The sequence below is a fragment of the Alosa alosa genome, chromosome 9 (genome assembly GCF_017589495.1).
Source record: "Alosa alosa isolate M-15738 ecotype Scorff River chromosome 9, AALO_Geno_1.1, whole genome shotgun sequence".
Taxonomy (NCBI): Eukaryota; Metazoa; Chordata; class Actinopteri; order Clupeiformes; family Clupeidae; genus Alosa; species Alosa alosa.
The window spans coordinates 14,773,834-14,836,353 of NC_063197.1; the positions used below are offsets into that span (position 1 = coordinate 14,773,834).

Here is a 62,520-nt window from a genome sequence, read left to right on the forward strand (position 1 = left end):
AGGGAGAAGAGAGAGAGGTGAGGGAAGGAGGAGAGCGAGAAAAAGGAAAATGGAGGGATAGAGAGGAAGATGGAGGAAGAAAGCGAGAGAGAGACAGGAGAAGAGACAGATGGAGGATTGAAAAACAGGCTATATAGAAGGAATATATACAGAGAGAGAGAGATGAAAGAGATGAAAAAAGAGACAGAAAGAGAAAAAAACGAGAGTGCTCCTCACACTGTTGCTAATGTCCTGTTCCAGTTTGGCTGACGCTGGAGCGAGAGCACCTCCTGACATCCATCTTGTGCGAGGCATAAGCACTACAGGCTTTCTCACGGCCCTCTATTTGGGCCTGTGAGCACGTCGTGTTTTATGTGATTCAGATGGTTGGTCACGGCGTTTGGAAACACCGCCGCTGCAGAGCACCATGACAGTACAGGCTTCACCTGTTTCAAAATAAATCCTCGGTTGGACACTGGACATTTTTTTACAAAAGAGGGGGAAAGAGCGGAATAGAAAATGTTGCTATTTATAGACTTATAACGTTTTTTTTTTAGGTGTGGAGCAACATATGTTGTGAAGTGTGAGCATGTGTATTTCAACAGCTCTCTTCTGTAGTTACAGCTGCACTGAAGGTTTCGGCTGATGTCAACAGGCAAATCTCTACCTAGCATTTCAGCTTCCACAAATAGAACGACCGTAGCACCTGAGCTTGGACCAGATGTGGACCTAAACTCTGCCAGCTCCACACCACATCAGAACCACACTTGGCCCAGCTTCAGCTACCAACTGGGAAGGTGAACACAACACACACACAGCTAGACAACCTGAAACACTACAGTGATCAAGGACCAGGTTGTGAAATGGTCAACATTCACTATTCTCCCTGCTTAAGTCTCAAGGCTCGTTGCCAAAAGGTGGGGGTTGTGGAGGGGAGAGGAGTCCAGACTGAAAATAAATGACCCGTGTGCAGCCCAGCGCGAGGAGCTGAGACCTCGCTGTGGCTCCCCTAAACAGTCCAGAGGTCTCCATTCCTCCCAGGGTTTAACCCTTCTCACCCCATCTCATTCGCCACCCTTTCATTCAGCTCTCTGATTTATTAGCACTCCGCGGGGAGCAAAAACAACCATGTCCCAGCCCCATCTCTTTGATAAATTACCTCAACCTGGATCTTCCTCGCCATGCTCACCGGAAGTTCCCGTGAGAGTGTGTGCGTGTGTGTGTGTGTGTGTGTGTGAATGAACATCCATCCATGTGTGTTTGGTTCTGTGTCTGCATACAAATATGTATGTATGTATTTGTATTTGTGTGTAAGTGTTTTAGTGTGTTTGTGCTGGTACAATTGTGCATATATAATATGGACAATATGGAAGATGTCCATTTGTATAAATCTAAAAAGAGAATGCTTCTAAAAGCTCTAACCTTATAAAGCAAGGTCTTCCCAAACATACAGCACATGAGCACAAAGGAGAAACGGGCCTGTGTGTTTCTGTAGAATTCACAATATGATAAATATAATAAATATACTGCTTTGTTTGTGTGTCATACAATTCGACTTAGTGGATCTACTAGGCCCCACTAACAATGTCATAATCATATAGGCATGAAAACATGTCAAGTAGCTTATTTGACAAAAACCGCCAAGAGACTTCAAATACAATCACACACACTTCAAACACACACCTTACAGAAAACGCGATCTGTTCAATGAAGTGGATCGGAGTGTGTGCTCAACTGCCTCCTAAATGACCATAACAAGATTTGCAGACGTAAACGGAGGAAAGCGTCTGTTGTCTGTCTGAGCTTTTTCACTCTGGTGATGTTTCTATTCCCTTCTGTCGCCCCACCCTGCCCCGGCTCCTGCTCCTGCTCCTGCTCCTGCTCCTGCTCCTGCTCCTGCTCCTGCTCCTGCTCCTGCTCCTGCTCCTGCTCCTGCTCCTGCTCCTGCTCCTGCTCCTGCTCCTGCTCCTGCTCCTGCTCCTGCTCCTGCTCCTGCTCCTGCTCCTGCTCCTGCTCCTGCTCCTGCTCCTGCTCCTGCTCCTGCTCCTGCTCCTGCTCCTGCTCCTGCTCCTGCTCCTGCTCCTGCTCCTGCTCCTGCTCCTGCTCCTGCTCCTGCTCCTGCTCCTGCTCCTGCTCCTGCTCCTGCTCCTGCTCCTGCTCCTGCTCCTGCTCCTGCTCCTGCTCCTGCTCCTGCTCCTGCTCCTGCTCCTGCTCCTGCTCCTGCTCCTGCTCCTGCTCCTGCTCCTGCTCCTGCTCCTGCTCCTGCTCCTGCTCCTGCTCCTGCTCCTGCTCCTGCTCCTGCTCCTGCTCCTGCTCCTGCTCCTGCTCCTGCTCCTGCTCCTGCTCCTGCTCCTGCTCCTGCTCCTGCTCCTGCTCCTGCTCCTACCCCTACCAACACTGCAGAGCAAAGCAGCCGCTCGCCTCCTCTCCAAATGAAATTCTTTTGGAAAGTCATTTTATATCACCCTTTGAACGTGCATTGAACTGTAAAACTACCCCATTGGAAACCAAATAAAGGGATAGGAGTGCAAGAGGGAAGGGTACAGGGGGGTGTTGGGGGATGGGGCAAGGAGGAGAATTATAATTCTTTGCAGGCCACTGGTATTAACCCAAACACCATAGCTGTCAGCAGCTTAGAAAGGGAGGTGCGAGGGGCAAACATTCAGTGTTAATTGGCACTTTGTACGCTCAGAGCCCTCCTTTTGTGGGAGTTTTGGTGGAGGGGGGGGGGTGAGAGGGGAGAGGGCCAGAGAGATAGAGATAGAGAGAGAGAGAGGGAAGCAGAGAGAGTGAGAGAGAGAGAGAGAAAGCCGGCTCTTGTTCTTGTTGGGCCTTGTTGAGGGTGTTTACGGTTCACTTCTTATCCTTTGTTAATTGGTCTCTCTCCTCTCCATGAAAAAAAAAGAAAAAAGAAGAATTCATCTCACCCCCCCCCCACCCATGCTCTCTGAATCTCCCTCAAAAGTCGGATCAGTTGGGGAGGCCTAAATCACCAGAGTACACCAACATAATTGTACATGGGACTTCATTAGGCTCAGATAGATCAGGACCTGATGAAGAAACATTGCAACTCACAACTCGAATGCATTACGTGCAAAAAATGAAGAAGAAAAAAAAACGTCAAGTGCTTTTGACATCCAATTAACGGGATAAAGTTATGCAGGGCTGTGCTTTGCATTAATTCTGGGGCACAGATGAACTCTTGTGTGTCGGAGCAAATAGGGTGTCAAGCATGTAATGGGATTCCGACTAATTTCAGGCTCTTCTTAAAATAATGGCCACTAAGCGAATGTTTGTGTGCTTGTGCACATCACCCCCTACCTCATCATCACTACCACCCACACACACACACACACACACACACACACACACACACACACACACACACACTCACTATCCGGAAGTCCCTATTCCGGAGGCAGTAGGAAAGTACTAGAACTGCACAACAACAGCACCCTTGGGGCAGAGAGTGAACTCTCTTTTTCTCCCTCTCTCCTTCCTCTCTGCATCCGCCTATGTTTTTGGGCACAGGGAACCTCGCCTAATTAGACTAGAGGACTGAATAGGGAATGGGGGTCAGAGATGGTGGTGGTGGTGGGGGGGAGGGGTTGGACAGGAGTGTGTTTTAGGGGGCCAGGGATGAGATGGTGTTGGGGCTGGGGGGAACGGGGGGGTCAGTGTTTCGGGGAAAAAAAGGGGGACAGGGGTTAGCCTGCTTCACAGCACCTCTGGCCTCTCTCTTCTCTCGGGAGCGATGTAAACAATAATAGTGGCAGGGCTGAAAGGACACAGGTGTCAACCATTGTGCGGACATGAATAGGGGTGCGGGGAGGGGAAGCGGGAGTCCAGGGGCCCACGCGGATCACTGGCCCTCAGAGCAGCCCCGGCACATATTCATCACCAGTGCCGCTTCCACCGCCTGATAGCCCGCATGCTCTATCTCTGCTCCGCTCTTTGCTCATTATCACAACTTACATTTGTTTTCGCCCAGGACTGCGTAATTGTTGTATTTTGTTTAAAAGGATTCAGTGATAATGGTGTCCAGGCTAATGATTGGAAACAAGTTCTTGTGATACTTCTTGTGGACATTTGGCTATGTTGATTATATTCCTAGCTGACAGAATGGCTAAAGGAACGTGCTAAGAAACTAGCGCTAATTAGGTTAATTGGATTTAAAAAGGCCTCTGTATTTGTCTTGAAATAAACTATTCACACATCTTTGTCTGATTTGATTACAAAACATGCTCTAATTATACATACAGTTATTTGCTTCTTTGAAAATGAGGATGAAAGTCAAACCCTGTTCAGCTTTTTTGCATGTTTACTTTGAAACATTTCTGATGTGAAATGTTTGCTCACACATTATACCACAATCTTAGCCTAAACCTCTGCCTTTCTCACCTAACTCCATTCAAATGGCTCAGCTGTACTCCTCCTGAGACCACTCCTCATGCATTTTAAAATGGGTGCCGGTTTCCCCTTGCTTGCATCAGCCTCCGGTATTCATTTTTATGAGATTGTTTGACGTTGACGGTTTTGCCCAATTTCATCCCCACCGGCGGCCTCTTCTTGGATGCTGCTGTGGCTCACTTTCATTCTCATATGAGGTGCGTTAACTGGACATTACCTGCATGTTGTGAAGCACACAAGTAACTTTTCCTACATTATATTTCTCACTTAGTTAGAGAAAAACAGTTATCACATAAGAGAGTAAACATCAGTGAGGCTTCACTGTTGAAAAGTACCCACATCGTTAGTACATCTTGTCATCTTTGTTCACATATGGCATGCCCTTCACACTCAACTATGCGTGTTTGAGCAACACAGAAACACACACACACACACACACACACACAGAGAAGGGCACAACTGGCGCAGCTGCCAAACAGCTCAGAGATGGACGAAGTGTGTGTGTGTGAGGTTGAGTGTGATCTTTGTCCCACTGGCGAATGGTGGGTTGGTGTGCTGGTGCTGTAGGGTGTGCCTCTTCCCCTCATGGGCTCCACTCTCTCTTTCTCTCTCTCTCTCTCTCTCTCTCACTCCGCTATCTGCTGATGCTAGTCGAGGGTGAGGGGATTTATTACCCGGCATTAGAAGCACTAATCTTTTGCAGGTGTTACTGGCTGACATCCCGGGCAGAGCCTGCTCCCTTCCCCAGGAGGCCCCACCATGTGTGTGTGGCGTACAACAGAGGGAGGGAAAGAAAGAGAGAGAGAGAGAGAGAGAGGGGAAAAAGGAGGGATAGAGAAAGAGAGAGAGGAAGATGGAGAAAGACAGAGAAAAAGAGACAGAAAGGAGAAGAGACATGGAGAGATGAAGGAGAAGAAAGAGGGATAGAGAAAAGAGTGGAGAAGATAAACTGCAAAAGAGAAAGAAAGAGAGAGAGAGAGAGAGGGGAAGGAACTCAAAGGGAGGCAGAGAAGAGAAAGACAGAGAGATATGAAATTATATGTGAATGCTTTTTACATCCTCCCAGGATTTCAGCACAGATGTGGCCGTAAAATATGTCCGAGAGACAAAATAACCCTCAAAATGTTTGTTTGTGTGCAATAGGCCTAATGTAATGTGTTTGCTGGTAAGTTTGTATAGTTTTTGATGTTGACCCAACTACACCAACAGAAATGTGAATCTGTGCATCTGTACACACGTAGTAGGAGTGCAATATGGTTTGCTATTCATCTAGGGAGCAATTTTCTGGTGAGATATTCCAAAACAGAAGGCTTTTCAAAGTGACCAGAAACTGGAGAAACACTGCCATGTTGAGGACACACTGAGTCATCACATGTAAACCAGCTGAGAAGCAGGGAGGGACTTTACGTACTGTAATTCATATTTAAACAAATAACCAATTACAGAAGCATGAAATACGAAGTAAGTAAATAAGCAAGTTTCTTATTTGTTTACCACATTTTCTAGCAAAATAACCACTCAAAGGCTTAATGTAAGAATGCAAGCACTCAAAGGCTTCACATAAAGACCAGTCCATGGGCATTGGTCAGTGATGATTTTCCTATAACAATTTGCATTCAAAGTAACACATTTATGGCTAAATGTAAAAACATTTAGGGACAATTTTGTATATTTGCAAACGTATTTAGGTGGATGTCTACTGTAAGTCTGATGTAATGCCAGAATTGATGTCTACTGTAAGTCTGATGTAATGCCAGAATTAACATTTTAAATTTCAACAGTTGTACATGTTCTTAAGGCTCTGGTTGACCTCTTTGGCCTCATGTACCTTAGTGATACCATCACAAAATCTACCACCAAACATGTAGTGTATGCTTCCATGAGCATAGCCTCTCTTGGCTAGCTCCCCTTTGACCCTCATCAGTGTATCAAAAACAGTGTTCAGTTTCCCCTATACTTTGACATTAGTTTTGCTTCTCTGCAGACCCACCAGTGCGCTGTAATTCACTGTAAACCTGAAGATCCATTCTCTCATTTATATGTCAGTGGGTGTGCAAGAGCTGAGGCAAGCCATGTACAGTCCAAATCATGAAGCTGTTCCCAGAGTGACAGATGAACATTGCTTTTTTTTACCAGCCGTAACTGATGTAATTATGCAGTCCATTGAGACCAAGAAATTAAACGACAGTATCCCAGTCTCACACTAGTCTTAACAGTAAATGTATCCAAAAGATGCTCTGCATTGATATCTCTGCAGGCCACCTCCTCTCCATCTTCCACAGGGGGTACGAATTCTTTCTAAAGACCGTAATGCTGTGTAATGCCCAAAATGCCTTGCCCTTGCCATCATAAACCTGCTTCGAATCAATTACGTTAATGTGTAGTGAGAGTTCAACTGTGACAAACTAATCTGCAACTACAGATGCATTATAACCTTTGGTGGCCCCAACTGTTGTCTGTTTTATACAGGATATTCATGCTAACCTAGGCATGGAGCGTGAAAGAACTTGTCTGAATAAATGTCTTTGTGGAGTCTCCTGAATAGATGTAACTATCAAATGGAGAAGCCATGTTTCCCCAATTCTTTATGCTTTGTATGACCCCATTGGCCTGAACTCAGAGGTTGTCTTATTTCATGAACAATTATTCAAACTCAGCTACGCCACCACTGACTATTCTGTATGCCAGGCAAGACACAGATATTTTATTGCTTCTTCAGTGTAATGCCTGATACAACTGTCTTGCACACTGTGGTAATGTGTGATGTGTAATGTGTGGTAACGTCACACTCTCGGTTCTCAATTCACTGCCCTGAAGATATATACAACAAACCTTTTTTATAAACCTTTTACTCATATTAAAAACAATCTGCAAAAATACATATTGAAATACCCACAGGCTATGATGACAGGGAAAACCCTTCACAAACAGATATTTACTGGAATAACAACACAAGTGATGTGATCATCATCAGAACACAAAACCAGTTTTTAGTCTTAATAGGGATCAGTGCAGAGTTGAAACATGCACTCTGCTGTTACATAAGGGGCCAAGCCGGTTCAGCTCTCCTTGATTGACATGAATGAACAGTGTTTTTCAAGTTTTATGTTCACTGCATGCATGGCAGAAAAGAATTTCAGTTCCTTCCTGATTGTATGATAACTCATGAGAGTTCAGAGTTTCAAGTATGCTGGATAAATAGACAAATACATATATGTAGCAATCGTAGAGGCAATGTAAATTAAATATAAAATATCAGCAGTGTTAATGTATAAGTAAGTAATACAAAAGTTATGCACCTAAAATTAATACAAAAGAAATAAGGATCTACTGTATTTGGAATGGGGTAATTTCATGCTGAAAGGCTTTTGAGAGTGCTATTGCCCCCCCTAGCATAAAAAACAGTGAACTGCACTATTCATAGGTATTTGTATTAAAGGTATACTATGCAGTTTCAGGTATTTTTGGCGACTGTAGAACTCCCCCTAGAGTCGCGATATATTTATATTTTACACTCTGCTGTTGTAAATAGCCTACATCTCGTGGCTTGTTCCCCCTGTACACAATGAAAATGCTGTTGTTGTGGAGGCGAATGATTAACAACAGGCTATCTCCAAAGAGCTACATCTACTGACAAGGTAATGTTTCATGATTCAAGCAAGATGTATTCAGGTTGACTATTCTTGAAGTTGCATGGCTGGTTCTCTATTAGCGACTCGCTATGGCTATGCTGTATGGCTATGCTAGGTGAACGATTCCCCTATTACAAGTTTGTTTACCATCAAATTAGCTTCGTAAAGGTTATATTAAGGTGAAAATCTTGCATAGTGTACCTTTAAAATTAGACATGGATGAGGGAATGAAATACACAACTATAACAAAATGGTTAGCTCTAAAAACACAAACATTCTAAAAACAAAATGACATTCTATTGCCTGCTGTGCACATGTGCAGGATATGGGTATCCTCTCCATCCTTCTCTATGGCTCATAATGGTAAAACCCTCGGATGACCATGTCCCTGAAGAAGGGAAACCAGTCCTTGAAGAGGCCAGAGTAGTAGGCGTACCAGGGATAGAAGATCTCTGGCTGCCGGGTCACTCCAGCTGTGATGATTTGCCAGGCTGCCTCACTCGCCGGGTACGCCGTCATGTTGGTATATCCCCTTTAAACGCACACCAAATAAATAAAAAAGCAGCAAATGGCTATGAATGTTTAAAGACTCATCTGTTCGTCTTACTGAATCAATTTACTCATTTTCTTAGAGAGTTATGGTTTGTATGTTTATGGTTTTTGCTCATGAAAACTCATTATATGTTGATATTTAATAATGTTTCTATTACTAATATTTTTCTTATCATTACTATTATCATTATGCCTATAGGCTTTTCAACTTTATTTTTTAACTAATGTGTATTTACTGTAAATCGCTGTGGACAAAAGTGTCTGTCAAATACCATAAACATAAACAAAATAATGACCTGAGGATGTTAGGTAACTTTGAAACAGCCAACCTGACTTTCTCCATAGCCGAATCTGTGTCAATCAGCCCCAGAATGCAGATGCTGACTGTCACATTGCTCTTTTTCATGGCCAGTTCATGCTGCATTGTTCCGAAGAAACCGTTCAAGGCAAACTTGGTGGCAGTGTAAGGACCAACAAATGGTGTGCACATCTTTCCTGTAAAACGACCACTGTTGTAATGATCCATGTTTAGGTATTTTCCAAGGTTGAAAGATGATACCCTTAAAATCTCTTCAATGTAACTAAACATTGATATAATGTGATACAGATTAGATAGCTGATGAGTTAGGGTCCAGATTCATGCCATTTGTATACCAGAATAAGTTAAATTAAAGTTAATAAGTCAAAATCATCCCGAAGCACCACTATTTTTCCATGGTTAGCTGACAAGATATATTTTGGGTGATATGGCAGACACCTACAATTAAGTCCAATTTCATGCAATGTATTGTGAAGAGTGATGCATTAATAACGTGTTTGACTCACCAAGCACAGAGGAGACTACTATTATCGAACCTTTACTTTGCTCAAGAGTTGGGATTGCTTTCCATGCCATCTGCAGGTAGCTTAAAAAATTTACCTTTCAGAGAGAAACCACATTAGTACAGTAGTTCAGCATTGCCCCTCATTAACACATATTCATCATCTACTCTGTAGTAGGCTAATTGCCACTAAGAAGGGTAACTGATTGAAAAATGCCTGACTAACTATCTACACTTATATTAGCATTAAAACTGGTCACAACTGACTTGGACCTGTATACACACATGTTAAACACCAATAATCTAAACAGAGAAGTAAAATAATATACCTGCATTAACCACCTAGTATGCTCAACATCTCCATCCCACATGGCAAAGGGACTGGGTCCGATGTGATTCAGCACTAGGTAGTCTAATCCTCCAAGCTGCTCTACGGCAAACCTCACAACTTTCTCTGGGTCAGACGCCTCTGACATATCAGCTGGGATGTACACGGCTTTCTGAGCCCCCATAGTCATGCATTTTTTCACCACCTGATACATGAAACAAAACAAATCAAAACAAACAAAAAAAAAACTTTTTTATCACAAAACAATCTAGTGTTACACATTAAGCCCACTTACCTGCTCCAGAACATTGCCTCTCCTTGCAGTGATAACAATCTGTGCACCAGCTTTGGCAAGGTGGTAGGCAACCTGCTCTCCAATGCCAGTGCTGGCACCAGTCACCAAGACCCGGGAACCCTTTAAGGACTCTGAAACAGGTCAAAGGTCATCACCATATGCCGTTGAGCAAACTCTCATTCTATCCTTTAAAACATGCCATATCCCCATTCATGCATTAACATGTTTTACTTGTTAGACTAAGTTGTCTTTGACTATGATATCAAGCTACTGGTGGTCAGGTGTCATTATGACAATAAAAGTGGATTTTCCCAGAAAAGGATTTAAACTAAATATGCCTTAACCTCAGGGCTTTTGTGTTAATGAATAAGCCTATTGTGTGCACAGATCAGACCAGCCATAACTGGGTCAAATTAATTTGACATGTCTTCCCTTGTGAGCATCAACTGAGATGTCCTCACATGTGATCAAGTGAACTGTCACACAATGAAGTGCTAATTGAGTGGACTACATTGCTCGTTATGACCGTTCTAACCCCTCCAATCAATCTTTACGCTTTCAGGGATCCACATTTTCACAACAACGCTTGAACAGGCCTCTCACGCATTTTTCAAGTAATTAATGCAAGCTTCGCACACGACATGAATAAAGCAACACACAAACCTCAAGCAATTGTCTCCGCCCTGCATGGTTAAAATCGCATGACACGAAACTCGATTAGACTTCAACAACAGCTCTGCGTAATAGCCTGTGCCAGACGCTTCAGGTCCCGTCAGCGTTTGCACCTGTCACCTCAACGGCATTATAGGAACGACGAGCTGCCCGAACTCCGAAGTAGATTCAAGTGATCAGAAAAATATTATAGGTACTTACCAGCATTGAAGGTTGGACCTCTCAAGTACAGTGCAAGAAGAGCTGCAGTTATACTTCCCAATACAAAAAGTTTTAAAGAACGCCTCATTTCCGAATTCTAGTAGTCGCAGTAGCCACTTGGATTTCGAGGAAGGAAAATGATATCTTTCAATTTGGCAAAGACTGATGACTAGTGTTACTCTTAACGTACTATCTTTTTTCAATTACACAACATCAGCACTGAGAGGGTTAACGTTCATGAAGCCAAGTAGGGATCTGGCAGCAGGCATGCCTGAAGAATCATGAACCTACTGTTGCAGATTAGATTTATCATGCATTAAAACAGGCGGAGTCAGTGGCAATTTTCTGAATTATAAAAACGGCTGCCTGATTGGACTGATTGGTCTGACCCTGTTGGACGTTTGACTTAATGACTTAAAGGCCCTTTTCCATTTGATTTTGTTACAAAGATTAGTTCCAATCCTTCAAAATACATATTACAAAATACGTTAAAGTAATTACGTAGGCTATTTAAAATATTAACTGCCCATGTCTATCGCCTTGATGTAATGAATGGGCTGTCAAAAATGCATCATCACACCATATACTATTGTAGCAGGCTAAACTTAGCAGGCATATTACAGATATATATATATATATATATATATATATATATATATATATAGCTTTACTTATAGATATTTATTAATTTAATATATTTATAATATGTAGCCTATTTAGGCCTATCTCTTTAGTTGTATTCATTATTATTCATTTAGGTATTAAGTTTCATACAGGACATAGGTGAAATCTTCAGACCTGAAAAAGACAGAAGGAATTATTAGGACAGCAAAATATTATTCCTCTACAACTTTGCCATACCCTGAGAATGATACACCAGCAGTTGTCTTCAATGCCAATCCCATTTCTGCAGTATATGATGCATAGGTTAATTAATTACCAGGAAGAAGTTGTCTCTTTTGATTGTTGGATGAAGACATGTATCTGATTAACGACCTAATGATAATCCCTGAGAATTGTCATAGTCTACACAAAGAGATAAACTAGTCCTATTCTAAAAATGTTAACCTACAATATAGGCCTGATTATGCTCAGTCAAAAAGCCTGACATTGATGCAACAGAGTAATAAATAGTGGGAGGCCTTTAAACTCAGATTATGTATAACTGTTGTGCATGGGATTCACATAACAGAATATACAAAGTTAGAAACTCATGAAACAGGCTTGCAACCACAGACAACACCCCTACCACCCATAGCCCTAGTCTGCAATATTGTTCTGCTTAATGCGAACAATTGATAGCCTATCACCAATTTATTAAAAAAACAAACAGAGCGAAATATGTAGGCTAGTGGCAGCAGGATTATCAGACAGACAGGCCTACAGAAGAGTGTCTGTACTTTACTACGTTTTGACGAATCTGCCGAAGTTGTTGTTCAGATAGCTGTCAAACCTCACCCTGACTTCACTACTCTGCTTTGCTCCTGTGCGTCCATGTCCTTGTCAGTGAATGGGGGCTGGTAGAGAGACTGGTCCGGTGATTTCGTAGCAGTTTTTGCTGTATTTATCAGAATCGGTAACTAGCTTAGTTTATTTTGTTGTACAATGGCTGCCAAGATTTTACCTGTTGTCAAGTAAGTGTACAAGAATTGTCTTTTTTGTGTGTAGGCAACGTTAACTTTAGCTAGCTAACGCTAACGTTAGTTAACAAGCTGTCAAGGTGTTTCTCGATAACCCAGCGATAACTCTTTATGTTAATCATAGAACATATTGCAACACCAAAGTGCATTCAGTACCTTTATTTATGTGTTGAAGATAAGTAAAGCGTTCGTAAATAAACTCGTAGGCTACGTAGCTTAGCTAACGTTACTCAAGTTAATGTTACTGGCCTAACATATACCATAACGTTAGAGCAAGCTCGAGATATGTTAGCAAGCCATCCAGCTAGATAATGTAGCTCACAGATCACGTTAACGTTAGGTTGGTCGCTGCTCAAGATTGCAGCTAGTCACAATACGTGCACACTGCATGAATACTGCCTAAAAATAGGCAGTGCAGCTAGGTACAGATGTTATCTTTTGTGAATGCAGTGTCTGGTTGAAATGTCTTAGGTTAGTTATCACAACATTACTGTTGCATAGAAGCACCGAAGCTAAGTAGCCTAATTGTGTGCTGGTGTTGTCAAGCCGTTATTCTTCTAGGCATAATGTAATCATAAACTGATGATGTTGTCTACCAAAGTTGCTGGCATGCGAAAAATAACTTTATCTATGTACATCCCAGGCTTGCTACAAAGGTGACCATTGCTGGTGGAGCTATCTATGTTGCGTATGATTCTGGCCTGCTGGGAGGTAGTGAGGAGGGTTCAGTCGTCCTCGCTAAGGCCAAAGCTGCCATCCCTCCTGCAGTAGACGAATGGGTGAAGTACTTTGGACTTGAGGTAAAAAGGCATAGGCCTAATGGTTTACAAGATGTTTTAGTGGGTATGGGAGAAAGGGGACCGAATTGGCCAGCCATGGCATTTTTCACCCACCCATCAATTGCCAACTGATAGGCAAATAGGACTCCAATAGGGGCAGGACATACAATCCAATGGCAATTCCATATTTTGATGAGAATGCATCCTTAACCCACAGAAATAGGCACAAGAAACCATTTACATGGTTATTACATACATGCAGCTCATTCATCTAATGACTGTTTATTAATCTAATTAAGTTCTCAGGTACTTACTACCAGATTATAAGGATGAGATGATGAAGCTGAAAATTATGTGAATGAATGAATTTCTGGACATTCCTTCATTTCTCAAAGTCAAGTCAATTTACTTGCCAAAATACATTAATATATATGTCCACACAGAATTGGTTATTAGCTTTACTGCTTGCTTGAGTTGTTGTGGTTAGTACAACTTTGTTTATTCAATGCCCATTTACTCATCTCCCACTCTAAAAAATTAAAAGATCCTTGAACACTACACGGCTGCTCTGGAATATTTGGTCGTATATTGTACCATTCATTATATAGTAAGTCATGGAAATTCTTTTTTTTTTTGTCAAGGACAAGTCATGGAATTTTACATTTGACTTGGAGTGGAAACACTGTGTGTAAAATGTAATAAAAAACAGAATCAGTGATCATCTGCAAATCACAAACCTATATTTAGTTGCAAAACGTACATAGACAACATATCAAATGCTGAAACTTGGAATTTGATGCTAGCAAAACAAACAAAAGATCTTGGAATGAAATTATCTATGAAAATCCAATTGCTGAAGACTTATCTTAAGTCTTATCCAATAATTACTCAGAAATAGGTATTTAAACATGAAACACTGTCATTGTGACCATCCAGACAGCACCACTTACACTAATTGGTGTCTGAAGTGGCTTTTGATTTTTGAACTTTGATTATCAGTACTGAGCAATGTTTCATAGTTAAAAACGTTTGTTAAATACAGGTTAACATGTCTCTTCAGGGGGTTAATAAAATCAGTAAACCAATTATTTACTATTTAACAAAAGTTTTTAATTTAGGGCTGTGCATGAATAATCAAATATCCCGACATTCCAGAATATTCCTCTCTGGCTATCAAGACTCTTGAAATGTGGATGGTTTGCTGAATGGACACAGAATTGTTCATTTAGAGCGAGATGGTATTCATTCACAGTAAATTCTCACCTTCCTAATAGTTTTCCCATCTACTGTAGTCTGGTATCCACCCGAAGAGATTTTATGTTGTGGATGTGTTGATTTCCCTACTTTTGTACCATACTAACAAGCCTCATTTCTCCCTTGGGTTCAGTTGCCTACGCCACCTAAAATAGAGTTCTCTCCACTTCAAGCTTGGAACTCAGGTGAGTGTTTCTCGCACTTGGTCATGCCTTCAGTTTATGTGCCATTCTGTGAGCTGTGTGGTTTTCACATTTTCAAATCTTGTCCTTCTTTGTCTGTAGGAGTACAGAAGTCTATCCATGCACTCTCCGTAGCTCCAACCAGAGCAACCGAATACACCAGCCAAGGCGTGCAATACCTGAAAGATCTCACCAAGTGAAGACTGTATTTTCCCTCTGACACTCGTTCAGGTTCTTTTTGCTCAAGCTTATTGAGTTATATTACCATTCAGAAAGCCCCGTCCCCTTTCACTCAATGCAGTGTACAAGTGACTTATTTATAATTGAATTCATTGGATACTTCTCTACTGGGATTAGATGAATACAAAATTCTCTACAGTATTTGCTCACAATTTGCCTTGGGGGAAATTGAAGATAAACACAAAAATGCTAAAGACCACTAAGTTTATGAGGCAGTCATTTATTTAAATCCACATGTTTGTCGTGAATTTTGTCTTCACAGTTTTGTTTATCAGGGAATGTTCAGTGGTACAGTATGTTTGCTGTATTCTAACTCGGACTTGGCTATATCTCCCAACCAAAACACATCTTTTTTTACAGCAAAAAACAACTCTATTTTGTAAATAACCAGCTAGCTCTTATTTTCATGATTAATAAACTTTATCATGTCACATGGTGTAACATGAGTTGTTCTTTAAACACCGAAAAAACAACGTCTGCGGAAGAAAATGAGAATAAAGAGATATTAATTAGTCAGAAAGGTCCAAGAACATTTATTATCATTTTAAGACCCTCTAAAGAGTTTTTTTACCTTTTAAAATAATTTCAAAAATCATTTCGATGCCACATACTCTTAATAGGGTGAACAGCACTTCCGCCACACTGTGAGCAGGTCTTATTGCTTGTAAAACAGCCATCAGAAGTTTGGTGCTCGGGTAGAAACACTGCCCCCCTCCAACGTTGAAATGGAAAAGAGCTGCTATGCTACAGGAATTCGGAGATCTTTCTACAGACATGCTGTCGGTGCATTCCCACTATATTGTATCGGAGTTGTGTTCATACGTTGTTGCAAAAGACACATATTTAATATTTTTAATACTTTAATATTTCCTTTACTAGCAACAAACAAACGTTTTGGCCCTTAGGCCTTCATCAGTAAACATTTTGAAATCATTTGAAATTAAATGTTTTATTTAGGCAGCTTCAGTGTAGTTGAGTTACTGTCCTAAGCACTCCTGGCAAGGTTATTTAGTAATCCTAAACAGGTAGCCCATGAGGTAAGATGTTTTCTCTCTCCTTTTAGCAGCTCAATGATTTGGTATCTGAAAAACAACAGACTCCTCCTTGATTAAAAGATTCAACAACTTTTTATTGGACAGCCCTCTGAATGTTCTGCTGAATTCTCTCTGCCCAGTATTTAAAATCGGATACAGAGAGATACAGAATGTCCTGTTCATAGCACTGTACAACATCATTAAGCTGTTGCAACACTAGAGGGCAATATTATTGTGGATCAAGTGTGCACAGCACACCAAGAGCACCAGACAAATAAATAATCCACTAGAACAGTTGGCAAATACATTTACACATGTTTGGGTCACCTGTAAATGTAGTACATAAAGCCACTTTATATTCCATTAGATTCAACTACAAAAGATTTCCACTGTTTTCTCACCACTTGAGTCACCAGACATACTCCTAATGCCTACCCCGTGGATTACTGGCCAGCCACTCTAGTCATCAGACTGCCCCGGACATTATTATAGGTATTGGCTGTCTGTGACTCTAAGATGTGATGAAGATGAGAGCTTTTAAGCTGTTTTCACATATGAACTCTGGACATTGTCTGTAGTTTCACAACTGTCGCACACAAAAGGAGGTTGGCCAAACTTGCATCCATCATGGGCAATACCTCTCATCCCCTGCACGAGACAGTGAGGACGCCAAGCCGATCCTTCAGCAACAGACTGCGCTACCACAGCTCCTTCATTCCGCCTGCTATTATTCTACAATACCACAGTGTTGAAACCCAGAGCAAATAGGTCCTGGATGTACATTATTGTATTCTAATCATGAATGTCAATTGGATGTGTGCAATATCCACTATGTACAATAACCATATTTATTTATTTATTTATTTATTTAGATCTACGGGTATGTGGAATATTCAGTATAGGCTACATGTATACATCATTTATGTACTGTATACATAGATTATTCTTGATTATTTCTACTTTTTAATTTTTTATTTCAATGCTATATTTTCTTTCCTTGGCTGATGTAACAAATACATTTCCCTGGTCTGGGATCAGAAAAAGTCTTCTCTGTGTCAGATGCGCTCTCACCAGTGGTTTACATGCGGTCACTTGGATGACGCAAGAGAGAGCCCACCTATGTCGCTGATCGCTTGTGGCCATTTCTGACTTGTGGTTACCTGTCTATGGAAATGTAAGGATCCTAATTACCAGGCTGATGATAATCTTTTCAGTCATATATTGACTCTTGATCAACTACTAAGTGTGGGCCTATTGTGGGCCTACTGCCACATGTCCACAGGAGCAGTTAACTATAGGGACAGGAAATGTAATCAAATGTATACCTTGTCATGTCTTGATTGATTCACTCTCACTACAACAATGGTCTCAAGTCTCATCAAAGTACTCTCAAATCAGATGAACTCCAACCATGTGATCCCAAATCAGCTGACCTCTAATCATGTGATCCATATCAATGTAACCAACCACAAACTAGGTAGCCTACCGTATTTAAGTGAGGTTCACAGAGCATTCTAGGAGCTAGATTCTAGTCAGAATCTCCCGCACCACTAAGGTGTGTAGTCATCATCCTCTGAGCTGGTATGTTCATTCTCTGATTGCTTCATATGGTTTCCTAAATGTTCCTTTGACCTGTTTTCGGAACTTTCACATTATTCATTTAGATGTACCTTCTATAATGTATTGGATGAATAGCTTGTGTCTGACAAATAAATTGTTATGCTTTGACCCGCATAGTTTTCTAGTTTCTTTAGATATCCCTCAAGTTTAAGATGGGCCAGGAGGAACGGCTAGGATTAGTCTCTAGGGCCGTGGGGGCTAAATCAGTGAAAGTGTAGGCATGCTACCAGGAGAACTGGCCGTCGTATTATACTGTGGTGGGTCACTGATTTTATTAGTAGTCTGGAATTAGACAGCTAACCTTAGCACACCCTGAACCCTCTGTAGCTTCGGTAAGATGTTCTGTCCAGATGAGCATAGTGGTCCAGGCCAGCACTATAGCCTCTGACCGACTTTCACACTAGGATCATTACTCAAGTGAAGAGCCTCCCGAATTAATTGGCGAGGAGGGCCTCGCACACTATTCTTGGGGAAGATGCGTCTAATTAAATAGCTAGAAGGCATTCTTGTAACAGCATTGTGGGTAGGCCCACATCGGCCTACTATGGATAGTAATATTACGTTGACCGAAACTTCTCCATATCTAGCGGGGTCAGAATCATTAGGTTAACAGGGGTTCTATAATCAATTGTTATTTCCAACAGCGCGGACAGCTTCACAATTTCCTTCAACCACTCCCAGTTCCCTCATTGGATCTGACGAGTGACGTCTTACAGAAATAAGCCTCAGAGTTTATAATTTGTCAGTGTCAAAATGACTGCTGACCGCTTGGATGATGGGATGAGGTTGCGGTGATGATGTGGTTGGCATTTAACAGACCTACTCTTGAGTTCTCTGTCTTGGGTCGTTTTGGAATGTGACGCAGGTCTTTGGTGTTACTCACAGGATGTAGTAGTAGTAGTAGTGTGAACATTTAGTTTGTTCATTTAGTATCATTGTTTGACAAGTAGGAAAAAACAGGTAGTCATTGTCCTTCTATAGGTGTCAAAATGTGTTGGAGTGTAATTACTTGAATGAAATTACAAGGTAAAGTACAAGGACTCTAAAACAATGCAGTGTTATTCTACCAATAAGTGTGCTTAAGCAGGATTTTAGGCATAAGGATTTTATTGGAAGTGCAAGAAACTTTCACTCATGGTGATTTTACTTTTTACATCATTTGATATATTTGTGAATAGTTGAATGCCCAGAGAGATGGAGTATTTAGTGAGATGCGTGACACCTCTAATAACAAACGTAATCAGTGCATTAACTACTATAAGAAACTACTACTATAAGAACTATGTAAACTACTATAATTTCCCCTGGGGATCAATAAAGTATCTATCTATCTATCTAAGAAATGTCAGGAGCACAGAAGGGATGTCAGGAGGGGTGTTGTAATTTAACTACCTGTTGAGTTTAAATATCAAACAACTTTTTGTAAGAAGTCTGGATCTATACCTTCAAGAATGGACTTTGATGGTTTCATTAAAGGTGCCATGTGTAATGTCTGCCAAAAAATCAATTCATACTCCACATTCCATAAAAGATGGGGCAGTATACCTCCAGAAAGTGAGTTTGTCTACCCTAGAGTAACAACCGAGACACGTGTATTGCAGTTTGGCTGGCAGTTATGTTACCCGCATACTGCCTCCCATGGCCGAAACTGGTATTATGACACTTGTTGGGCTGTGGCTAGTAATTTAGCATGCTAATTCAGGTTGATATCTCTTCAGCACTATACCTTGTCATTTTTTTAATGACATCATCACCCTTATTTCCTTCCATTCTTTTGATGCGTGTAGCTCATTTTTTGGATATTTTTACCTCAATTCTTACACATGGCACCTTTAATCCAGGGCAAGAATTTTGAGATCTGTGTGTAGACATTGGGAACATTAGGATAGTTACAGTCTTGCCTGAGGTTGAATGAAACAATGCCAACTGCCACATTGTCACACACCAGTGGTCCCCCTGAATCACCCTGCAACATTAAATCAATACAATTAGGCTTACAGGCAGATCTCCCTTGCCCCACACTATTATATGTAAGTACAATACTCCTTATATAAGTTTAAAGGATAGGATAACAGTAATCACTGATAAAAGGTAATTATATATAATTGTTTAAGAGGTATTTTCTCTGAAAAGTTTCACTTAATGAATAACTGACGTACATGAAATAAAATAAAGGATGTTGAGAATGAAGAGTGTGTACAGTATTTCACAAGCTGAAGTATATTGTACTAATTGTTTATTATTGAAACACACTCCAGACAAAATACACTGATGTACAAACCTGGCAGGCCCCTTTCTTGGTTTCATATCCTCCAGCACACATGACCTTGGCTGGCAGAGTCACCTTTGCTTCCTTCCACACGTTTTTGCATTCCTCTGTGTCAATGGTCGTCACGTTTACAACCTGCAGATCCTCTGATGCCTTCTTGTTGCTGTTTGCAGTGGAACCCCAACCAGCAACTGAGCACTTTGTGGGTTGCTGAACTGGTTTGTCGTTTCTTGGGATATTAACTACTTTCACCCCTTTGCCTAATTTCACCTGTTTGACTAACTTCACATAGAAGAAAAAACATATTTTAGTACTTTCATTTTCTTGGTTTTGGCTTTAAAGAGCTAAAACTTTTAAAATGTTCAATTCCAACATTTCATATAAAAATGATAAATACCTTTAATAGCATTATGTCGTTTCCAGTCAAGGATCTGCACCGATGCCATGTATTCCAAGGAACCATCTTTGGCTTTCTTCCCATTGATGATTTCATCTCCTGACAAGGCTTAATCATTCAACAGCGTAACGTGCATACCATAAGTAAACATGCAGTAAACTCGGCAATGGAATACATCATCCATAAAAGTGTGTTTCGTTTTTTTTGTCTGTATGGGTTACCTGCATGTGCATTTGCTACCAAAGCGAGGAAGAGAAGTAGGCTGTGCTGGATACTCATGTTCTTGAGTGTAGTCTTTGTTCACTTTGATCTGTGCCAGCAGAGACACTCATATTTATACCACTGAGACATCTGTGGTTTTCTTTCTGACAGAGCATAGCACCTTACAGAAGAGGCTCCTCTTTGAGTGACACGTAATGCCACTTGCCTTGCCTTAACACCTACAGTATAAGACTTGTAAAAATATCTTTACCTTATTTACAATCAGAAGGTGTGTGTGTGTGTATATACTGTATGTGTGTGTGTGTGTGTGTGTTGTGTGTGTGTGTGTGGGGGTGATAGTCTGTATGGCAAACGCCTTCTCCATACAGACTACAGAACCCTGACCACCTCAGTCCATGAAACCACCAAGATCTCATGAAATCACATTTTTTGGTGATGGGCTGGGACCCTCTTCTCAGAAAGTTGCCGCCTCATTTCTCAGTAGAGCTGCAGAGAGCTGGTGACATTTACGCCGTGATTAGTAAACGTTGACGAAGCACAAACCATACCATATCCTGCATGGGGCTGTGGGCTCTTACAAAGGAAGAGTCGCTGACCAGAAATTCAACACTTGTTTTCCACAAATGTATACTACTTCATGAGGCAAAGTATGTAATTGACTCCCTGGACTTTTGAAAAGACTGTGATCCAAAACTTATCTGCAGGCATTTACCAATCACCATCAATGCACAGTACGTCATTGTTGAGAGCTGGCAGTAACTGACACCCTATTGTGCAACTGTCACGTACGCTGTGAACTGCAGTGTGAGAGTTAAAAAGATGTAGAGATGCTACATGTTACATTTGAATAGATTATCAATAATATATACTATATATATATATATATATATATAGTAAAATTAAATAGTTTAATATATGTTGCAATACTATTAATATGTGTATAGTTCCCAATTGAAAATGTGGATTTATTTATGATTTGCATAGAGTGAACTGAATTATCTTGAATGTTAAACTAAATATATTTTTGTATTTAAAAGGAATCTTTGAGTTCATTTGGGGTGAGTCATTGAACTGTGATCTAGCAATACCTATACCAATCTCCTCAGAACAGACTGTTCCCACACCAGCACAGGCTCCTCCCTCGTTGTGCAGGCTACAGAAAAGTGTACAGTAGTCGTGTGCAGCTGTGTGCACACACATACGTACTCATCTTCTACAGAGTATGGTGTGCCGTGGCTCACCTGACCACGCTGACCATAGCAGTTTGCTGGAAATGTACACTAATAGGTCAAACTCTTGCAGATGTTCCACATGTACGCCTGCATCTGCCTGTTGTGGGGGAGGGCAGGTGTCATCCTGTCTCTACGTCCTCTGATCTCTTCATCCCACAGAAAACATTGTTGCTTTAGAATAGAACAGTAGAATAGGTCTTTATTGTCATTGTCACAGGTACAACGAAAGTGCTTTCCTGTCAATGCATCATTCATGAGTCTATAAAAATATAATTATGACCGCCGCTAGTGTAGTTAGCAAAGCGGTCACATAGGGATTGTCAAAGTTTTTTTCCACCGTCATCTGCTTCCTGAATTTTTGGCCAACAATACCCAGGACACCGAAACACTGGTGCACATGAAATTTGGTGGGTATGTAGCCCCACTAGACTTTTACCAGGGGCCACTCAACCCCCCCAACACCCCACCACACCCCCCGTGCTGGCCCCCTGAAACCCCAAAAATGTTTTTCCTAAATAACTACCTGAACCGTGGCACCGAGGATGAAGATATTTTTATGCTATGTTGGTCTCAAGGGCCCACATCAACCTAGCCCATAATCACTCATTTGTGATTTGCACCCCCCTGGTAAAAAATAAAAATGCAATATCATTCTGCTTTAATCCCCCGATCTTCAGTTAAGATGTTCATAACTGCACTAAATTGTATGTGTATGATTAACCTGACATTCACTGGGGTTATGTACTGTAAAAAAATTAAGTTATTTGATTTAGTTAAGTTTACTACATTTAGTGACTGTACACTCATTGGCCTGTAGATGGTAGTGTTGAGCGAAGGGTTGCTGGAAGAGGATATTGTCTCACACATTGTCATACTCTTTCTCGCAAACACATATACATACATCAACACACACACACACATGCACACATACACATACACACGCATGCACACACACTCACATCCACAGGCACAGACACACGCATCCACATACACAGACACAACAAACACACACACACACACACACATGTACACGAGCACACATACACACACAGACAGAAACATACACATGTACACACACCCACACAGGCACGCACATACTATCGGTATCGGCAATTATAACGGCCGATACATAATTACAAATTCAGTAGGATTAAAGGAAAACCAAATATTCAACGGTTTTGTCATAACTCCCTCTATGCATTTTTGCATTTAGAGTAGCTCTGAAACTGGGGGGCGAACACATTGCAGAGGGGACGCCAGAGCGCGGATATCTCAGTCACAAAATTAAACAACATTTCTATCCGGCGCCTACCATGGACTAGGCTGGGTGATCTGCCGGCGATTTCTTTTTAGATTTCTTTAGATTGAGCTTGGTCTGGTGAAAGCCAGACAAACCATGGACCTCACAGGTGCAAAATGCAGGGGAACTTGAATCAGCCTATATTTGCACAAACAATTACATTACATTACATTACATTACATTTGGCTGACGCTTTTTAACCAAAGCGACTAACAACATGGTAAACAGTAAGTTTTAGAACAATTCTCACAATTTTAGGACAGTTTAAAAAAACATTAGAGTACAGTAAGAATAAGTCGTCGGTGAGTGCTGTTTTAACAGTTACTTGTCAGTTTAAAACGGCTGGTGAGTGCTAGGATCAGTAAGACTTGTTGTAAGTGTTGCTATGAGAGTAGATGTTCTCTAAAGAGCTGGGTCTTCAGGAGTTTTTTAAAGTGGAAAAGGATGTCCCTGCCCTTGTAGGAACTGGCAGTGTGTTCCACCAACGAGGAACAACAGATGAGAAAAGTTTGGATTGGCTTGAGCGTACGATTGTGGTAGAGCTAGGCGTCGTTCGTCAGAGGAGCCTTGCGGTCTGGAGGTAGTGTAAGTCTGTATGAGGGCATTCAAGTAGGTGGGAGCAGAACCGAGACTACTTTGTAGGCAAGCGTTAGAGACTTGAATTTAATGCGGGCCGCCATAGGTAGCCAGTGTAGCTGAATGAGCAGCGGGGGTAACATGTGCCCTTTTGGGTTGGTTGTAGACCAGAAGCGCCCGCCGCGTTCTGGATCATCTGAAGTGGTTTCACTCGCGCAGGCTGGGAGACCTGTCAGGAGGGCATTGCAGTAGTCGAAGTCGTGAGATGACTATTGCCTGAACCAGAAGTTGGGTAGCATCTTGAGTCAAGTAAGTCCTGATTTTCCGTATGTTGTAGAGTGCTAAACGGCATGACCGGGCGACTGAGGCAACATGATCTGAGAAGTTTAGTTGGTTGTCGAGAACAACTCCTAGATTTCTTGCAGTCCTGGTCGGGTGAAACAGACAGGGAGTCAAATTTGATGTTGATGTCGTGGGTGTATGGTAGGTTTAGCTGGGATGACCAGCAGTTCAGTCTTTGAGAGGTTCAGCTGGAGGTTGTGTGCTTTCATCCATGTAGCTATGTCTGAAAGGCAATCTGAGATCTGTGCTGAAACCAGGGGGTCGCCAGGTGGAAAGGACAGATAGAGCTGTGTGTCGCCTGCATAGCAGTGGTATGAGAAGCCGTGCGAACGGATAATCTGTCCCAAGGAGGTGGTGTAGATAGCAAAGAGGAGGGGCCCCAGCACTGAGCCCTGGGGACCCCTGTGGTGAGATGGTGAGGTGCAGATAGCTGACCAAGCCATGATACGTTAAACGAAAGGTCCTGTGAGGTAGGATTCAAACCAGGAGAGAGCAGCCCGAGATTCCCATGTCAGCGAGTATAGAGAGAAAGATACGGTGATTAACCGTGTCAAAGGCAGCCGATAAGTCAAGCAGAATGAGTACTGATGACCGAGCGGTCGCCCTGGCTTCTTTTAAGGCTTCTGTTACAGACACCAGAGCCGTTTCGGTAGAGTGGCGCTTTTGAACCCAGACTGATTTGGATCCAGAAGGTTGTTCTGTGAAAGGAAGTCAGAGACCTGTTTGGAGACTGCTCGCTCAATGCCTTTGGATAGGAAAGGCAGTAGTGAGACAGGGCGGTAGTTCTCGACTTGAGCAGGGTTGAGAGAAGCTTTCTTAAGTAACGGTGTTACCGGGCCGCTTTGAACGCCTGTTGGAAATGTGCCGGAGGTTAGCGAGGCATTGATCACATGTGTGATAGCTGGAGCGATGGTCGGGCTGATGGACTGAAGTAGGCTCGTTGGTATAGGGTCCAGCGAGCATGTGGTAGGACGGCTGCATGTCAGGAGTCTGGACACTTCACTCTCGGAGAGAGGCGTGAATGCTGAAAAAGATGTTCCAGCAGTCCCTAGAGGTTGTAGGAGTGCGGTATCTGAGTCAGATGCGTTGAGTGGGCATGTAGAGAATTGACTGCTGATTGCCGCCACTTTGTTTGTAAAAAATGACAATGACAATAACAGACAACAGCTCTTACGCCCGTTAAAATGTGTATGAACAGTCTAGTGACACATTTCATGAAGGCTCTTTTGGACATGTTATTTGCACCACTGGTTAGATGTAAAACTGCATTTCGTTTTAGACTACTGGTATTTATGCATTGACAATAAAGTTGAATATAATATGAACTAAAGATGACTAAATTCTAACTAAATTCTGACTAAATTGATTAGTGTGTTTATTTTTTTTTGCGAAACGGATGTACAGGACTGAGCGGCGGTCATATTTTGTACGTACCGCTATGCGGTACATCTAGTTTATTATAGAAAGCACAAATCACAAGTACTCATTATACAACTGACAAGCATGCATGCATGATTTGGTCGTTTCATGCATGCATTCAGTGGTTCAGCTATACAAAAACTATGCATTTACTCAAAATAAGAATCTTGCAAATCAAAACTGGGACCAGTTTTGTTTTTGATCCATGGCAGGAACTTTGAGATTTGAGTGTAAACAGCAGGAATGATCTGTCGATAGCTTTCATTCAGGTTGAATGATACTATACCCACAGCCAGGCCGTTGCACACCAATGGACCTCCTGAGTCTCCCTGGAACAAGAACATAAAATAATGTCAAATAAGATGCATCTCTGATGTAAGGTTAAGCAACCCATATAATATTACTGAATTTTAGGTCATAAAAATATGTATAAATGGCAAATAAATAGCTAATACTTGTCAGTTTAGCATACACACCAGACTCGGACCGTTCCTGTTGAACCCTTCACATTTTTAGGAAGTTTCTTGCTGATGTCGTTTTGATTCTACGCTGCCCTGCAGTTTTGGAAATCTATGACTTGAACCTGGACCACTTGGAGCTGACTTGAGGCTTCTTTTGTACTTGTTTTACCCCAACCAGCGACCAAACACTTTGTGGTATTTTTCATCTTCATCTTGTCAGATGATGGGATTTTCACTGTTTTCACATCCTTGCCGATTTTCCCTGACAGCTTGAAATATAAGCGAAGGATTAAAGGATTAAACAGCATTCATGTCTACTCTGTATATTCACTTTTAGACATGACAAATGAGAGGCAGAACAGAGTGAAGATTGAGTCACTTCAGAGCCACAGAGTGACAGCACTGGTACACACCTTCAACAGCATGATGTCATTTCCAGTTATGACTTCTTTGTATGCTTCATGGATGATTTTGTCTTCTTTTCTGATATAGTATCGTTTGTTGTTTCTCTGCTTTATGGATGTTGTGTGCCCCAAGAACAACACTCACCTTGCCAGTGAGCCTATAAATCACAAATCGAATATCAATAACTTCATCATTTCTTTAAAAGAAAGAAAAATATAATTCTTCTATGGTCCATCTTGATGTTAACCTGCTTGATGTTACCTTTCTTTGCAGTGTGCTGCAGTCAGTACAAAGTTGGGCTTTATGACAAAGCCTCCACAGACATGCTTCCCATTGTTCTGCACTGATGCCATGTACTGCACGGCTTTAGCTGCTACTGTGCTCCCATTAATAATCTTCTCAGCATAACAACCTTTTAAAAAATGAAGGAAAACAGGTGCAGCCTAGATGAATCAACTTGCTGTCAAAGGGCAACTAAGCAGGACTTGCTATCGAAGGGTAAATAGCCAGGATTTTAATTATCATTTGAATTACCATGCACGTGCAGAAGAAGCATGGTCAGAAGCATCAGGGGATAGTGCAAGGCACACATTTCTTCGGTTCAGGGGTCGAGGTGAGTAGTGCAGGACTGCTGGGACGTACCTGGTTTTTACAAGCTGAAAGGCGTTTGTGGTTTTCTGTTCACAGGCAGCCTAGCGTATCATATTGATGACTCGTGCCTGAAGACCGTTTCACACAGATGAGCTGTATCATAAGTTATTGTTGTCATTTTATATATGCTAAGTTTAGAGATGAGCCAAGGAGGTGGAGGCTGAGGTTGAAGTTCAATTGAATAGTCATTGCAGGCCACACATTGTGCACGCAGTTTTATAGGCACCAATCAATTCTGAAAACGTGTGAAAAACATTGCAGTGAATATCAGCATCCACTGAGACAAACAAAGTTGGCATTTGCAACATGTTTTTTAATTGAAATTCTAATCATTTGCTTATTTCAGTGACATAACATTTTGAAGTATAATGTTCGCGATTTTAGTGGCAATTTCCACATGCACAGTGGTTCAACTCACAGTCGTCTGAAATGTTTCCCGTAAAGACCCCTGAATCTGTAAGGACCCCTAATGAGGTCACCCACAGGAAACCCTTCTGAGCTGTGATGTACTAACCACAGGTTTCCATGGTGCACTTTGAGCGTGTGCACTTTTTGCAGTGTCACCGCTAATTTCAAGATGCAGGCTGAAGAATTTCACAACAAACTGTAACTCAGCAAAGTGGTAGATGACTAGTTCAGAGATCAGTGCTGCTATCAGTAATTCCACTGTGGTTGGTATGCTTGCTTTATCTGATATAGGCCATCAGACAAGCTTATGTAAAAGACCTTGAAAAAATACTTTTTTAATGGAATCATGTAATTTAATAAGAAATTAAATGAAAAAAGTAATGGAAGGTATATAAGCATTTATTTCATTTTGTCAGTGTTACACACTTTTTAAAATACTCTTTATCCAGGGCAGATATGCTGATATTCTTGTGTAGACATTTGGCTTTTTTAGGTTGTTACAGTTTTTATCCGTGAACGACACTACTCCCACAGCTTTGTTCTTGCAGACCAGAGGGCCTCCTGAGTCACCCTGCAACAGACATCAGCTGGGTGAGAAAACAAATGTAGCAGAGCAACTCAGTTTTGTTCTTACATTTTCATTGACCTCGAGAGTAGTGTATTTGCCCACAGCTTACCTGGCAAAAGCCTGCTCTACCACTTGCACAAAGCATTTTTTCACTTAAGTATGTTTTCCATAATTTCTTGCACTCTTGTCTTTTCATGATGAGCACATCTGCCTGGAGAAGGAGATTGTTTGCAGGCCCATTGGTTTTTGTTGCCCCCCATCCGGCCACACTACAAACCTCTGCCCCTTTGATGTCTTTGTCTTTCTCAGGAATAGAGATCCATTTTACAGAGTTGGACTGTTTTACTCCTTCTGTCAGCTGTGTAACATATCCAAAAAACTGTGACTAACAATGATTTAAGCAGGTAGTATGAAACAACACAGTGCATCTTTAAATGTGCACCAACTTAATGTATAAAGTAAAAAAAGGCTTCAGTATTGCTATTCACCTGTAGAATTGCAATGTCATTCTGAAGTGTCTCAGGAATGTATCCGGGGTTGACATGGTAGTATTTCACTGGTATCCTTGTTCCACTTTTCTGGTTTGTAATGTCGTGTCCCCCTACCACAACAGTCAAATCCACTCCCCTGCCAAGGAGGAAAGAAAACATACTTTTTATATTGAGGTATCTTCAACAGTTTATTCTGACAGCTTTGGCTTAATCTAGCTTTTGTTGCATAACTTATATCACCAGTTATGAAACTTGAATCAGAGAACTTACCAAGTGATACAATGAGCTGCAGTCATGACAAATGACTCAGACACCAGAAAGCCACCACAGAAATGTTCCCTTTTTTTTCTGCACAGAGACCATGTAGGGTCTGGAGTGTTTTTTTGCTACTTTGCCATTCACAATACCCACATACCCACCCTGAGCACCTGCCAAAGACAATGATAGTGGATATCACACATCTATGTAATACTACAAACAAAGTACAGTAACATTACATACATAAGTACATTATAATGTAATGTATGTCTTCTCAGTTCATTAATAATTATAGAACAAGTTCATATTCACCATAGAACCTTTTATAACAACATAGATGTTATTGTATTATCTTTGAAATATAGCCTAATAAATATCAATATAAGCTTATCAGATATATGATTAGGAACTTACTTGAGAAAACCAGCAACAGCATGGAAGCTGCCAGCTGGAGGCAGAACAGAGTTGCAGCACCCATGATGTTCACAACCCCAAGTGACAGACGCATCAGCAAGGGATAGCTCACATGGAGCTCGTCCACATCCTCCCCAATGTGGTCTATGACTGTTTTTGCCGATTAGCTGTAAAGAATGCAGAATTTTCATAGTCCCTCATATCTTCTCCCCATCATGTGCACAATGCACATACATGTACTCTTGCAAACACACACTCCCACATGTATACACACAAATACACAAACACACTCACCTTGTGGGGATGATATGGCAAGTGACCTCTACCAGTGAATGAATGCTTGAATGTTCGCAGTTACAATTCCTCTGAATCCAATTCCTCAGAAGCCAACTATGACACTCTCTGAGAAACACCCTCTCAAGGCTTGCTTGTGGTTGGCACTCAGCACAACGCCTTTAGTTTAGGCCCTTTCAAATATGAGTTGAACTGACTTGGGATGCATGCTCAACTTGTCACATCACTCTAGGTCTAGTAAGTAGCAGCTGTAAGGCAGTTGTCAGTTATCAGTTATGAGGATAAAATTCATAGAGACAGGTTAGTAGTTAGTAGAGATACAGTATGTAAGTAAAGAGCATTTGACACAGACAACAAAGGAGCAAAATGGTCACCTCCTCAATATCCTGATGTCTCAACACACAACTACAGTAAAATTAGGTTATTAGTTGTGAGTTAATAGTTTAACTATTGCTGTAAATTATAGGGGTAGTCTTTATGAAGACTCTCTATCCAAAAATATAATGGGGATCATATCATATCCCTGTGCATCCTATCCCCATTGCACCAAAGTATTGCATTTTTTTTAACCAGGAGATGGCGCTCTTGCCCATGTTTACTGTTTACCCATTTTCTTATAGTTCTTCTCTTGTACAAGGGGGTCCATCTTTTCACTTCAATACCCAAATGTTTTGACTTCACTTTGGCCATCTCTATGTTCTAAAAACGAATGAGCACCTTCGTTCACCTCTCTGGGGCTCTGGTTCTGCCTATTCTTGAGCCCTAATGTAGGCTTAAACAAGTCATGCCCATGACCCCCAGAAGCGGAACGTCCCACACTGGAGCTGACTTCAGGTTCGTACTATACTATACAAGATATTTATTATCAGACACTGTTCAATTTGTTACCTTTGTGGTACAGGTGTGTTGTGTCCTTGTGAATTGTGTGGGTTTGTTATATATGTAAGCACCTGTATAAGCTGACCATTAACTCCATTGACCAGCATGCTTTGTGTTTTAAATGTTCATGTTGTGAAATGATATTCTGTATGTGCACCTTTGTTTGTTGTGCTTGTATTTGAATTATTTAATCAGCCAATAATTATTTGTTATTTTATTATGCCCGCGAAATCGTGAGCACTGAGCGTTCAATCTTATAGAGGATTCACTGGCCGATGTGTCACTTAAATGGCAAACGAAGTTTGTTAATTTGCCATTATAAAAAGTATTAAAAAAGATAATTTACAAAATGTTTTTTTGTAAATCAATTATTTATTTATCATTAAATACTCTAATTTTAAAAAGGGATTTGCAAATATAATTGCAAAATCTTTTTGCTTTTCCATTTGCCAAATAATTTGGCAAATTGATTGGATGTCACGAATCGTCCAGGACCTTCCAGATCCTGGCTGGCTGCACTTTTAAGGTGCTCCATTCCCAGGTGGTCAACTCCATGCCATATTTTGCTGCTGACCTACTGCATCTCCTGTCTCCCTGCTCTGCTGCTCAGCACACCTGTGTCTGATTACTTAATCAGGCACAGTATTTAGGCTGGGCTCTTGGAATCCTTCAGTGCAGAGTTATCTTGCGGCGGCTTTCGGCGCGGTCCCTGTGGAATTACTTTTTGACCTTGTTGGACTGAACTTTGAACTTTGTTACTACTGAACTTTGGACTGTTTTCTGACCACGATTTTGGATTACTGTTCTTGGATTGTTTGCCCTGGACCTATTGTTGACTCATTGACTTTCATTTTTGGTCTGCCATTGCCTGCTGTTTTTCTTGAAGTGGTGTTTCCACTGAACCTGTTACCATTTTTTGCTTGTGTCCTACTTCTGGGTCCAACCAGCACCTCTGCCCTAATGGCCGTAACATTGGAAAATAATGCCTTAAAAAGAACATTGATAAAACATAGTAACGATCCGAGCTTAGAAGCATGAAACAAACTCGTAGAATCCAGCTGTCACAAGCACCTTTTGAACTCAAAGGAAACACTTGATAAAATATATTTGCGGTTTATAAAGGAGCTTTGCTATAAAGGAGCACACTGACATTATGGATGTTTCATGTCATGTCGTACTTTCACTGGCCGGTGACTTAGATGGCGCTTAGGTGGAGTAGGCCTATGGCATTAAACAGACTGGTTAAAATCCGAAGTGAGCTAGCCTACGAGAAGCAAACATAGAAGATAATTTCCTAGCAGTTTTCTCCCCAACATTTTTTGTAGGCTAGGCTACTAGTTCTTCACTGATCTGAGCTAAATGAGTGAATTGAAGTGTATATAGTCCAGAAAATACGGTACATCAGAATGAAATTACAAAGTACAAGGACAGTTAATCTACCAATAATTGTGCTTCAGTCAGTGTTTTAGACTTAAGAATTTTATTGGAAATGCAAGAAACTTTCACTCATGGTGATTTTATGTTTTATATCATGTAACATATTTGTGAAACAGTTGAATGCTCAGAGATGGAGTATTTAGAGATACTGTACATCACACCTCTGATAACAAACATAATCAGTCCATTAACTGCTATCAGAAATGTCAGGAGCGCAGAAAGGATGTCAGGAGGGCTGTTATGATTTAACTGCCTGTTGAGTTTAAATATCAAACAACTTTTTGTCAGAATCCTTTGTGTCAATGGTCGTCACGTTTACAACCTGCAGATCGTTTAATATTTTCTTGTTCCTGTTGTCAGTGTAACCCCAACCAGCAACTAAGCACTCTGTGGGGTGCTTAACTGGCTTGCCGTTTCTTGGGATATTTACTACTTTCACCCCTTTGCCAAATTTTAACCTCTTTGGATAACTTCACATAGAAGAAAATAAGAAATTAAGAGAAACATTTATTAGTATTTTCTTACTGGTTTTGGCTTTGAAGCGCTAAAACTTTCCATACTTTCAATTCCAACCTTTTACATAAAAATGTTGATGATAAATAATACCTTTTAATAGCATTATTTCATTTCCAGTCAAGGGGTCTTTGTATGATCCATGCTTAATCTTGCTGTCCACTTTGTGTTTTAACATATTTCCCTTAATGACGTGTACCAAGGACAACAGTCATCTCACCGCTGTGCATAACAGAAAAAAGGCATCACAAATCTACAGCAGCAGCATCTGAATATCATTGAATCAATCATTGAATCTGCTGAAGGAATACAAACCCTTTGTCACAGTGTGCAGCCGTAAGAACGAAGTTGGGTTTAATGAGGAATCCTCCACAGCTATGGGTGCCATCAATCTGCACCGATGCCATGTATTCCAAGGAAGCATCTTTGGCTTTCTTCCCATTGATGATTTCATCTCCTGACAAGGCTTAATCATTCAACAACGTAACGTACATAAGTAAACTCGCCAATTAAATACATCATAATGCTTGCCGCTTGCCTTGCCTTAACACCTATAAGCAAACTTGTACAAATATGTTAACCTTATTTTTACACTCAGAAGCTGTGTGGATGTGTGTGTGAGCGTGTGCAGGCGGGCGCATGCCTTCTCCATACAGACTACAACCCTGACTACCTCAGTCTTTCTGCTAGGCTGCATGTAATATTTAAATAGATTTTAAACAGAATATGAATAATATATTATATATATATAGTCAAATGAAATAGTTTCATATATGTTGCAATACTAATAGTATTTGTAAACTTCCCATTCATACCTTAATAAAATGTACAGATCAATTTATGATTTGCATAGAGTGAACGGAATTATCTTGAATGTTAAAATAAATATATTTTGATTTCCCTACTTTTGTACCATACTAACAAGCCTCATTTCTCCCTTGGGTTCAGTTGCCTACGCCACCTAAAATAGAGTTCTCTCCACTTCAAGCTTGGAACTCAGGTGAGTGTTTCTCGCACTTGGTCATGCCTTCAGTTTATGTGCCATTCTGTGAGCTGTGTGGTTTTCACATTTTCAAATCTTGTCCTTCTTTGTCTGTAGGAGTACAGAAGTCTATCCATGCACTCTCCGTAGCTCCAACCAGAGCAACCGAATACACCAGCCAAGGCGTGCAATACCTGAAAGATCTCACCAAGTGAAGACTATTTTCCCTCTGACACTCGTTCAGGTTCTTTTTGCTCAAGCTTATTGAGTTATATTACCATTCAGAAAGCCCCGTCCCCTTTCACTCAATACAGTGTACAAGTGACTTATTTATAATTGAATTCATTGGATACTTCTCTACTGGGATTAGATGAATACAAAATTCTCTACAGTATTTGCTCACAATTTGCCTTGGGGGAAATTGAAGATAAACACAAAAATGCTAAAGACCACTAAGTTTATGAGGCAGTCATTTATTTAAATCCACATGTTTGTCGTGAATTTTGTCTTCACAGTTTTGTTTATCAGGGAATGTTCAGTGGTACAGTATGTTTGCTGTATTCTAACTCGGACTTGGCTATATCTCCCAACCAAAACACATCTTTTTTTACAGCAAAAAACAACTCTATTTTGTAAATAACCAGCTAGCTCTTATTTTCATGATTAATAAACTTTATCATGTCACATGGTGTAACATGAGTTGTTCTTTAAACACCGAAAAAACAACGTCTGCAGAAGAAAATGAGAATAAAGACATATTAATTAGTCAGTAAGGTCCAAGAACATTTATTATTATTTTAAGACCCTCTAAAGAGTTTTTTTTACCTTTTAAAATAATTTCAAAAATCATTTCGATGCCACATACTCTTAATAGGGTGAACAGCACTTCCGCCACACTGTGAGCAGGTCTTATCGCTTGTAAAACAGCCATCAGAAGTTTGGTGCTCGGGTAGAAACACTGCCCCCCTCCAACGTTGAAATGGAAAAGAGCTGCTATGCTACAGGAATTCGGAGATCTCTTTCTACAGACATGCTGTCGGTGCATTCCCACTATATTGTATCGGAGCTGTGTTCATACGTTGTTGCAAAAGACACATATTTAATATTTTTAATACTTTAATATTTCCTTTACTAGCAACAAACAAACGTTTTGGCCCTTAGGCCTTCATCAGTAAACATTTTGAAATCATTTGAAATGAAATGTTTTATTTAGGCAGCTTCAGTGTAGTTGAGTTACTGTCCTAAGCACTCCTGGCAAGGTTATTTAGTAATCCTACTAGCTTCACTAGCCTTACAACAGGTAGCCCATGAGGTAAGATGTTTTCTCTCTCCTTTTAGCAGCTCAATGATTTGGTATCTGAAAAACAACAGACTCCTCCTTGATTAAAAGATTCAACAACTTTTTATTGGACAGCCCTCTGAATGTTCTGCTGAATTCTCTCTGCCCAGTATTTAAAATCGGATACAGAGAGATACAGAATGTCCTGTTCATAGCACTGTACAACATCATTAAGCTGTTGCAACACTAGAGGGCAATATTATTGTGGATCAAGTGTGCACAGCACACCAAGAGCACCAGACAAATAAATAATCCACTAGAACAGTTGGCAAATACATTTACACATGTTTGGGTCACCTGTAAATGTAGTACATAAAGCCACTTTATATTCCATTAGATTCAACTACAAAAGATTTCCACTGTTTTCTCACCACTTGAGTCACCAGACATACTCCTAATGCCTACCCCGTGGATTACTGGCCAGCCACTCTAGTCATCAGACTGCCCCGGACATTATTATAGGTATTGGCTGTCTGTGACTCTAAGATGTGATGAAGATGAGAGCTTTTAAGCTGTTTTCACATATGAACTCTGGACATTGTCTGTAGTTTCACAACTGTCGCACACAAAAGGAGGTTGGCCAAACTTGCATCCATCATGGGCAATACCTCTCATCCCCTGCACGAGACAGTGAGGACGCCAAGCCGATCCTTCAGCAACAGACTGCGCTACCACAGCTCCTTCATTCCGCCTGCTATTATTCTACAATACCACAGTGTTGAAACCCAGAGCAAATAGGTCCTGGATGTACATTATTGTATTCTAATCATGAATGTCAATTGGATGTGTGCAATATCCACTATGTACAATAACCATATTTATTTATTTATTTATTTATTTAGATCTACGGGTATGTGGAATATTCAGTATAGGCTACATGTATACATCATTTATGTACTGTATACATAGATTATTCTTGATTATTTCTACTTTTTAATTTTTTATTTCAATGCTATATTTTCTTTCCTTGGCTGATGTAACAAATACATTTCCCTGGTCTGGGATCAGAAAAAGTCTTCTCTGTGTCAGATGCGCTCTCACCAGTGGTTTACATGCGGTCACTTGGATGACGCAAGAGAGAGCCCACCTATGTCGCTGATCGCTTGTGGCCATTTCTGACTTGTGGTTACCTGTCTATGGAAATAAGCCTCAGAGTTTATAATTTGTCAGTGTCAAAATGACTGCTGACCGTTTGGATGATGGGATGAGGTTGGGGTGATGATGTGGTTGGCATTCAACAAACCCACTCTTGAGTTCTCTGTCTTGGGTCGTTTTGGAATGTGACGCAGGTCTTTGGTGTTACTCACAGGATGTAGTAGTAGTAGTGTGAACATTTAGTTTGTTCATATAGTATCATTGTTTGACAAGTAGGAAAAAACAGGTAGTCATTGTCCTTCTATAGGTGTAAAGTACAAGGACTCTAAAACAATGCAGTATTAATCTACCAATAAGTGTGCTTAAGCAGGATTTTAGGCATAAGGATTTTATTGGAAGTGCAAGAAACTTTCACTCATGGTGATTTTACTTTTTACATCATTTGACATATTTGTGAATAGTTGAATGCCCAGAGAGATGGAGTATTTAGTGAGATGCGTGACACCTCTAATAACAAATGTAATCAGTGCATTATCTACTATAAGAAACTACTACTATAAGAACTATATAAACTACTATAATTTCCCCTGGGGATCAATAAAGTATCTATCTATCTATCTAAGAAATGTCAGGAGCACAGAAGGGATGTCAGGAGGGGTGTTGTAATTTAACTGCCTGTTGAGTTTAAATATCAAACAACTTTTTGTCAGAAGTCTGGATCTATACCTTCAAGAATGGACTTTGATGGTTTCATTAATCCAGGGCAAGAATTTTGAGATCTGTGTGTAGACATTGGGAACATTAGGATAGTTACAGTCTTGCCTGAGGTTGAATGAAACAATGCCAACTGCCACATTGTCACACACCAGTGGTCCCCCTGAATCACCCTGCAACATCAAATCAATACAATTAGGCTTACAGGCAGATCTCCCTTGCCCCACACTATTATATGTAAGTACAATACTCCTTATATAAGTTTAAAGGATAGGATAACAGTAATCACTGATAAAAGGTAATGATATATAATTGTTTAAGAGGTATTTTATCTGAAAAGTTTCACTTAATGAATAACTGACGTACATGAAATAAAATAAAGGATGTTGAGAATGAAGAGTGTGTACAGTATTTCACAAGCTGAAGTATATTGTACTAATTGTTTATTATTGAAACACACTCCAGACAAAATACACTGATGTACAAACCTGGCAGGCCCCTTTCTTGGTTTCATATCCTCCAGCACACATGACCTTGGCTGGCAGAGTCACCTTTGCTTCCTTCCACACGTTTTTGCATTCCTCTGTGTCAATGGTCGTAACGTTTACAACCTGCAGATCCTCTGATGCCTTCTTGTTGCTGTTTGCAGTGGAACCCCAACCAGCAACTGAGCACTTTGTGGGTTGCTGAACTGGTTTGTCGTTTCTTGGGATATTAACTACTTTCACCCCTTTGCCTAATTTCACCTGTTTGACTAACTTCACATAGAAGAAAAAACATATTTTAGTACTTTCATTTTCTTGGTTTTGGCTTTAAAGAGCTAAAACTTTTAAAATGTTCAATTCCAACATTTCATATAAAAATGATAAATAATACCTTTAATAGCATTATGTCGTTTCCAGTCAAGGAGCTTTTGTATGATCCATGCTTAATCTTGGTGTCCACCTTGTGTTTTTTAACATTTCCCTTAATGCCATGTGTGCCAAGGACAACAGTCATCTCACCACTAAGCGGAACAGAAGAAAGGCATCACAAATCTGCATCAGCAGCATCATTGGATGAATCATTGTATCTGCTGAAGGAATACTAACCTGAAGTCACAGTGTGCAGCCGTAAGAACGAAGTTGGGGTCAATGAGGAATCCTCCACACCTATGGGTGCCATCAATCTGCACTGATGCCATGTATTCCAAGGAACCATCTTTGGCTTTCTTCCCATTGATGATTTCATCTCCTGACAAGGCTTAATCATTCAACAACGTAATGTGCATACCATAAGTAAACATGCAGTAAACTCGCCAATAGAATACATCATCCATTAAGTGTGTTTAGTTTTTTTTTTGTCTGTACATGGGTTACCTGCATGTGCATTTGCTACCAAAGCGAGGAAGAGAAGTAGGCTGTGCTGGATACTCATGTTCTTGAGTCTGGTCTTTGTTCACTTTGATCTGTGCCTGCGGAGACACTCATATTTATACCAGTGAGACATCTGTGGTTATCTTTCTCACAGAGCACTTTCTCACAGAGCAGGCTTCTCTTTGAGTGACACGTAATGTTTGCTGCTTGCCTTGCCTTAACACCTTCAAATTTTAAAACATATCTTAACCTTATTTACAATCAGAAGGTGTGGGGGGGGGGTTGGGGGCAGACTACAGAACTCTGACCACCTCAGTCTTTCATCTGCTAGGCTGTATAGAAACCACCAAGATCTCATGAAATCACATTTTGTGGTGATGGGCTGGGACCCTCTTCTCAGAAAGTTGCTGCCTCATTTCTCAGTAGAGCTGCAGAGAGCTGGTGACATTTACGCTGTGATGAGTAAACGTTGACGAAGCACAAACCATACCATATCCTGCATGGGGCTGTGGGCATTTACCAATCACCAATTAATTGGTGTGAGTCATTGAACTGTGGTCTAGCAATAACTATACCAATCTCCTCAGAACAGACTGTTCCCACACCAGCACAGGCTCCTCCCTCATTGAAAAGTGTACAGTAGTCGTGTGCAGCTGTGTGCACACACACACGTACTCATCTTCTATAGAGTATGTTGTGGCGTGGCTCACCTGACCACGCTGACCATAGCAGTTTGCTGGAAATGTACACTAATAGGTCAAACTCTTGCAGATGTTCCACATGTAAGCCTGCATCTGCCTGGTGTGGGGGAGGGCAGATGTCATCCTGGCCCCTCTGTCTCTACGTCCTCTGATCTCTTCATCCCACAGAAAACGTTGTTGCTTTAGAATATTTATTGTCATTGTCACAGGTACAACGAAAGTGCTTTCCTGTCAATGCATCATTCATGAGTCTATAAAAATATCATTTAAAAAAGAATAATACTAATAATAACAGGAAAACAGGTGCAGCCTGTATGAATCGACTTGCTATCGAAGGGCAAATAGCCAGGAGTTCTAATTATCATTTGACTTACCATGCACGTGCAGAAGAAACATTGTCAGAAGCATCAGGGGATAATGCAGGGCGCACATATCTCCGGTTCAGGGGTTGGAGGCAGTATTGCAGGACTGCTGGGGCACACCTGGTTTTTACAAGCCGAAAGGTGTTTGTGGTTTTCTGTTCTCAGGCAGCTTATAGCGTATCACATTGATGACACGTGTCTTCAGACCGATTCAGACAGATGAGTTATATCATTATTGTTGTCACTTTATATATGCTAAGTTTAGAGATGAGCCAAGCATTAAAGAAAAGAGGTGGAGGCTGAGGTTGAAGTTCAATTGAATAGTCATTGCAGGCCACACATTGTGCATGCAGTTTTATAGGCACCAATCAATTCTGAATGCTTGTGAAAAACATTGCAGTGATATAATATCAACATCCACTGAGACAAACAAAAGTTGCTTTGCAACATGTCTTTTAATTGACATTCTAATCATTTGTCTATCTCAGTGACAGTTTATAACAGTTTGAATTAGTAATGTTCTCAATTTTAGTGGCAATTTCCACATACACAGTGGCTCAACCCGCAGTTGTCTGAGATGTTTCTAGTAAAGACCCTTGTATCTGTAAAGACCCCTAATGAGGTCACCCACAGGAAACCCTTCTGAGCTGTGATGTACTAACCACGTTTCCATGGTGTACTTTGAGCGTGTGCAATTTTTGCAGTGTCACCGCTAATTTCAAGATGCAGGCTGAAGAATTTCACAACAAACAGTAACTCAGCGAAGTGGTAGATGACTAGTTCAGAGATCAGTGCTGCTATTGTGATCATCTGTGGTTGGTATGCTTGCTCTATCCGGTTTAGGCCATCAGACAAGCTTATGTAAAATACCTTGAGAAAAAGCCTTTGGATGGCTTTGGATGGAATCATGGATTTAATCATGGAATCATGAATTTAATAAGAAATTGAATGGAAAAAAAGTAATGGAAAGCATTTAAACATTTATTTCATTTCATCAGTGTTAACTCATTCCATATGCACACATGTACATGAACAGATACACGCACACACATACATTCACAGTAATCATACGTATGACACATACACAGTAGACATATGTACGCATGCATGCACATGCACACACACAAGCGCGCACACACAAGCATGCACGCACACACACACACACACACACACACACACACCCACACACACATAAACATAAACACGCACACACACACACATGCACACAATTCAAGAATTTCTCAGAATTATGAACAGGCAAGTTGGGGGTGGGGCTGCATAAAATGTATTTTACATGTGAAATCTATGAACTAATCATTGGTACTTTTGGAACTTGTTGTCTAGCAGACTAGTGTTAATTTTGTCACCTATTTTTTTATTTAGTCTTAGTCTTAGTCTTGTGACGAAATGTCCTTTTTAGTCTTTGTCATATTTAGTCATTCAAATATCATTTTTGTTAGTCAAGTTTTAGTCGACTAAAAGTCTCGTCATTTTAGTCTAGTTTTAGTCATAAGAAAACTAAAGGTATCTTAGTCTTAGTCAGTTTTAGTCAACACATTTTAGTCTTTTTTTATAACAAATTATTTCTGATTACCATTTGAGTCAAATAGTGTTTCACACATCTCAATTTTCCAACAATATTGTGTGTCCACAGGGCTACTCGTCTGTTATAATTACTCATTCTGATTTTTTGTCAGTCAGTATGTTTACATGCACAGGTAAGTCGAGCTACAGTTATAGCTCGGCTGGGATTTGACCATAGACAGTAAAGATTTGACTGGACCACAGTCATATTCGTAGACCAGTGTTTCTCAAAGTGTGGTCCGGGAATCACTGGTGGTCCGCAAGCTATCTCAAGTGGTCCGTGAGCAGATGTGGTAAAATATAATATAGATGAGTTGTTTGCAATATTGAACCAACTTGTATGTAAAAACAGTTCTGCAACACTGTCTATGTAAGATATGCCAGTTTAAATCATACAGTATGAATCCACACAATAAGCAAAGTGCAAAGACAATAAGCAAGGTGGTTCAGTGAGTAGGCCTATAGTGTAGACTAATTATAGGCTACTGTTGAAGTAGGTCTAATCTTTTTTTTTTAACTAGGGTTAGTTAAGTGGTCCTGAAACTGAAAAAGTTTGAGAAACACTGTCGTAGACCAAAGTATTAATGTTTTACTCCTCCTCGCTAGATGGCTTATATACAAACACAACACATTCCCCAAACAGACTCTCCATCTTAGCCATAGCTAACTTGCTAGCTTAACTTTCCATATTAGCTTACTTGCTAGCAAACTTTTGCATCATCAGTCTAACTAGTTAAATAGTTGACATTACATGATGAACATTTTCGTATGGACATTCTGGTGGATGTTAATTTGTATGAGAGAAGCTTCAACTTCTGGGTATGTAGCATTGTGGCATAAAGCTTAGGTAGTTAGTTGGTAACTCTGGCAGAAATCTCCAGTGTTCTTGTTCCATGTAGTTTCGTGTTGCAGCCATTAGGGTTGCAGCAACAGCACGTAGACTAGCCTACAGGAAAGCTGCTATGCATGAACTCATTCGAATATTTTGAAAACATAACAGCTAGATATTCTGTCTTCTCATTTTGTAGACGAAAAATGAAGAGAGATTTTATCTTAGTTCTTATTTCATGCAAAACATTTTAGTCTCGCCTTTTTCACAACAATAATTCATCTTAAGATAGTCTTAGTCAGTGTTTCAGGACATTACTGCCGCCTCACATCGCCTCGCCTTAGTCATGAAAAAAAAAAGGTCGCTGATCTAACATATTTCCTCCTCGCCTCGCCTGACGAAATTAACACTATAGCAGACACCAGTGAGAATTGAGTGTGCATAATGCAATTCAATGAGACAGTTAGAATCATATGTGCCTTTCACCTTTTGTTTTTAGCCAGCAGCCAGACTTTGCTGAATTACTGAAGCTAAGGAGGCTTAGTTAGTACTTGGATAAGAGACCTCCTTGGAAGAGTAGGTTTCTACTGGAAGTGGTGTTGGTGGCTGGCCAGTAGGTGGCCCTCTTCCCTGTGGCCAAAAGCCAGCAAACAAATATCAATCCCAATACCCAATTGCAGTGACAGGGACACTGTACTGCAGGAGATGTTTTCCTTTGCATGAATGTTAAATTGAGGTCCTGACTTACCATGGTTGTTAAAGATCCCATGGCACTTATCGCAAAGAGTAGGTGGTTCCCTGATTTGCTGGCTAAATTCCCAACCTGGTTCATTCAATTTGGCCTTGTAATCATCATCCCAGTGTGTAATTGGTTCAGTCACTCCTTCACTCTCCACCTGAAACTAGTGTGTGGTGAACATTCTGGCACATAATGGCTGTTGTGCATCATTCAGATGGGTGCTACAGTACACATTAGTGGTGCTTAGTGAGATTCCACCTCTCCTGTGAAGCACTTTGAGTGTCAAGAAAAGTGCTATAACTGTAATATGTTGTTGTTACATTAACCCTTCTCACCCCTGATGTCTATGCAGCATCTAACTATTCAAGATTGTTGTGGGTCCTATGGGTTGCCAAGTTGGCATTAGTCAGAATCTGATTCAGTGTGGTCCAAGTAAGCTTGGATGACCAACGGAATTTCTTGGCAACAATGGAGGGATATAGCCTGGGTTTCCCCATGCTGCCTTGCACTTTTATTCATGCTGCTACAGTAGGCAGCCTGGATTCCATGGACCTGATTTTCACCTCAACGAAGGAACCAATCACAGAACGGAGGGGGGACAGCAAGACAATGACAATGTCTATGCGACACACCGAAGCGGCTATGAGCTACGTACAGTACAGACGCATTTGATAGACATTTGTAGCGCCCAATAAACGGCTCTGGGCATTCGTAAACCACATCTCAAATATGAGAAAATGAATGTGTAGTTCCCAGGCCCCATCTCAATGAGAGGAGGTCTGGTGTTAGCCAGGCTAGGAGGGATACTTAAATCCTCACAATCCCTATTTGCTTGTTAGAGCAGCTGAGGAATCTTTATGTGAAGCCATGCTGTCTCTCCCTTGATGTGCATCATTGTAAATAAAAAATGTTCCTGTTTTTCCTAACATTTCCTGACTTGATCTTCATTAGGTATCAAAATTGCCATCAACTGGGTAAATGCAAGTAAACATTTTATTCACCTCTGTTTACCTACACATTTCAGAAATAGAGTCTATCCACCTCTTGTTAGAGTTTATCGACCTCTCAAAAGAGTTTATTCACATCGCATCTTTTAACATTCCAAAATCACATTGTACTATCCACATTCACAATATGTACCCATCAACACTCTAGGAACCATTTAATACCAGTGGTATTGTTATAAACAATGGACAATAACCTCCACCATCATCAAACATCTGAATGCCTTTTTAAAAAAATCAATACCGCATGGAGCAGAACACCTTACCGGGATCACATAATTCATAATTTACCCACCTCTTATTTTACTACTACACCACTGATTAGTGACCATAGTCTTTTTAAGCAACAATTAGGACATGAAACAGTAATCCATGAATAATGTGGAGACTTTATTTATTATAATATTGCATTGCTCATTACACTACCTGATATATCTGACAGGCACATATATGACTATAACCTGACCCTAGCCAGATGAATGTCGTTCCGCTTAGCTCCGCCTAGCTTCACTCACATCCATCTGGGACCTCTTCCATTGAGAGTGATTTCTCCAACCAACTTTATGGTTTAGCCAATCAGGACGAGGGCGGAGTTTCATAGATGTGACATAGCGTAGAAGCGACTGTGAGTCTGTTATTAGCGTCACGGGTTGGCTTCGATGTGAGTGGTTGAAGTAGCACGTCAATAGATGACGGACAAGTGGCTTATTCAATCATATGCAAGCATTTTTTGATTAGGCCCAGCCTTCTGAAGCAACACTTCAATGGATCGTTTCCAGATGGATGAGTGGAGCTAGGCGGAGCGAAATTCATCTGGCTATTGCCAGGTTAATATGACTATGCATTTACTCAAAATAAGAATCTTGCAAATCAAAACTGGAACCAATTTTGCTTTTGATCCATGGCAGGAACTTTGAGATTTGAGTATAAACAGCAGGAATGATCTCTTGATAGCTTTCAGCATTCAGGTTGAATGACACTATACCCACAGCCAGGCCGTTGCACACCAATGGACCTCCCGAGTCTGTCTGGAACAAGCACATACAAATAATACCAAATCAAGTACTTGACATCTCTGACATAAGGTGTGGTGTGGTAGTGGTTAAGGAGCTGGGCTAGCGTGCAGTGGCCTGAAAGTTGTGGGTTCAATTCCCGGCTTCCACCGTTGTGCCCCTGACCAAGGCACTTAACCCCAAGTTGCTACGGGGACAATGTAAAAGCTAGAATTAGTCAGTTTAGCATATACGGGCAGCCGTGGCCTACTGGTTAGCGCTTCGGACTTGTAACCGGAGGGTTGTCGGTTCGAAACCCCGACCAGTAGCAAGGCACCTAACCCCTTACTGCTCCCCGAGCGCCGCTGTTGTTGCAGGCAGCTCACTGCGCCAGGATTAGTGTGTGCTTCACCTCACTGTGTGTGTTCACTGTGTGCTGAGTGTGTTTCACGGATTGGGATAAATGCAGAGACCAAATTTCCCTCACAGGATCAAAAGAGTATATATACTTATATACACACCGAACTTGGACCACTCCTTCTGAACCCTTTGGCACACATCACATTTTTAGGAAGTGTCTGATTGATGCTGTTCTGATTCCATTCTGCCTGGCACTCTTGGAAATCGACGACTTGGACATCGGCCTCCTGGAGCCGATTTGTGGCATTATTCTTACTTGTTTTACCCCAACCAGCGACCAAGCAGTTTGTGCCATTTTTCATCTTCATCTCATCAGATGATGGGATGTTCACTGTTTTCACATCTTTGCCAATTTTCCTTGACAGCTTGAAATATAAGCAAAGGATTAAACAGCATTACATACTCACTTTTTGTGAGACAAAGGCTAGGAAAAACAGAATGAAGACCGAGAGTCACTTCAGAGCCACAGAGTGACAGCACTGGTACATACCTTCAACAGCATGATGTCATTTCCAGTTTTGGTTCTTGTATAGTTAACGTGGGTGATTTTGTTTTGTTTTCCAATATAATATCGCTTTCTTTTCTCTGGTTTATGGATGTTGTGTGCCCCAAGAACAACACTAACTTTGCCTGTTAGGCTATAGATCACAGATATCGATAACATCATCTTTTTTCTCAAACAAAAGAAAAAATATCATTCTTCTACTGTACATCTTGTGATAAGTTACCATTTTCTGCAGTGTGCTGCAGTCAGTACAAAGTTGGGCTTTATGACAAAGCCTCCACAGACATGCTTCTCATTGTTCTGCACTGATGCCATGTACTGCATGTCTTCAACTGCTACATTCCTCCCATTAATGATCTTTTCAGCATAACAACCTTTTAAAAAAATGAACCAATCACAGAATCACAGTTGCACCTGCATGAATCAACTTGCTATCAAATGGCAACTAAGCAGGACTTGCTATCAAAGGGCAAATAGTCAGGACTTTTAATTATCATTTGACTTACCATGCTTGTGCAGAAGAAGCATCGTCAGAAGCATCAGGGGATAGTGCAGGGCGCACATGTCTCCAGTTCAGAGGTTGGGGGCAGTATCGCAGCACTACGCAGTACCTGGTTTTTATCAACCGATGTGGTTGTGGTTTTCTGTTCTCAGGCAACCTAGCATATCACATCGATGACACGTGTCTTAAGACCGTTTCAAATGGATGAGTTGAGTCATAAGTTATTGTTGTCTGTTGCTGAGGTTAAAATTCAATTGAATAGTCATTGCAGGCCACACATTGTATATTCAAGCATGACGTTTTATTGCAGGCACCAATCAATTCTGAATGCTTGTGAAAAAACATTGCAGTGAATATCAGCATCGACTGACACAAACAAAGGTGGCATTTGCAACATGTCTTTTAATTGAAATTCAAATCATTTGCCTATTTCAGTGACAGTTTATAACAGTTTGAATTAGTAATGTTCTCGTAATTTCCACATGTGCTGTGGCTCAACCTGCAGTCATCTGAAATGTCTGAAATGTTTCCAGTTAAGACCCTTGAACCTGTAAAGACCCCTAATGAGGTCACCCACAGGAAACACTTCTGAGCTGTGATGTACTAACCACAGGTTTCCATGGTGCACTTTGAGCGTGTGCACTTTTTGCAGTGTCACCGCTAATTTCATCATGCGGGAAGAACTTCACAAGAAACAGCAACTCAGCGAAGTGGTAGATGACTATCAGCAGTGTTGGGAACGTTACTTTAACTTGTTCCAAAAAGTAACTGAGTTAGTAACTGAATTACTCTATGATAAGAGTAACTCGTTACCAGGGAAAGTAACTATTTGCGTTACTGATAAAAAAAAGTTGCTATACGTCAAAGAATTTGGATTTTTGAGCAGTTTTGAGCAGCCAGTTGAAATGAGTAGAACAGACAGGTGTTTGTAGGCTACATAATTTTCGATATTTATTAGATAGATAGATAGATAGGTAGATAGATAGATAGAAAATGTATTGATCCCCATGGGGAAATTCAAGATAGGCTATTGTAGCGTTCTCAACGGGTCGGGTCGGCCCGACGGGACCCGTAGGTTCGGGCCGGGTTCGGGTCGAAAATATAAGCAAATGACTCGGGTCAGGTCGGACCTCGGGCTTAATCTTTTCTGCTCAGTGAAAAAAACCCAACATTTAGCCTATTCATCATCGCAGCTGTTCACCGTAAAGAAAGTCTGCTGCTGCGTGCAACGTGCATCATGGAGAGGGGCAGGGGCAGACGCTGCGTGCACGCCTTTAGCCTGGAGAAGAAGATGGAGTTGGTGAAAAGTAGGCTAAACTTGCCGCAGGTGAATTCACCGTCGCTACTACAGGAGGGGGAAATCAGAGGTCTGGAAAGTGTTTGGAGTGGTGCTGGATTCTGATGGAAATTCTACAGGTTATGTGCAATGCTCAAAATGCAAAGTGCTGATGAAATATGTGACCCTGCATTGCGAAACCAGTCGCTTTGGTAAAATTTACAAAATTAAGTTATGCTCATATGAACGGCTATAAACTAAGCTTTCCAACTATATGTATATCAAGGGTATTGCAAAAAGTATCGCTAAGATAATTGCATCCAAAGTTAGCATGGTTCTTCCGTCACGATATGCCAGAAGAGGAGAAAATCACCATTTTAACTAAATTGTCACGCTAATGTGTTGAATCTTCACCTAAATAAAGTCAGGGTTTAACAGTCCGACCTGACCCGAGTCATTTGCTTATATTTTCGACCCGAACCCGGCCCGAACCTACGGGTCCCGTCGGGCCGACCCGACCCGTAGCCTAAGCTGATGTTTTAGGTCGGGCCGCGGGCCGGGTTCGGGCAGATAATTCATGTTGATGTGTCGGGTTACGTCGGGTCCGGGCTTTAAAAGCCACGAGCCGGGTCGGGTCGGGTTGTAATTCTCAGGCCCGTTGAGATAATTCATGTTGATGTGTCGGGTTACGTCGGGTCCGGGCTTTAAAAGCCACGAGCTGGGTCGGGTCGGGTTGTAATTCTCAGGCCCGTTGAGAACTCTAGGCTATTGCACATCGACAGACCTACGGTTGACTTCAGCCTGTGTCATAGGTTTTTGTTGTGAGGCAGAAAGATCTAGCTTTTGCTGCTTGGAGGACTTTGCTCCGAGTCCTTTGCTAGTGGATGCGAGCTATCATCTGTGGTGGAGGTATCGGTGTTTTTGGCCACTAGCTTTAGATGCGTGTGTGAGATGCTTCATTAAATTAGAGTTGCTTACAATGGATGTCGACAAAGTCTTTGCTCCTGGACATAATGTACACATTACATGCACGTTCTTGCCTTTGACCACAATGAATTTGAAGTAGTGCTTATATCTCCACCTTGAAAATGCCAACTTTTCATCGGATTGCTCCTGACCTCTGCTGTTTCGTCGAATCTCTACTTTAGCTGTTGCGCGTGTGCTGGCAAGTGTGTAAAAACACTGGCTCTGATTGGCTATCATGAAACATGACTCTGCCTTAGCCAATCATAATCGCTTACGTCATTATTAACCCACCTCCTCACTAGCTGTGAGCCAGGGGTGCGTTCGGATTACAGTTTATTCAATCAATGCATAGTAACGCTAACCTGACCCTCGCCAGATGAATTTCGCTCCGCCTAGCTCCACTCATCTATCTGGAACCGATCCATTGGAATGGTGTTTCAGAAGGCTGGGCCTAATCAAAAAATGCTTGCATATGATTGAATAAGCCACTTGTCCATCATCTATTGACGTGCTACTTCAACCACTCACATCGAAGCCAACCCGTGACGCTGATAACAGTCTCACGGTCGCTTCTCCACTACGTCACATCTATGAAACTCCCGCTTAACGTCCAGTAACGTTAACGGCGTTGTAACAACGGGAAAAGTAATTAGTTAGATTACCCCGTTACTGAAAAAATAACGTCGTTACCTAACGCCGTTCTTTTAAATGGCGTTATTCCAAACACTGACTATCAGTGATGCTATTGTAATCAGTAATTCCACTGCGGTTGGTATGCTTGCTGTATCTGGTTTAGGCTATCAAGCAAGCTTATGTAAAACACCTTGAGAAAATACTTTTTTAATGGAATCATGTAATTCAATAAGAAATTGAATGAAAAAAGTAATGGAAAGCATTTAAACATTTATTTCATTTCATCAGTGTTTGACACTGTTTAAAATACTCTTTATCCAGGGCAGATATGCTGATATTCTTGTGTAGACATTTGGCTTTTTTGGGTTGTTACAGTTATTTTTCTCGTTGAACGACACTACTCCCACAGCCTTGTTCTTGCAGACCAGAGGGCCTCCTGAGTCACCCTGCAACAGACATCAGCTGGGTGAGAAAACAAAAGTAGCAGAGCAACTCAAATGTGTTCTTACATTTTCATTGACCTTGTTGAGTAGTGCATTTGCCCACAGCTTACCTGGCAAAAGCCTGCTTTACCACTCGCACAAAGCATTTTTTTATTGAAGTATCCCTTCCACAATTGATTGCACTCTTTTCTCTTCATGATAACCACATCTGCCTGGAGGAGGAGATTGTTTGCAGGCCCTTTGGTTTTCGTTGCCCCCCATCCGGCCACACTACAAACCTCTGCCCCTTTGATGTCTTTGTCCTTCTCAGGAATAGAGATCCATTTTACAGAGTTGGACTGTTTTGCTCCTTCTGTCAGCTGTGTAACATATAAAAAAAACTGTGACTAACAATGATTTGAGCAGGTAGGATGAAACAACACAGTGCATCTTTACATGTGCACCAAGTTAATGTAGAAAGTAAAAAAAGGCTTCATTGCTATCCACCTGTAGAATTGCAATGTCATTCTGAAGTGTCTTAGGAATGTATCCGGGGTTGACATGGTAGTATTTCACTGGTATCCTTGTTCCACTTTTCTGGTTTGTAATGTCGTGTCCCCCTACCATAACAGTCAAATTCACTCCCCTGCCAAGGAGAAAAGAAAACATACTTTTTATGTTGAGGTATCTTCAACAGTTTATTCTGACAGCTTTGGCTAAATCTAGCTTTTGTTGCATAACTCATGTATCACCAGTTATGAAACTTGAATCAGAGAACTTACCAAGTGATACAATGAGCTGCAGTCATGACAAATGACTCAGACACCAGAAAGCCACCACAGATATGTTCCTTATTTTGTTGCACAGAGACCATGTAGGGTCTGAAGGGTTTTGCTACTGTGCCATTCACAATGCCCACATACCCACCCTGGGCACCTGCCAAAAACAGTGATGGTGGATATCACACATGTATGTAATATTGTAAACAAAGACAATATATTAAGTACATTATGTAATGTATGCCTTATCAGTTCATTCATAATTATAGAACAAGTTCATATTCACCATAGAACCTTGTATAACAACATAGCTTTTATTGTATTATCTTTGAAATATAATCAATATAAATATAAGCTTATCAGATATATGATTAGGAACTTACTTGAGGAAACCAGCAACAGCATGGAAGCTGCCAGCTGGAGGCAGAGCAGAGTTGCAGCACCCATGATGTCTACAAGCCAAGTGACAGACGCATCAGTGCACTGCAGGGGATAACTCACATCGAGCTCGTCCACATCCTCCCCAATGTGGTCTATGACTGTTTTTGCCAATTAGCTGTAAAGAATGCAGCATTTTCATAGTCCCTCACACTCACCTTGTGGGAAATGAAGTGTATGGCAAGTGACCTTTACCAATGAATGAATGATCACTACAATTCCTATGAATACCCAGAGATATGACACGTCACGTCTTAAGGTCTTTGTAACCACACGAGGAAAATATCTTGAGATATGAGCCAAGCCACAGGCTCAACTGTGTGAGGAACTTTCAGTTTCGCCCTTTATTACTGCATCTCAGTGTATGGCCTATTGTAACGATTAGGGTCAGGCATGTGGCATGGCGTGATGCTTTGTTTCTGTGATGTGGGCTTGGGCAGAAGCCAATTATGACACTCTCTGAGAAACACCCTCTCAAGGCTTGTTTGTGGTTGGCACTCAGCACAATGCCTTTAGTTTAGGCCAGGGGTCTCAAACTCAAATGAGCTGGGGGCCACTTCTGCCAATGTCATCTAGTTGGAGGGCCACGTCAGTGTTAAAGAATAATACAAAAAAAGAACGGCTATTTCCTAAAATGCAATGTTTTTTTTTTTTTTCAAATACTGTATTTTCAAACACAAAACTACAAACAGAAAGTGCAAGACTTTTTATCTATTTTAGACACCTATGTGTGTGTTTCACACCAAATAAAAATATTTTCCTCTCAACTGTTTTAAACCTGGCAAACTAGCTGTCAGGGTTAAGAAAGCAACCATTGGATTTTTATATCAAAATTTCAAAAGGCCATGGCTTGAAAGTGGTCAGAGATAAAGTCCTACTGTAAATGTAAAAATCTTTGAGTATAAACAAAAGTTTAACATTTACCCATCTAATTTGCCACTGGATGGCAAGCTAATTATGCACCTTTCAGTAAATACTGGATGAACATATTTGAGCAGATTTACTTTCTTTTTTGTCATATTACCCACATAACAAATTAACAGGAAAACACCTAAAATGTATACCAACGATAGTAAACTATTACTAGCCTATAACCACAAGGCCTACAATAAAGTATCCTGGTCAAATCAGTTCCTATATCGCGGGTGACTTTGTAGTTCTTCAGAGCCCTATTTCTACAACCCCTGCTGTCTGTACCACGTCCATTACGGACACTATCATCACGATTACCATTCCAACCTCCAAGCTATGTTGGACAGAGGGTCGAAATAAGCATGGTATGCTTAGTGGACGCCGTGGTATGCGCGAAAAAGACGCACCTCCATTCACATCGTGACCATCACTGTCAATAGACGATCGATCATAATCTCCAACAGGATATTCTCCTTCAGAATCAGAATAGGTGAATAACATAGCCTACCCAAGACTTTTGACGTTTTTCAACAGTTGGTGTAGGCCTGCTATGTCTGCTTCAATTTGTGCAAAACTACTGCATCACTTCCGCGTCATTACAAATGCACGTCTTCGTGTTTCTCGCGTGTAATTAGGGGTTTGCACGGCGTGTCATCAGATCTGGACGTCGCCATATTGGAGATACTCGCCTCATTAGAAAGCATTAGGCACTGAAGTAAATCCCTAAGATGCGTCAAGGAAAATGGTTAATTATTGCGTGTTTTTAGGTTGTACCAATAGGTCAGACTGAGAAAAACATCTGGTGTAGGTATCGACTTCCAAAGTTATTAAAAACCAGGGAGAAGGAGAATAATGACAGAAGTTATCAGAGGAAGGGGGCGTGGTTGAACTTGGTGCCGTCTCCCTCACCCAACTCATATGGATCTGCGCTGCCAATAAACCGTAATTTCGAAAAATATCAGCCTTTGTTGTGGTCCAAGTCCTGCCCTATATGCCTTTGCATCTTACACGCATTTTGATGAGCTTTTCTGTTGTTTAGACACGGCTACAATCCCATAAGATATCCAAAGTGCATAATACTCCATTGTACTTCATTCACTGAGTATCGCCAATATGGCCGCGCATGCTGGGTTACCATGGTTACCGGCCAGAACGTGACGTCCGTGCAAACCCCTAATACAAGTATTTCCTGAAAACGTTGTGCAGCGATTTTGGTTTGAATCAAGCTCTGGATGTCTAGCAAATAATGGAGGAGAGTACAAATGAGATTTGTCACCGTACTTGGATCTATCGTCTGTTTTAATCAGTATCATTGTTTGTCGCAATTAAAAATACCCTCAAGGGCCGGATTACATTATTATTTTGACATAGGTCAAATGCCAAAAAGGGCCGGGAGTTTGAGACCCCTGGTTTAGGCCCTTTCAAAGATGAGTTGAACTGACTTGGGATGCGTGCTCAACTTGTCACATCGCTCCAGGTCTACCAAGTAGAGGCTCTAAGCCAGTTGTCAGTTATCAGTTTTGAGGATAAGATTCATAGAGACAGGTTAAACCAGAGACAGGTTAGTAGATATATGTAAGTAAAGTGCATTGGACACAGAAAACCAAAGGGAACAAGAGGTAATAGGCCACCTCCTCAATATCCTAATGCCTTAATATAACATGATGCAACTAGAGAATGTAATTCCAGGGAATTACGAGTGCATGAAAATGACGCTAGGACAGACATCCTAGCGTCATCCAGACATCCAGACATCCTGTTCTGCCTATTCACCTTCCCACTGAGCAAGCAACATCTATGGACGTCCAAGACAAGTTGATATCACGTCGGTCCGTCCAGGCTATGATCTGGACGTCTATTTAACAGCCAGAATTAGTTGATAAATGACATTGAGACAATAGTCCAGGCTGACCCGGTTTTGAACGTCAATAGACAACCAAAAGTAGTTGCAAGTAGACGTTCTGCCTGGCCATAATCTAGACGTGTATTTGACAGCCAGAATTAGTTGATTAATGACATTGAGACAATAAGTCCAGGCCGACCCGGTTCTGAACGTCTATAGACAACCAAAATTAGTTGCAAGTAGCCGTTCTGCCAGGCCATAATCTAGACCATGGGTTCCCAAAGTGGGGGTTGGGACCCCCCGGGGGGGCGCGGGACGCCGAGGGGTGGGTCGCGAAATGATTTCCATAAATCAAATAAATTTGGGGGAAATAAAAGAGCTGTCACTTGACTGCACTTTAAAGACAGATTTTAATTCCAAGACGCTTGCTGAGTTCTGGATTTCAGTCGAGAGGGGATATCCACAGCTATTCAAGGCCGCGATGGACGTACTGACGCCGTTTGGCTCCACATACCCGTGCATCCGAAACATAGTTGCCAAAATGTAAATTTGCACAGCAACAATGTACATATGTTTACAACAGTTTGTGGATATTACCCTGACTGAGATTACTTGGAGGGTATTCTTCTGTTAAAATGGAAATTAAAGTAATGTTTCAAAGTTAAGTTTGCACGACAGCAATAATGTGCACTTATGTTACATGGATATTATTTTTTGACTGGTATTCTGCTTTTATCATATAGTACATTTCTATATGTAAAATCATAACAGGCTGCTCTGTTCTTTTGTGTTGTCATTAAGCCCGTGTTTGGATAGCCTAGTGCGTATGGCCGGTGCGCACATTTTATTTTATTTTTTGTGTCACATCCAGGGATAGTGGGGGTCGCCAGTTATTTTGGGGGTCGCGGGTTGAAAAGTTTGGGAACCCCTGATCTAGACGTGTATTTGACAGCCAGAATTAGTTGATGAACTTGTCCTGCATGTGACAAACCGACAATGATTATGATTATTAGAATGGTAAACTACAAAGGTGTTTAGCCTGCAAGATGGCTGGACTAAGTATTCTAAAACTGAATAACAAAATGTAGCTACTGTAAAAAAAATTGTAAATGTAGCCTACTAGTATTTTACTAGGCATCAATATACTGTACTGTGTTTACAGTACCTTACTGCTAGCAAAGGATTAATAACGGTGACTTTTTTACAGTAGCTAAGCCTTATGCCATAACACATACTAAAATGTTGCATCTTAGTTAATTTTCACATGAATGTACATTGCCTACAATGTCTGTGGGAATAGTTTTAACACTGACGATATAAAGTTAGCCAGTTAGCAACGTAATGAAGCTACCATCAAATATTAGCTTCCAGAGAAGTGATGATATCACATGGGGAAGGGGAAAGGGTGGGTAGGGTATAAGTATTTGTATTATGATGTGATTCTATTGTGTGGTTCAGTTTTGATAAACATAATTAGCACTACTTCTCCTGTCTTAAATCATTTCCCATGTAGTATGTTGCAGTCAGATACTGTCCACCTGTTCAAGTTCGTATAGCTTCTTTACCCTGGTCAATGCATTTCATAGTATACTACTTTTATAAGCTGTTCTCACTAGTTAGCCCACATCTTTTCTTGATCTTAAATCTTAAAAATCTAAACTGGGTTATGACTGGGATGTCTAATATTTGTGTCTTGAAAACGTATTATAATGACAAAAGAACATACAAGAAACCAACTATACAACTTCCAGAAAATATGTATTGATAACGTTCATTCTGGCTACTCTATGGACATCTGGACGTGCAATAATTACATCTTGAAAACGTCTTTTAATGACGTGTGTATGACATCCAAAATAAGACATTTATACAACATCCAGAAAATATGTATTTAAAACTTTCATTCTGGCTACTCTGAGGACGTCTTCTGGATGTTCAATAATTAAGTCTTTGAGACGTCTTGAAATGACGTATATGTAACACCCAAATGACACATCTAAACATCCAGGAAAGGCATTCTGGCTATCTATGTTCAATAATTCAGTCCAGGAAAATGACATCTATTTAACGTCCAGGAAAGACGTATTAAAAAGTTTCATTCTGGCTACTCTGAGGACGTCTTCTGGATGTTCAATAATTCAGTCTTTGAGACGTCTATAAATGACATCTATTCAACGTCCAGGAAAGACGTATTAAAAACTTTCATTCTGGCTACTCTGAGGACGTCTTCTGGATGTTCAATAATTTAGTCTTTGAGACGTCTTTAAATGACATCTATGTAACACCCAAAATGAGACATCTATTCAACATCCAGAAAAGATGTATTAAAACCTTTCATTCTGACTACTCTGAAGACGGCTGGAGTACGGCGACCACATCTTTTTGACGTATTTTGGTCAGTGGGTTTGTTCTCCCTATGGTCACGCCCATGACCCCCGGAAGCGGAACATCCCACACTATAAAAGCGGAGCTGACTTCCTGTTCGTTCCATACTATACCTGCAGGTAAGAGATTTATTATAAGAAACTGTTCAATTCGTTACCTTTATGGTACAGGTGCCTTGTGTCCCTGTGAATTGTGGCGCTATGCCATTTCTCCGACACCCCATTATTCCGACCACTCATTATTCCAAAAATATGCTTATTGATATGAAATGTCAATATTCCGACATCTAATTTTTCTGACTTGATTTTTAACAAGTGTCAGGCATCCCCATGTCATGTAACCTACAGTAGCCTACAACCATGCACACATGTAAGCATTCATTCAGTTTGATAATCCAGCTGTAATGCTAATGTTTTTGAAAAGCACACCAATTTTGCGTACCTTGTTCTTGTCCATCTGAAATAACTCCTCTACCTTTGCTGCCACCATATCCTTTCTTTTTTTGTTGTTTAAAAAAAATTTTAGATCCATGGTGGCCTTGAAGTCTTGAGTTAGTGAATAGCATAACATTGTGTGCTGCCAGCAACGAGTAGCCTACAAGTTCTGTAATCGCTGCGTGCGTGCACTCATTCTCTCCCCTGCTCAAACGTATAGTTTGCCTGCGTATAGTTCTGCATTAAGTTTCTTTTCGTAACATGTTTACTTTACAGAAAAATGTAAATAGCATACTGTCATGCAGTTAATGGGATACTGTGCAGAGTTGTGGTAGGCCCGTGTGTTAAAATTGCTATTATTGGGCAAACAAGATATTCAGTGTCGGAGTGAAGGAGCAGAATATAACAGAAGATGTTGTTACAACACACTCCACCGGAAATACATGAGCGTACAGGTTTTGTGCACCTAGTCTATTGGGGGGAAGCATGCATATGTTCCCCCGGTCCTATGTTCCCCGCTTTGTATGGGACCGGGAAACATAGGACCCTTTTAAAAAAACATAGGAACCGGGGAACATAGGGATGACCCCGCCCAAGGGAGTGGGTTGTTATATCCGTTAGCATGTTGTTGTCATTCAGCTAATAGTCTATTGTGTTATTTGTATTTCTAAGTTCTCTTTCATCATCTCGTGTTCGAGAGCCACCTAAGGGAGGGACATCTGTACCCGACCTCTGCAGAAGCAACCAATTGCACCAAGTCTGGCTTTGACCGACAGCAGCGCGAATCCGACGCCACGGATAGCCCCGCATCCGTGGTATAAAGGATGATGCCGCGCTGCCTCTCATCAGATGACATTCGCTTCTCGCGGATTGCGACCCATCAATACTCTGCGCAGCTCGACCGTCATCGCTCACTTTCATTTAACTGCCTGCAGGAGGACACATCCAGTAGCCCACCGGATCAGCTCTGCCGGGCGTGATTGTCGACGTTTCGGTCAGTTAACGAGCTGTTAGACGAAGCTACCAGAAGCTTTCCAGCTTACTGGCGTTTTCTCTTTTAACGGGCTGACACCTATCGTTAAGTTGTTTTCGTCGCTTGTTCGCTTGCCACCAGGTTGCCAACCTAATGGCTCTCTCGAAGCCCGCTACACCTGCTTTCGTCCAGGAAGCCACATCGCGATGCCTGCCCGGCCGCGTGTGTTGCCCTCATCGCAGCCAGGGATGCCCATCCCTTTTGTGTAGTGTGCATGGGCTACAAGCACACTCAAGAGGCATTGTCTCAACCTGAGAGTTGCAGTCACTGCATGGCTCTGCCTCGGAAGCTCCTGCGCCGGAGGCTTAAAGTTCCTAAAGCCACTCAGAGCGTCGAAGAGCAGCCGTGGTCGGACCACGAGGGAGACGACGAAGACATGAAGGCCCCGGAAACCCTCCAGGGCCCGGCTCTGCTCAGTTGGGCTGACCAGTCCGAGCAGAACACAGCGGAAATTGCGCTGGATCTCCCCCGCCGCAGCACCTCCCGCCCCGCGCGGTCGAGGAGGTCAACTTGATGGACGAGTCGGAGGGCTCGGAGGAGGATGACCCCCGGCCCAGAACACACCGTACTCTTGGAGGTGTGTGAGCGGGCTGCCTCCCGTCTCAACATCGATTGGCCGGCACTCATTAACCCGGCTGACCAAGAGAGGGACGTGTATGACGGCAAACTCTTAGGCTTGCCCCCAGGCAGACTGTTAAATATAATGTATCACTCTACAAATTTTCAAGATAATACCATCATAGCAACTCTGTACGCAGAAAAAGCTTTTGATAGGGTGAACTGGAATTTCCTGTTTTCCACATTAGGGAGGTTTGGCTTCGGGGAGTCGTTCATTAACTGGATTAAACTTCTATACACCTCTCCTTCAGCCACAGTAATCACCAATGGACTAACATCACAAAGTTTCACTCTTCACCGGGGAACTAGACAGGGTGCCCTCTCCCCCCCTCACTATTTACAATCTTCATTGAACCCTAGCAGCTGCCATCCGTCAGAACCCCCTCATCAAAGGTGTCCAGACTCCATATATGCATCACAAAATCAGCCTTTATGCTGACGACATTCTTCTCTTTCTTCAAGACCCCACAACATCAGTAGAAGAAACCATCAAACTCATTGACACATTCTCTAAAATTTCTGAATACTCAATCAATTGGAATAAATCTGCAGTTCTCCCATTACATCCCAACAGCTGGGATGTGACAGCCAACTCTTCACCTATCCCACTCTGCACTAACTATATCACTTACTTAGGGATAAAAGTCTCCCCCAGGCTGTCAGACTTATTTAGCCTAAATTATTCCCCTCTACTCACTTCAATAGATGATGACCTTCAACGCTGGAAGAACCTCCCATTATCCATCATGGGCAGAATCTCAGTAATCAAAATGACAATACTGCCCAAAATCTATTCTCTATGATTCCAACCCAGCCCACCACCCTCTGGTTTAAGTCTCTCGATTCATTAATCACTAAATTCTACTGGAAAGATAAGACCCCAAGGATCAAACTTCGCCACTCTCCAAAACCAAAAAGCAATGGGAGGACTAGAGGCCCCACACTTCCAAGACTATGCCCTGGCAAACCAGCTCCACTTCATCCACAAATGGCTACACCCCACCCCCTCAGACAACACCTGGTTAGACCTAGAACAAACAATCTGTAAAGAAATTAAAATCTCAGATCTCCCTTTCTGCAGTCAGTCGGTCAAAAAACATCCATCCTTCAAAGCCCCAACAATTTCAGCTACTCTGACAGCCTGGTGGAGATTCTACCACATCACTGATTCACCTATAGCACCATCAATTCGCACCCGATTTGGAATAACCCAGATTTCACCGTCAATAAAAAACACTTAACTTTCACACATGGATGGGAAAGGGCATCACTCACCTTCAACACATTCTTCAAGACAATAATCTGGCCTCATTTTCCTGTTTGGTCCAGAAGCACGCATCGAGTAAACACTTCTTACAATACCTGCAAATTAAATCATCTATCCTAGGAAAATTAACATCCAGACAGCTAACCTTGACATTCCCCACCAATCTCAGAGCTGCTTAATATTCCCTCTCCCAAAAAATACTCTCCCAAATTTACAAAATTATATCTCGTTCAGAAAAACAATTGGCCTGCCATATCACAAATGGGAATCAGATTTATCAATTACTCCCCGGTGCCGACTTCTGGACCAAAATGTGCAAAAACATCTACCTCATGACAGAATAGTAATCTACAACTAATACAATACAAGGTTCTTCACAGATTCCACTTCACTGCACATAAATTGGCTAAAATGGGGTTTGGCTCGGATCTTTGCACTCACTGCACACAAAATAACCCAGATACATACATTCATGCGGTTTGGCATTGCACTCCAATCAACCACTTCTGGGTGAGTGTCACAAAATCTCTCTCTTCCATCTTTGGCTGTCACATCCCAGCATCCCCTTCCTTATGCATACTTGGTGATACATCCACAGTCAATTTAAGCAACTCCTGCAATAAAACACTGCTGGTAGCGCTGACTATCGCCAAGAAAACAATCCTCATGAACTGGAAATCTAACAAAAAAACTCACATCACTCATTGGAAAAACTTGTTAACAGACTATATATCATTAGAAAACCTATCAATTACAAACTTAATCAATACTCAGGATACAACCTCTCCTTGGTACCCCTTTATCACCTACTTACAGTCCTGACCCTCGTTTCCTGAGTTCCATCTCCACACCATCATAACACACTTCATCAACAGATACACATATCATCGGACACTGGGCAGGGGAGGGTAGCTGGAACTATTATTGTTATTATTATTATTATTATTAGTAGTAGTAGTAGTAGTAATATAAATAGCATCCCCTTCTTTCCCTCCCCCTTTTATTTACATTCTCTGATAACTTTACTAATTTCACTCTTTCTCTCTGCCTCTCCCATCGTTATTCTGGCGGGGCCCCATTGGATGGCTTGGGAGACTCAGTCCCTGGCGGTCGCTGTGTGGTTTTGGCATTGGTTGGGTCCTGTGGGTTATCTATTGGCCCTGGGCCCCGGTGTGCACCCTTCTCATACACGGCTCATGCACCGCGCCTTGTCCTGGAAGCACACAGCACGCTTTTACTCTCTTTTAATTGCACTACATGTTAGGTGACATACATAAACAAAAACTACAAACAGGCTAGGGTAAGAGTGGAGTGCAGGTAGATGCCTCATCAGGTGTCTATCTGCATGCCTCACTTATTTTAATGCACACATTGAGGAGGAATACATCTTACACAGGGTAAGTGTGGTGTGCATGGGGAAATCCTGACAGATATTCACCATGCATGCCCACTTCTTTTAATGCTACACTCTAGATAGACCCCTCAACCTAGCCATTCACATACTGTACATATTTAGGTCAAGAGTGGCGTGTTGGGTGAAGGTCTGGGAGCGAGGTGTGGTTGGTCGTGGTAGTGGGGGATGTGTGCATATGCTGGGGGCCTGGGGCGATGGGTGGCACGCAGGTCCTCCCCTCTGTCAGCTCATCGCAGTATAACTGCGGGGGCTGGGTGGAACTGTGGCCATTAATGGGTGCCCAGGTTGGCAATCAGTCAGGCAATCAACCAGGCAATCAGTTATTCCTATTATTATACTTATCTTTAATAGAATAATTAGAACTCCTCTCCTCTGAAACCCTCCCTCTCTATGTTCCAGGTTCTCTCCTCCTGGCCCAACAGCAAGCCAGCCTTATACATATGCACACACACACACACACATATACATCCTCACATACTCACTACCCCTCACCCCCCAGCCCCAGCCCCAACACAACACCACCTCATTCACACTCTCAGAGCTACCATCCGCACCCCCCCCATCCCCCCTTCTTTTCATTCCGGTCATCAATTTCATCCCTGATAATCATATCTGTAATCATCCTGGACGCAAATCATCCTGAGCCTTTCTGTTATTAATGTTATGTTGTGTTATGTTTGTGGAAGCCAAGTCAATCTGATGTTTTGTTAAGTTACAGTATGTGTTTATGTAATGTACATCTGTTTGTCGTATGTAGTATTCATGTGCATGTCGTAGTGTTGCATTTTCTGTAATGTCAATGATGTTTACAAATAAAAAAAGGCTGGCCCCCAGGCCCTAAGAAACAGCTGTTGCCGGTGCTTCCCGCATGTGCTAAGCACATGAAGCACCACTGGGGGGACCCGCTGGACCTGAAACACGGTCTCACGGGGTTGGACGTGAAGAACATGTCCGCCCTTGGCATGGGTGAGCCACCGGCTATCAAGCCCTCGATAGCCATCTAAACCCAACACAGGGAGGGTTGCTCGCCCCCCCCAAGCCCGCCCTCCCGAACAAGATGGATTGATTCTCAGCCTCCATCTTTCAGAGCTCGTACAGAGCTAACTCGCTCGCGGTCAGAGCACTGAACGTTTCCTCCCTCTTGTCGGCATACCAAGCTGAGCTAATGGAGGATATGAGCAGGATGCTACAGAGCGGCAATGCCATGCCGGCCCTGTGGAAGGAGATCGGGACGGTGAATGATCTTGTCCTGCGCAATGCCCGCCAGGCAGTCCAAGCCTGTGGGCGCTCCATGGCCCTGTCCGTTGTGGGTGAACGGGCGTTATGGCTCAACCTCTCCGGTCTGTCTGACAGTGAGAAGAGGCGTATCGCAGGTGCTGCTGTGGAGCCAGGCCAGGTGGTTTTTGGTCCCGCTGTTGCTCTCATGCAACAGCGCTGCGACGATAAAAAGAAAGAGGACGAGGCGTTGCCTGCCAAGGAAAGTAGCCCCTCGCCCACCGCCCAGACCCCAACAAATGCCATCTAACCGCCCTCAGCATACTCCTAACAGGGCCAACAGACCTCGCTGTAACGGTCCTCGCCCAGGACTGCATCAGCCCCAGCAGCTAAGAAGCCACCTGCACTGGCCGATCCCAAGAGGAAGCGGTCTACCTGACCATCGGCTCTCCAGTCCAGGTTCCCGGGCGGCCAGCCCATTGGACTCGCACCTGAGTGTCTCCCCGCTAAAGAGGAGGAGACTCGAATTAGGTGGGGAGCGTTCAACCTCCCCGGTTTCAACGGGAATTCCAGCACCGTTCCTTGTGCTGAGAAAAGAAAGCCCGTCCTCCCCAAGCCAGAGCGCGCTTGTGGGGGGAGACTTGGGAATGTTCAGTGCACAGGCAGTGTCACCACACCATTCGCACTACACCACTCACACATTCTCAATAAAGGCTACGGCCATGGTGTGTTTGAACATAAAGAATCAAATACCAGAACATATGAGGCTACGGCCAACGCGGTCAGTGGTTCAGCCACCAGATGGCGACAGTGCAGCGCATATGAGGGCGCTCACTCCACACGCTTATACAGGCACTCAGGGGCTGACGGCGGGGCGACTGGCTCAACACGTTGCAGCGTGGAAGGCCACGTCCGCCCCCGAGTGGGTGGTCAGGACAATCGAGAGAGGCTACCGCCTACAGTTCGGTATAAGGCCCCCGCGTTTCAACGGTATAGTCTTCTCTAAAACGGAAGAGGGCTCAGGCTACTTCCTAGAGGAGGAAATCAACTCTCTTTTGTTAAAGGGAGCAATTCGGGAGGTTCCCCCATGCGAAGCGAATCAGGGATACTATTCCCGATATTTTTAATTCGAAGAAAGGCCTTTTAATTCCATCCTATTCTGGACCTGAGGGTGTTAAACAAACATTTGAGACGATATCATTTCAGGATGTTAATGTTCAACACTCTATCATGCTCAATACAACAAAACGATTGGTTTACATCAATCGATTGGACAGACGCTTTTCACCACATTGGCGTCTATCCCCCACACAGGAAGTTTCTGCGCTTTGCTTATCAAGGCAAATGCTACGAATTCAAAGTTCTCCCATTTGGACTTGCCCTCAGCCGCAGAACATTTTGCCTGTGTGTAGAAGTGGGGTTAGCCCCCCTACGCATGGCTGGGATAAGAATATTAACATATCTGGCTCATTCTGGCCAGCTCCAGGGACCAGGTGTTTCGGGACACACAATGGTTGCGGGTGCACTTAAACTCCCTAGGCTTCATAGTAAACTATGCCAAGAGCAACTTCACTCCCGCCCAGAATG

At 41.8% G+C, this 62,520-nt stretch overlaps 4 protein-coding genes, 2 long non-coding RNA genes and 1 pseudogene across 8 annotated transcripts; 2 read left to right on the top strand and 5 right to left on the bottom strand.

Annotated features, from left to right (window-relative positions):
* Positions 1 to 7,057: 7,057 nt before the first annotated feature.
* hsd11b1la (hydroxysteroid (11-beta) dehydrogenase 1-like a) lies at positions 7,058 to 11,142 on the bottom strand. Of its 2 annotated transcripts, none has more exons than XM_048252780.1 (6): positions 10,891 to 11,142; positions 10,018 to 10,148; positions 9,724 to 9,927; positions 9,399 to 9,492; positions 8,903 to 9,068; positions 7,058 to 8,553 (listed from the first exon to the last, which is right to left on the bottom strand). In XM_048252780.1, the coding sequence occupies exons 1-6, from the start codon at positions 10,976 to 10,978 to the stop codon at positions 8,370 to 8,372; spliced, it is 867 nt and encodes a 288-aa protein (XP_048108737.1). In that variant the 5' UTR covers positions 10,979 to 11,142; the 3' UTR covers positions 7,058 to 8,369. The 2 variants fall into 2 exon arrangements, with proteins under 2 accessions (XP_048108737.1, XP_048108736.1); XM_048252779.1 differs by having other exon boundaries at positions 8,870 to 9,068.
* Positions 11,143 to 12,354: 1,212 nt separating this feature from the next.
* micos13 (mitochondrial contact site and cristae organizing system subunit 13) lies at positions 12,355 to 15,416 on the top strand. The gene is made up of 4 exons (XM_048252524.1): positions 12,355 to 12,524; positions 13,174 to 13,330; positions 14,697 to 14,748; positions 14,848 to 15,416. The coding sequence occupies exons 1-4, from the start codon at positions 12,496 to 12,498 to the stop codon at positions 14,943 to 14,945; spliced, it is 336 nt and encodes a 111-aa protein (XP_048108481.1). The 5' UTR covers positions 12,355 to 12,495; the 3' UTR covers positions 14,946 to 15,416.
* A 4,693-nt stretch (positions 15,417 to 20,109) lies between these two features.
* On the bottom strand, positions 20,110 to 20,598 carry LOC125300531. Its single transcript, XR_007194562.1, has 3 exons — positions 20,527 to 20,598; positions 20,306 to 20,413; positions 20,110 to 20,190 (listed from the first exon to the last, which is right to left on the bottom strand). It is a non-coding gene; the product is annotated as an uncharacterized LOC125300531 (long non-coding RNA).
* Positions 20,599 to 27,739: 7,141 nt separating this feature from the next.
* LOC125300529 lies at positions 27,740 to 29,131 on the bottom strand (annotated as a pseudogene).
* Positions 29,132 to 32,573: 3,442 nt separating this feature from the next.
* On the top strand, positions 32,574 to 33,304 carry LOC125300532. Of its 2 annotated transcripts, none has more exons than XR_007194564.1 (3): positions 32,574 to 32,658; positions 33,124 to 33,175; positions 33,275 to 33,304. It is a non-coding gene; the product is annotated as an uncharacterized LOC125300532 (long non-coding RNA). The 2 variants fall into 2 exon arrangements; XR_007194563.1 differs by having other exon boundaries at positions 32,624 to 32,671; positions 33,275 to 33,302.
* A 2,659-nt stretch (positions 33,305 to 35,963) lies between these two features.
* On the bottom strand, positions 35,964 to 45,367 carry LOC125300291 (serine protease 40-like). The gene is made up of 10 exons (XM_048252064.1): positions 45,303 to 45,367; positions 45,020 to 45,170; positions 44,782 to 44,929; positions 44,393 to 44,656; positions 43,727 to 43,907; positions 37,664 to 37,678; positions 37,397 to 37,547; positions 37,182 to 37,311; positions 36,794 to 37,063; positions 35,964 to 36,478 (listed from the first exon to the last, which is right to left on the bottom strand). The coding sequence occupies exons 1-10, from the start codon at positions 45,358 to 45,360 to the stop codon at positions 36,320 to 36,322; spliced, it is 1,527 nt and encodes a 508-aa protein (XP_048108021.1). The 5' UTR covers positions 45,361 to 45,367; the 3' UTR covers positions 35,964 to 36,319.
* Positions 45,368 to 48,454: 3,087 nt separating this feature from the next.
* LOC125300528 (granzyme B(G,H)-like) lies at positions 48,455 to 49,823 on the bottom strand. Its single transcript, XM_048252523.1, has 5 exons — positions 49,758 to 49,823; positions 49,378 to 49,531; positions 49,103 to 49,241; positions 48,727 to 48,975; positions 48,455 to 48,619 (listed from the first exon to the last, which is right to left on the bottom strand). The coding sequence occupies exons 1-5, from the start codon at positions 49,819 to 49,821 to the stop codon at positions 48,458 to 48,460; spliced, it is 768 nt and encodes a 255-aa protein (XP_048108480.1). The 5' UTR covers positions 49,822 to 49,823; the 3' UTR covers positions 48,455 to 48,457.
* Between the last annotated feature and the right edge of the window lie 12,697 nt (positions 49,824 to 62,520).

Excerpts from the sequence above, each read along its gene's own strand:
- micos13 (XM_048252524.1), top strand. The coding sequence starts at position 12,496 with ATGGCTGCCAAGATTTTACCTGTTGTCAA. Across the intron at positions 13,331-14,696 it reads TGAAGTACTTTGGACTTGAG|TTGCCTACGCCACCTAAAAT; the intron begins GTAAAAAGGCAT and ends CCTTGGGTTCAG. Across the intron at positions 14,749-14,847 it reads ACTTCAAGCTTGGAACTCAG|GAGTACAGAAGTCTATCCAT; the intron begins GTGAGTGTTTCT and ends CTTTGTCTGTAG.
- LOC125300291 (XM_048252064.1), bottom strand. The coding sequence starts at position 45,360 with ATGTGCGCCCTGCACTATCCCCTGATGCTTCTGACGATGCTTCTTCTG. Across the intron at positions 44,930-45,019 it reads GCAGCACACTGCAGAAAATG|CCTAACAGGCAAAGTTAGTG; the intron begins GTAACTTATCAC and ends TGTGATCTATAG. Across the intron at positions 43,908-44,392 it reads GAAGGAGTGGTCCAAGTTCG|ACAGACTCGGGAGGTCCATT; the intron begins GTGTGTATATAA and ends TGCTTGTTCCAG.
- LOC125300528 (XM_048252523.1), bottom strand. The coding sequence starts at position 49,821 with ATGGGTGCTGCAACTCTGCTCTGCCTCCAGCTGGCAGCTTCCATGCTG. Across the intron at positions 49,532-49,757 it reads GCTGTTGCTGGTTTCCTCAA|GTGCCCAGGGTGGGTATGTG; the intron begins GTAAGTTCCTAA and ends TGTTTTTGGCAG. Across the intron at positions 49,242-49,377 it reads GCAGCTCATTGTATCACTTG|GGGAGTGAATTTGACTGTTA; the intron begins GTAAGTTCTCTG and ends TCTCCTTGGCAG.
- hsd11b1la (XM_048252779.1), bottom strand. The coding sequence starts at position 10,978 with ATGAGGCGTTCTTTAAAACTTTTTGTATTGGGAAGTATAACTGCAGCT. Across the intron at positions 10,149-10,890 it reads AGGTCCAACCTTCAATGCTG|AGTCCTTAAAGGGTTCCCGG; the intron begins GTAAGTACCTAT and ends GACCTGTTTCAG. Across the intron at positions 9,493-9,723 it reads ATACTAGGTGGTTAATGCAG|GTAAATTTTTTAAGCTACCT; the intron begins GTATATTATTTT and ends TCTCTCTGAAAG.